Source organism: Scyliorhinus torazame, chromosome 8 (genome assembly GCF_047496885.1).
Source record: "Scyliorhinus torazame isolate Kashiwa2021f chromosome 8, sScyTor2.1, whole genome shotgun sequence".
NCBI classification, from domain to species: Eukaryota; Metazoa; Chordata; class Chondrichthyes; order Carcharhiniformes; family Scyliorhinidae; genus Scyliorhinus; species Scyliorhinus torazame.
In genome coordinates this window covers 120,782,298-120,854,386 of record NC_092714.1, presented here as the reverse complement: position 1 = coordinate 120,854,386, position 72,089 = coordinate 120,782,298, and positions in this window count along the sequence as shown.

Genomic DNA, 72,089 nt, shown 5'->3' with positions numbered 1-72,089 from the left:
TTGTCCGTGTCTATTTGTCTGGCTCTTTTGTCCGTGTCTATTTGTCCGAGTCTTTTTGTCTGGATCTATTTGTCTTTTTATTTGTCAAGGTCTATTTGTCCGGGTCTATTTTTCCGGGTCTATTTGTCCGGGTCTTTTTGTCTGGCCCTTTTGTCCGGGTCTATTTGTCCGGGTCTATTTGTCTGGCTCTTTTGTCCGAGTTTATTTGCCCGGGTCTATTTGTCCGGGTCAATTTGTCCTGGTCTATTTGTCCGGGTCTATGTGTCTGGGTCTATTTGTCCGGGTCTATTTGTCCGGCTCTTTTGTCCGGGTCTATTTGTCCGGGTCTATTTGTCCGGGTCTATTTGTCCGGGTCTATGGGTCTGGGTCTATTTGTCCGGGTCTATTTGTCCGGGTCTATTTGTCCGGCTCTTTTGTCCAAGTCTATTTGTCCGGGTCTATTTGTCCGGGTCTATTTGTCCGGGTCTATTTGTCCGGGTCTATTTGTCCGGGTCAATTTGTCCTGGTCTATTTGTCCGGGTCTATTTGTCTGGCTCTTTTGTCCGGGTCGTTTTGTCCGTGTCTATTTGTCCGGGTCTATTTGTCTGGGTCTATTTGTCCGTGTCTATTTGTCCGGGTCTATTTGTCCGGGTCTATTTGTCTGGGTTTATTTATCTGGCTCTTTTGTCCGAGTCTATTTGTCCGGGTCTATTTGTCCGGGTCTTTTTGTCCGGGTCTATTTGTCCGGGTCTATTTGTCCGGGTCTTTTTGTCTGGCTCTATTTGTCCGGGTCGTTTTGTCCGTGTCTATTTGTCTGGCTCTTTTGTCCGTGTCTATTTGTCCGAGTCTTTTTGTCTGGATCTATTTGTCTTTTTATTTGTCAAGGTCTATTTGTCCGGGTCTATTTTTCCGGGTCTATTTGTCCGGGTCTTTTTGTCTGGCCCTTTTGTCCGGGTCTATTTGTCCGGGTCTATTTTTCCGGGTCTATTTGTCCGGGTCTTTTTGTCTGGCCCTTTTGTCCGGGTCTATTTGTACAGGTCTACTAGTCTGGGTCTGTCTGTTTCAGGTCTGTCTGTTCCGCGATTGTCTGTTCCGGGTCTGTCTGTTCCGGGTCTGACTGTCCCTTGTTTACTTCTATCGGGTCTGTCTGTGCCCGATCTGTGTGTTCTGGGTCTGTCTGCTCCGGGTTTGTCTGTTCTGGGTCTGTCTGTCCCTCGTCTACCTGTTCCCGGAGCTATTTGTCCCGGGTTGATTTGTACCGGGTTTATTTGTCCGAGGTCTGTCTGTCCCAGGTTTATTATGTACCAAGTCTGTTTGTTCCGGATTTATTTGTACCGGGTTTGTCTGTCCCGGGTTTGCCTGTCCTGCGCCTGCCTGTTTCCGGGACTGCCTGTTCCCGGGTCTATCTGTCCTGGGTCTGTCTGTCCCGCGTCTACCTGACCCCAGGTCTGTCTGTCCGAGTTTATTTGTACTTGGTTTATTTGTCCCAGGTCTGCCTGTTCTGGGTCTGTCTTGATGTGTTAAGTAAGTTGGTTCAAGTTGACTGCAACTGGATGCAGTGAAACTAGAAACAGGCTTCCGACACAGGAGATGGTCCAACACTGTTTTATTGAACTTGCTGATTGCTGTACATAGTCTGCTGTGAGTTGACACTCTATCAATCTAACTGATAACCTCCTACTGGGGCAGCACGGTAGCATTGTGGATAGCACAATTGCTTCACAGCTCCAGGGTCCCAGGTTCGATTCCGGCTTGGGTCACTGTCTGTGCGGAGTCTGCACATCCTCCCTGTGTGTGCGTGGGTTTCCTCCGGGTGCTCCGGTTTCCTCCCACAGTCCAAAGATGTGCAGGTTAGGTGGATTGGCCATGATAAATTGCCCTTAGTGTCCAAAATTGCCCTTAGTGTTGGGTGGGGTTACTGGGTTATGGGGATAGGGTGGAGGTGTTGACCTTGGGTAGGGTGCTCTTTCCAAGAGCCAGTGCAGACTCGATGGGCCGAATGGCCTCCTTCTGCACTGTAAATTCTATGATAATACTGGCTTGACCAGACTAACTCTCTACCTCATGGTGATAGTGCTCACTGGCTTGTGCACTCTTACTATCTCAGTAGCTGTGTCCTGTAGAGAGAGGGAGAGTCTTAATGCCCTGTGTGCTTTATAGTGGTGACACCTGTCTGGTGATTGGTTGTTATGTGTCGTGTGTGTTCATTGGTTATCCTGTGTGTCAATCACTGCCTGTCTGCATCTCATTATATACATGAGTGGATATTATGACATGTCTGTCCCAGGTTTATTTGTACCGGTTCTGTCTGTCCCGAGTTTGTCTGTCCCGGGTTCATTTGTACCGGGTTTATTTGTCCCGTGTCTGCCTGTTCCAGGTCTGTCTGTCCCAGGTTTATTATGTACCGAGTCTGTCCATCCCGGGTTTATTTGTACTGGGTTTGTCTGTCCCGGGTTTGTCTGTCCCGGGTTTGTCTGCCCCGCATCTTCCTGTTCCCGGGTCTGCCTGTTCCCGGGTTTGTCTGTTCAGGGGCTGCTTGTCCCGGAGTCTCTCTGTCCCCTGTCTGCATGTCCTGGCTCTATCAGTACAGATCTATCTTTATGTGTTTTGAGGAAGATATAAAGTTTTTGGGTGGTCTTAGCGAGTGGGCAAGAACATGGAAGATGGAATATAATGTGGAAAAATGTAAGATAATCCACTTTGGTAGAAGGAACAGATGTGCAGAGTATTTCCTAAATGGTATGAAATTAAGAAGTGTAGATGTACAAAGGGACATGGGTGAACTTGTCCATAAGTCACTGGAGGTTAACATGCTGGTGCAGCAAGCTACTTGGAAGGCTAATGGAACTGCCTTTATTGCAAGAATACAGGAGTAGAGAAATCTTACTTCAATTGTATAGAGGCTGAATTATACCCCACCTGTTGTATTGGTCCCCTTATCTCAGATAGGATATTATTGCCATATAGGGAGTGCAACTAAGGTTCCCCAGACTTGATCCGGGGATGATGGGACCATCTTATGCAGAGAGATTGAGCAAACTGAGGCTATATTCTCAAGAGCTTCGAAGATTGAGATGTGACCTAACTGAAACCTCCAAAATGCTTAAAGGATTAAAGAGGGTAGAAGCAGGTAAGATGTTTCCCCTGATTGGGGAGTCTGGAACCATGGGACACAATTTCAAATTGTGCCACTTAGGACCAGGATGATGAGAAATTTCTTTACACAGACTCTGGGCGTGATCTAGCAGAAAGGCTTTTAAGTGTAATTTGTGGCGTGTTTTGCTGGGAGTTTCTCCCCGGCTCTATCGCCGAGTTCCCACCCCGATCTAACCATAGTTAATCACTTTTTTGGGCCCTGAAAATTTTCTCACTGGCTATCCCACACTGGAGAACTGAACTTGTGGGACAGACTGGCTTCTCAGAGATAAGGCCACCATTTTGAAAGGGTGCCCTGATCTCTAAGTGGGTGTGTGGGTCCCCCACACCCCTCACCCATGGGCAATGTCACCCCCCCCAACACATGGGCATTACCTCCCCCCCCCCCCCCAAGTGATGGCACCCTGCTCTGGGGTCGCTGAAGATATCCTCTTTTAGCCTTCCCAAACACCCTTTTGGGGCCTCCCCCTTGCACGACCCTTCACCACGCCCAACCTTCCAGAGCCACCTTCATATCCACCCTGCACACCCCTACCCTTCATACCCCCCTCCTTTCATGGGCATGGTCCCGATCGAGTCCTGACCCTTGGCAGTGCCACCCTGGCAGTGCTCCTGCCAGCTATACAGTGCCACCCAAACAGCTTGGCAATGCCAGGGTGGCAATATCAAGGTGGCAATGTTACAGTGTCAAGGTGCCCATGTTCAAGGAGGAGGGCCAGGAGGCCACCCTGTCCAGGTTCTGACCCCCCCCCCCCCAGTGTGTGCTATTTCACCTGGTCCACATTTGAGTGGACCAGTACTGAACGGCGCTCGGCTGGGATCTGCCTGGGCAGGCCAGTAGATGACGGGAGCCCATTGGATCCCAGGTCAGCATGCCTAAGCTGGTTTTAAACCTACTTAGGCTTGTGAGGCTTGGTCCCGCCCATTGAGGGCAGGATCCTGATCGTGAGATTGTCCCAGGCATACTGGCTGTCGGGAAGCCTGCAGGAGGCCTCTCCTGGCATCTACCGGCCATGTCACATCCCCACTTAGACGCAATACTGCCAGTATATCAGGCCCTCAATTAGTTACTGATCCGAAAATGTTTAACAGCTTGTACCTTTTCAGATGCCTTTAGGAATCAAATAAGAAGGAGATTCCCAACTCCAGGCCATTTTACCAGTTGAAAGAAGTCTCTTCTATCATTGCATGCTTCAGAACAAGCTATTGAAAGGCAAACAACTTCCAGACTTACATACATTTCCCTGCTTTATCTAATCACCACCTGTCTCAGGTTGGGAAAAGGCAGAGTCTGCCACTGACCTACTATTTTTCTTCAGATGTTACTGCTGATAATGCTGTTTTCTTTACCGACCATTACTTTTTCCCATTTGATCATATGTTTCTCCAACGTAATTGCACATGCTTGCAATTCCACCTTTCTATTACTTATCACTCAAGTAAAATATCATGGCCGGGATGCTCCGACTTCCCACCGGGTCGGAGACTCCCCAGAGAGAGACGCGAATCCCGCGCCGATGCCCCGATGCCGGCTGCCGTATTCTCTAGTGCTGTTTTCCGGGCGGCGGCAGGACTCCCGCCATGCCGGTCGGGGGGCCGTTGACAGCGCCCCCCCCCCCCCCCCCCCCCCACCCCCGGGATTCTCCGGGCCCCGATGGGCTGAGCGGCCGTCCATTGTTGGCCAGTACCGCCGGTGTGAAGTACTCACCTCATGCACGGTGGGACCTGGCAAGTGAGTATGCGGGGGCGGTCCTCAAGGGGGCGTGGGGGGGTGGCCTGGCCCGCGATCAGGACCCACAGGTCTGCGGGACGGCTTGTTCCGTGGGGGCACTTCTTTCTTCCAGGCCGGGCCCCTGTAGGGCTCCGCCATATTGCCCAGGGGGCCAGTAGGAGAAGAGAACCCCCCATGCATGTGTGAAAATACGCCGGCCGTTCCGCGCATGCGTGAGATTACGCCAGCCATTCTGCACATTCGTGAACTCGCGCCAGCCCTTTGGCGGCAGCTGGAGCACCGTCAACCCCTCCGGCATCCACCTAGCCCCCGAAAATGCGGAGAATTACGCACTTTCGGGGCTGTTGATGCCGGAGTGTTTGGCGCCGGTTTCTCCGCCGGCTTGGGGACATGGTCCCCAGAAGGGAGAATCCTGCCCCATGTTTTGTTTTCAAAAAGAATCCAGCTGTCTCTGCCCTCTCTTCAAATCATATGTAAGAGCTGGAGTTAAAGCACTTAGTTGGCACAGTAACCATGGTAAACAGGGGATTTGACTGTCAGGGTTGTGGTGTTGGGTGCTCTGGTGCACAGATGAGCCAACACAGTTGTATGTGGTACAACTCTATTTTATTATAACTCTTATAATACAGTTCGTTCTGGATACTCTGCACGTGCTGTCTCCCTGAGTGTCCTTGGCATTAGCTGTGTCCTGGTTCCCCTCTGCCGCTCTTACTGACCACCAGGGGTTGTGTCTGTGCTTTTATATCTTTCTGTCATTGGTTGTGGTGTTGTGTGTTCTGATTTGTCTGTTGGTGTGTCTATCATGATGTGTGTGTTTGAATATCATGACATCCCCCCTTTTTACAAAGATATGTGCCTACGTGGTTATAAATATAATTGTGTCGTGAGTGCATCTAAGAGTGTGCGTTTGTGTTGTGTACAGCGTGTGTTTATGACGTAACTATTTACATGGGGCGATGTCGGGTGCGTCACACTAACAAGGTTGTACCATAACAAAACTTGAATGCGAGAGAAAAAAAAAACTTGAACAGTGGTCCGGTCAGTCGATATCTGGAACAATAAACAACAACAGGTTATAATACAGAAGTGTTTGACTTTTTGAACGTATTAACAGCGTTATAAGTCCAGTCTAATGGGTGACCGCCTCAAGAATGGGCTGGTCCTCAAGCCGGTTCAGCTGTGGAGATTTGGGGTCACACTGGTTCACCTTGGACTGTTGGAGGCGATGCTGTTGCCGAAGTCTCTACTTTACCATTTGTTGTACTTCATGCAGTGCTTGGTTTTTTTCATTCTTGCAAATATAACATTCAACATCTTTGTTAGTGGTGCCCTGGCTGTGGTTTGGTTCTGGTGGCGATGGAAGGGGCATGATCCGTGGCATCTCCACGAAGTCATCCTTGGGAACCAGTGGAGGATCCGGCGTGTGCGTACGGTGCAGTTGCGAGCGTGGAAGGCGGCACAGAGCCCGCTGATTGCGCCTACGCACCAATCCATCCGCCCTGCATGCCAGGAACAAGGTGGAGTCTGTTTTCTTTTTATGTTTGTGGTGGACGGCATCTTGTAGCCGATGGGTCGTTGCCATCGAAGTAGCACCATCACTAATATCATGCAAGGCGATGACTGTGCCAGATGTGGAAGCCGGCCAAGACCGTGTACGCTGGCTCCGGCCACCCGCTGCGCCGGAAGGGCGACTCCGCAGAGAAACGTCGAAGCATGTCGCCCCGGATAGAGAATTGTTGCTCGCATCAACGTCTGGCGATGGCGCGAATTGGCGCGTCCATCCTGGACCGCCGGTGCTGGCCGCCACCGCCGACCCAGTGGGACTGCCACGCGATCCATTCCCCGCCGCCGTGGCATCTGCCGTCACCCTGAGCGTGCCATCACCGAGGCCACGACACCGCCCGTCCGGAGCAAGGTCTGGCGTGCGCAGATCAGAGTCGGCGCTTGGCTGCTCCCCATCTGGAGTCCGGTCTGCCTTCCGTCGATGCCCCCCGTCCGGAGTCCCAACAGGTTCACTGGAGGCAGCCGAGATTCCCTGAAGCTGCACTTCTGGAGTCGGAACATGCAGGAATGCACCAACCAGTGGAGAGGCTCGAGCCATCGAGGGTGGAAGCGGTGCGCCGCCACCGCAGTCGTCAGTGGTCCCACCGTGATCGTTGAGTGCCTCGGTACGCACTAGGCGAGGTCTGTCACCTTGCACCTTTTGCATGGGAAGTGGGATGCTGTCGTCACTCGTCTCACATCCCATGGATAGATCCTCATTAGCAGCTTGCTGTTCACTAGGGTTGGGTAAATTGTCAGAGTTTTCATCTGGTGGTGCACACCATGTCGGTGGACTGTCATTGTCTTGCCATTGTCCTTCATTTGGGCTTTTCTTCTTTGGAACTTTAAATCTTCCCCCAGACATTGCAGAACCTTGTTTATTACCCCCAAATTCTCCCATATGTATGGTCTCTGGGTCTGATTTTGCTGGGACTGGCATGGTCACAGTCTCTTTTTTACTGTTCTCAATTGCCCACATTATACTCCCCATACATAACTGCTTAAGCACTGGGGTTAGTGTGGTACAATGGATAATCGGGTCGACCTTATCTGCATCTTCATCATTAGTGGAAAGCACACTTGGTTCACTTGAAACTGCTGTGGGTGTTAAATTCGTTATCTGGCTACTCGATGTCGGTGTCCTCAGGATTCTTGCTCCAATGTTCTGCTCAATAATCAGTGGAGTGTGTATAGGTTCAATGCAATTAATGTTCCCCTCCAGGTTTGAAGAGTCATTACTGACTAACTGCTGGTCTCCGAAGTTAGGATTTTGCGGTATTGTGTTGAAGGGAGACATTTGTCCCTGCTGTAGATATGATTCAGGTTGTGTTATTTCCATTACCTGAGGATCAATGTCTTGTCCATTTTTTCGATCCGTACTAAAACACTGGCAATTCTCAGTCTGCTCCTTGCAAGTTAAACATACAATTAATTTCGTTAGCAAATCCTCAGCATCCTTCTGTGGCCGTGCTGCATTATTAATCTCTGTTCGGCTACAATGATCCTGAAGGTCAGCGCATAAACCTTTTTTCTTCGGGCTTGGACGAGGCGATTCCTTTGGCTTGTCTTCAGTTGGGCTTGAACAGTCTTCAGCGCTGTGCCCTTTATTGTAGCGTGAGAGACCGTCATGGTCATGCTGCTGTGTAGTGGAGCATGGTAGGCTGTTATAGCCTTCTTGCTGTTCACGGGAGCATGGCAGACTTGCATCGTCTGCCGCTGGTTGGTCAGGAGAGGTTGCTAGACCCTCATGGTCTTGTTCCTGCAAGGACTGCGCTCTGGAGTCTTGCGTTCCTTCCATCGTGGAGTCCGTCCACGAGCTCTCTGTGGAGGCTTGTGACACTGGAGTCACTTCTTGTTCGTGCAAGGACTGCGCTCTGGAGTCTTGCGTTGCTTCTATCGTGGAGGCTGTCCACGAGCTCTCTGTGGAGACTTGTGACACTGGAGTCACTTCTTGTTCGTGCAAGGACTGCGCTCTGGAGTCTTGCGTTGCTTCTATCGTGGAGGCTGTCCACGAGCTTGCTGTGGAAGCTTGTGACACTGGAGTCACTTCTGGTTCATGCGAGGACTGCACTCTGGAGTCTTGCATGTCTTCTTTCATAGAGTCGGGAACGTTGAGCGGGACGTGGACCACGCTCTGTGTGGCAGCAGGGCACTCTCCGTGTGCTTGCACCGCTCCCTGTCTGGTAATGTCAGGCTGCAGCATCATCCGGTACTGATAAGTTGGAACGTCATATCTGCTGGGTTGAAGATCCTCAAATCCGAAAAATGAATCCGCATCTGCGTCGGATTCAATATGGGGGCCGCCAATGTGCAACACGAAAGGTTCGTCCGAGTCATAGTCATATAGGACCACGGAGCTATCATTGGGCTCGCGAGGTCCGGAAACACTGTAAAAATCGTCATCGAAGTATTCAAGGTCGGAATCATCGGCTTGTGCGTAGGTAACTGCTTGTCGGAGGGTTCTTCGGAGGTAAAATTCATCTCCTGGGTCAATTTGCGGCACTGTGCTGTCATTCCAGGTGAAGGAAGGTTGTTTTACAGCTTTAACAGATTTTTGTTTTTTTGATTTGGGACGTTTCCCTTTTAAATTGGATTTGGGACATTTCCTTTTTAAATTGATCCAGTCTTGGGCCTCTGACATCCTGACGCTCGGTATGTAGCACGTAGGAAGCGACTGCGCATGCTCAGATCGCTGTTCCTTTACCGATGGCCGTTTTCTTAACTGCGCATGCGCACCATATTGCGCATGCGCAAACGAAACTTCCGGTTCTGCGCACTTCTCGCGCAACTGTGCTAGCGTTATACCTTTAGCAAGATGGCCGCCGACCTCGACCCAGCCTTTTCTCAGGCCCGGGATTTCGGGCTCCGGGATCCCAGCCACGAGGTGAGTACTGCAGCTTGTCTTACCTTTAAGTCCCCATTGGATTGCGTATTCTTCACAGTACTTGGCGAATTTGCCCATGACTGCCTGGTAATCGTGCCTTTGCTGCCTCCTGAAGAACCTGAACCTTCTGAACATTGCTCTTGCCCTTGCACCGGCGACGATGAGGAGAAATTCAATTTTTTCCTTATCATCCAGGTCTTGGAGTTCAGCTGCCGCCAGGAACAACTCGAACATTTGCCGGAATCGCCGCCAGTTTTCGTGGAGGTCGCCGTCGCACTGGAGCGCCTGCGGAACCGGGAGCTCGTGCATCATGCCTGGGCACTGCTGGTTGTCTGTGTACACTGAGGTATGCCGGCAGGTATCGAGCCACTCCTGTACCATGTGGTGTTGGGTGCTCTGGTGCACAGATGAGCCAACACAGTTGTATGTGGTACAACTCTATTTTATTATAACTCTTATAATACAGTTCGTTCTGGATACTCTGCACGTGCTGTCTCCCTGAGTGTCCTTGGCATTAGCTGTGTCCTGGTTCCCCTCTGCCGCTCTTACTGACCACCAGGGGTTGTGCCTGTGCTTTTATATCTTTCTGTCATTGGTTGTGGTGTTGTGTGTTCTGATTTGTCTGTTGGTGTGTCTATCATGATGTGTGTGTTTGAATATCATGACAAGGGTGAAGAAATAAAACCTTATGTACCCCCATAGATTTTTATAAGAAGCTATCTTATGCCAAAATGTCTGTTTTTGAACCACTTTAAATTCCCTGCCCACTGCATTGAAATAAATTGATAGGAGACAAGAAAATTATTGCCAAGTCAAATGCACCTCACCCAGGAGCTCACCGTGATGCCCTAACTCTACTAGGGGGGAGGGAACACTTTTGCGGCTGAAAGCATATTAAGCTAGCAGTGATTATAGGGCATTAGCCAGGCCTGCGCGGTCCAATATTGTAGTTCACATGCTAAAATCAGCGTGAGACATAGATGTTACAATCTGTCAACTCTACATGCTTCCAGTACATGCATGGCACACACATGCTATAACCATTCCACACATGATGCACTGCAGGGGTCAAGCAGAAAGTGGCTGGAAGTCATCTTACAGACATTTTGGAAGTCCTGGCTTCTTCTGCACTATGGAGTCAAAAGTTACTGGTCTGTGAGTTTCCGCTGGCATATCAGTGTTTGGAATTTGCAACTCGAAATAACTGATGTCATTGAACCCAAAAATGATATCTACATCAGATAATACATTTATAAAGCACTTTCATTGTTTAAAGAATTACGGCATCTGTTACTTTATCTAGCAACAAGTGTGTTTCTGACAGTGTTTTTCAAAGTGTCCTATGTCAAGCTTCAGTTCTCAATCTGACGATAAACCTCTTCATGTTTGAAGAGATAGTCCCCAAAAAATAATCAGCACATTTTACCAGAAATAAATATTAATCGGATAAAAATCAGTTTAATGTTGCACTCTATGCATGGCTGACCTCCTATTCTTTGTTACATAAATATCTGGATTTATTATTCATGGTATTATTTAATTTCATTTTCTATTAGATACATTTATGCACACATATTGAATTAATCTTCTTGGGTCCATTGTGGCAGAAGTTTATCTGTGCAGCAATGTGTTCTCAATCTGTTTGAAATGTTATCGGAGGTGCTCCACAGCAAGGCATATTTTAACAGAAGTCCATTTGCTCTTTGTGGATTGCACTGTCAATCTGCATTTATGTATCTTCCCACTCACTGTTCTATTAGATCAGTACAAGCCGCACTCAAATAAATGCACCTAGTTTATTCTTAAAGCAGATAAAGCAAAAGGTGGTGGACAAGGGGCTGTTCACAGAGCCCTCTCGTAGTCTTGAGTTTTTTCAGTAGTCTTTGTTATTGAAGAGTCTGAGGCAAAAATATGTTTTAAAAATGTATTAAGTTTTTATCCTAACTCATCAATCAGTTTTCATAAGTACACTTGAGGTTTCAATTAGTGCCATCTCAGTTTGGTGGTGAGCTAAAAAGCCACTCCGGTAAAGATATTAAGATATTTTATAAAGTAAACCACCATGCCGACCTTTGCCGCATACACACACAGTAAAATAGAAAGCGTACTGTTTATGCGATCTTTATTGGCATCCATGGCTGGAACAGACTTTTTTCATGGTGAACTTGAAATCTCATTGAAGCCGATGTAGACTGTAATTTCTGGAGATGTTCTTTTTTAAAAAACATTCAGCGGGATTCTCCTTTGCCTGACGCCAAAATCAGGAACGGCGATCGGGCAGAGAATACCTCAAGCGGCTGAAATCGAGGCAGGCGCCGGGTCGTGATGCTCCGCCTCCTCCTAATCGGCGTCATCGAGACGCGTGCACGCAGTCGCAACCCCATTTCAATATCATTATCTGGCCCACCCAATAATGCTCTGCCTCTGATGGGCCGAGTTCCCGACAGCGGTCGCGAGCCTGGCGTGGCGGCTGTGGAGAGAGAGAGAGGGTCCATGCTCCGCCGAGAGCTGTGTCGCTGGCCGAATGGCTTCTGCCAGGGCTGGGGGGAGTAGCTGGAGTTGGCCAGGAGGTGGCCTGTGTGGTTGGGGTGGATGGGTACGTGGTCCCGCACAACTGGCGCCATCTTTTCAGGTGCGACCAGTGCGTGCGTGGGGGGTGGAGGCATACACGCGGCTGCAGCTTGTCAGCCCTGCGCCTGCCCAGCACAGACCCGGTCATTCTCCCACCATTTTTCACTCGTTCCGTGGGTGATTCACGCGGCTCTGGTGTTAGCCCCTCACAGGTAGTGGAATTGGTGCGGGTATGGCGCTGATTCATCCGTCATGAAACACCACGGATCTTCCGTTGGCGTCAGCATTAGCAGCAGGAATGGAGAATCCAGCCAATTATCTGTCTTTTAAAAGTCAATAATATTTTCACTTGATGGAAATTCTCTATCTTGGTTCTGGTTTGCAAACTGTAATAGAGATCAGGGGCGTCATTCTCCGACCCCCCGCCGGGTCGGAGAATGGCCGTTGGCCGCCGTGAATCCCGCCCCCGCCCCCGCCGAAGTCTCCGCTCCCGGAGATTGGGCGGGGGCGGGAATCCAGCCGCGCCGGTTGGCGGGACCCCCCGCTGGATTCTCCGGCCCGGATGGGCCGAAGTCCCGCCCAGAAACTGCCTGTCCCGCCGGCGTAAATCAAACCTGGTATTTACCGGCGGGACCAGGCGGCGTGGGCGGGCTCCGGGGTCCTGGGGGGGGGCGCGGGGCGATCTGACCCCGGGGGGTGCCCCCACGGTGGCCTGGCCCGCGATCGGGGCCCACCGATCCGCGGGCGGGCCTGTGCCGTGGGGGCACTCTTTCCCTTCCGCCTCCGCTACGGCCTCCACCATGGCGGAGGCGGAAGAGACTCTCCCTACTGCGCATGCGCGGGAAACTTTCGGCGGCCGCTGACGCTCCCGCGCATGCGCGGAGAAACTGACAGCGGCCGCTGACGCTCCCGCGCATGCGCCGCATTTCCGCGCCAGCTGGCGGGGCAACAAACGCCATTTCCGCCAGCTGGCGGGGCGGAAATCCCTCCGGCGTCGGCCTAGCCCCTCAATGTTGGGGCTAGGCCGCCAAAGATGCGGAGACTTCCGCACCTTTTTGCCGGCGCGATGCCCGTCTGATTTGCGCCAGCTTTGGCGCCAGTCGGCGGGCATCCCGCCGTTGGGGGAGAATTTCGCCCAGGGGGTGGGATTCTCCGTCCCACCAGCCCCGTTTTCCGTTGCGGTGCACCCCCGCCAGCCGGATCTTTCATTCCGGTAGCCGGCCAATGGGGTTTCCTATTGTGGCCATCCCACGCCATCAGGAGAATCCCGCAGAGGGTCTTGAATTTGAGAGCGAGGGAGGAAAGTGTTACTGTTCCATTAACAGCTTCCAGACTCCTGGTTCAGCAACTTGGGTGTTGTAATAGAAAATATTTCAAAATGGGTATTCTAGTCACATGACCTCTCTCCCATAGTGATTTCAAAACGTAATTTATTAGCTCATGTCTGCACAGATCATGGCTATTGTCTTATGATCTAGGTGATTAGTTTCTGTAATGTCCCAACCGTTAACTCTTGAATGATTCATCCTCCACCTTGATAAGATAGGAAGGACACCTTCAATATGGTTATTCACCCAGTAAATATTCTGGGCTGGATTCTCCAATAGCCGACGCAGAAATCGCATTCGGCGATTGGCCAGAGAATCCGTTTTGACGTCAAAATCGGGGGGCAATGCCGTTATTTGGCTGCTCCGCTTCCTCAAAAAAGGCATGATCGCTGAGTACGCTGCACGCCATTTGGACGGCCTCAGGACATCACCTGAGGCCCTCTCCCGATGCTCTGCAGATAAACAGCTAGTTGTTAACTAAAATGTTTTGGTTAGCCTGGTTAGATTCTATAAGTAAATGTTGTTGATTCCTGAGTATCAACCACTCCCAGTTCATAAATCTGGATTTGTTCCATAAACATTGTGAAAAAATAAGCCACAGGAGTGATAACACTGACAAATAAGGTATATTTTACGTTAAAACACATTTTAATTTAAACATAATCAATCAGTGCAATACAGTGACAGCTTTTGAATTAACAGTTAAACCAGCTCATAAATAAAAGGTGACATTTTGGAACTCCTTATCTACACCTGCTACAGTATATTCCAATTAAGCAACCCTACACAGTTCAAGTGCCACTTATAAATAAAGTTAACAGTCAGGGTTGCTTACTTGTCTGTGCAGACCTTTGGTGAGAGAACCTTTCAGGAACAACCTGAAAATTCTACAATTTTGTCAGATTAAAATCCGATGGCAAACTGCAAAACTACAGAGTTGGCTCCTCCCACTAAGATGTCCCATGACCTGCTTAGCTATGAGGAAACACTATCCCTCATAAATTATCTACACCCCAGGGAACCTCCTAAACATAAACAATATTCCATTAGTAATCTATTTTAAACAAGCAATTGGTTCGAATGAATGAATGCTTCACATCGGGAGCGGAGTGGGAGAAAAGCAGAGAACCCTGAGTGTTCCAATTGGGGGTAAATAACTTACAAGTAACATCACAGGAAGACCTTAACCTGATTGGCTAACAGGGAATCTGTGCTAAATTTGAAAATCCATTTTAAGTTACTGATTATAAGTTCCTTTCAGGTCAAGGCATTAAGGGGAGATTTAAAATCAGTTGAAAATTTAAAACAAAACTAATTAAAAACTAATTAAATAAAGCAAGGATGGTGGGCCAAGTGATGTGTTGTACCTGCATGATGTGGGAGCTGGTGAACCCCATTGTGATTCCTAGTGTTGTAGGAACCACTATGTCTGTAGTAAGTGATGGCTGCTTGAGGAACTCTGGCTCAGGTTTGATGAGCTGGAGACTGAGCTTTGGATGCTGCGACACATCCGGGAGGGGGAGAGGTACCGGGACACTGCGTTCCAGGAGGCAGTCACACCGCTTGGACTAACTATTTTGAATACAGCCAGTGGTCAGGGACAGGAAGGTGTGGCTGTGAGTGAGGTAGGTAGAGGGTTCCAGGAGATAGGGTCGCAGGAGCCTCATCCCTTGTCCTTGTCCAACAGGTTTGTGACTCTTACTCCCTGTGTAGATGGGAAAGGGAACTACATGGTCACAGAGAACAGTGCCTATGCCCCTAATTATACCATCCCAGTTACGACTACATTTCTCTTCTCTCCCCCACTTGAACGGCTCCTTGCATCACTGTGCTGTGGTCAGTTTACTCATCCTCCATGTTACCAGTGGGGAACACAGAAATGGCAGAGATGCTAAATCAATATTTTGCCCCAGTTTTCATGGTTGAGGACACTAGGACCATCCCTATGGGAATGGGTAATTCAGAAGTAATAGAAACTTGGTACAATCAGCATGAATAGCGAAACGGTACTCAACAAACACTTGGGATTGAGGGCAGACAAGTCCCCAGGGCCTGATGGCCTACATCCTAGGGTATTAAAGGAAGTGGCAGCAGAGATAGTGGATCCATTCGTTAGAATATTCCAAAATTCCCTGGACATGGGAAAGGGAGGGTGGCAGAACATAGGAAATTACAGACCAGTTAGTTTAACATCTGTTATTGGGGAAGTGTTAGAATCTATTATTAAGGAAGTAATATCAAGACATTTGGAAAGTCAAAACACATTCCATAAGATTCAGCAGGGTTAATGAAAGGCAAATCATGTTTGACTAATTTGCTAGAGTTCTTCGAAGGTGTAACAAGCTAAGTGGATAATGGGGATCCTGTAGATGTAGTATAGCTGGACTGCAAGAAGTCATTTGATAAGCTTCCGCACAGAAGGTTAATACGCAAGGTAAGATCACATGGCGTTAGAGGGAATTTATTAGCTTGGATGGAAGACTGGCTGACGGACAGAAGACTGAGAGTCAGGCTAAATGCATCTTTTTCTAGATGGCAAGATGACAGGGATTGGTACTGGGTCCTTTGTTGTTTGTGGTATACATTAATGGTTTGAATGTAGGCGGTAGGATACATAAATTTGCAGATGATGCAAAAATTGGTGGTGTGATAAATAGTGAGGAGCAAGGCCTTAGATTACAGGATGATATGAACAGAATGGTGAGATGGGCAGAAGAGGCAGCACAGTGGTGCAGTGGTTATCACTGCAGCCTCACAGTGCCAAGGTCCCAGATTCGATCGTGGGTCTGGGTCACTGACCACGGGGAGTTTGCACATTCTCCCTGTGTTTGCGTGGGTTTCACCCCCACAACCCAAAGATGTGCAGGCTAGGTGGATTGGCCACGCTAAATTGCCCCTTAATTGGGAAAAATGAATTGGGTACTCTAGATTTTAAAAAATATATATAAATGGGGCAGGAGAGTGGCAAATGGAATGTAACCATGAAAAGTGTGAGGTAATGCATTTTGGGAAGACTAGCAAGGCAAGGGGATATACAATAAATGGTCAGAGGATCAAAGAGGCTTTGGAGTGTATGTTCACGGATCACGAAGGACAGCAAGGCAGGTTGATAAGATGGTTAAGAAGGCCTGTGGAATTGTTGCCTTTCAAAAAAAAAACATTTTATTAAGGCATTTATGGTTTTATAACAATAAACGATACCAATATAAATGTAAACATAGTTTAGTGCGTAACCTATCCCTCCATCTCCCACTGTTCCTGCCTACTCTAAACACAAGGTAGCCTAACTCCCCCCTATCCCCCCTTACTTCCCCCTGATTGAATCTGCTGACAGTTTAGTTTTCTCCGAAGAAGTCGATAAATGGCTGCCACCTCCGAACGAACCCTAACGTTGATCCTATCAGGGCGAACTTGATTTTCTCAAGCCTAAGAAACCCGGCCATGTCGCTAACCCAAACCCCTGATTTCGGGGGCTTCGAGTCCCTCCATGCTAGCAATATCCGTCTCCGGGCTACCAAGGAGGCAAAGGCCAAAACGTCAGCCTCTCTCGCCCCCTGGACTCCCGACACTCCAAAAATCGCCACCTCTGGACTTGGCATTACCCTCATTTTTAGCACAGTGGACATGACATCTGCAAATCCCTGCCAGTATCCCCTAAGCTTTGGGCATGCCCAAAACATGTAGACATGGTTTGCTGGCCCTCCCGTGCACCTCATACACCTGTCCTCCACCCAAAAAAACCTGCTCATCTGGGCCACCGTCATGTGTACCCGGTGAACCACCTTGAATTATTTCAGGCTGAGCTTGGCACATGCTGAGGACGTATTGACTCTGCTCAGAGCATCCTCCCACAGACCTGCCTCTCCCTCCCCTCCCAGCTCATCTTCCCATTTACGCTTTAGCTCGCCTCTCTGAGTTTCCTCCCACTTCATGAGTTCTTTATAGATATCCGAAACCTTCCCCCTCCTCCACCCCCGTTCTAGAAACTACCTTGTCCTGTATCCCCTGTGTCAGTAGAAGCGGAAAGGTTGAAACCTGCCTTCGTACAAAATCCCTTATTTGCAGATATTGAAAACTATTCCCTCCTGGCAATTCAAACTCCTCCTCCAAATCCTCTGAACATGGAAAACTCCCATCAATAAATAGATCCCCCTGCCTCTCAATTCCTGCTCTCTGCCACCTCCAGAACCCACCTTCCAGCCTCCCCGGGACAAACCGGTGGTTGCCACAAATTGGAGCCCACACAGACGCTCCCTCCATTCCCATGTGCTTCCGCCACTGCCCCCAATCTCTCAGAGCCGCCACTACCACTGGACTTGTGGAGTACCGGGCCGGCGAGAACGGCAGAAGAGCCTTTACCAATATCCCCAAACTTGTGCCCTTACATGAGGCCGCCTCTACCCGCTCCCAGACCGACACCCCTCCCCCGCCCCACGACCCACTTCCTAACCATGGCTGTATTTGCCGCCCAATAATAGTTCCTAAAGGGCCTCTTCACATGTTGTAAAGCTCTGTGGGCGGGATTCTCCATTGGCTGACGCCGAAATCACAAAACACGATTGGGTGGAAAATCAGTTCCGATGCCAAAATGTCGGCGAGTGCCGATCTGACACCAAATCGCAATTCTCCGTCACCTCGACAGCGCCGTCAATGCGGTCCAGAATGCATGTACAGTAAACACCAGCATTAGTGGGCTCGACCCGGTATTCTCCGGGGCCTCCGCAATTCTCCACCTCCTGACCCCGCAGTTCACATGTGCTTTTAAGAATCACGGAACTGGCGTCGAGACTGAAGAGGGAGAGAGAGAGAGGAGGTAGGACACAGAGGTGAGACTATGGGCTGACGGGTCAAACACTGGCTAGGGTGGGGAGGGGCCCTGCCAGAGCCAGGGCAGGGGGCAGCTGATGGGGGAACAGGCCGAAATGCCGGGGTGACCAGTTCATGGGTTTGGGGCAATGTGCAGTCATGGACCGCCATTGCCGCAACCTTTAAGGCAGCCATCTTACTGCACACACCACTGATCACCCACCTTGGCCCCTGGTTCTGCAGAGTGGCACCAGCCATATGGGTGCCCCAACCCCCACACCCAACCCTCCTCCATACCCCCTCACTTGGTCGCCACCCGCCAGTAGCGTACCCAAGGCAATGCCCACAGTAGCCCCTATGGAGCCCCATGCTGGGGGCCGCGGAGCATACTGCTGGCAAGGGCAATGCCAGCTGACAGTACCCCCCAGGACCAGAGGCCCCCTCGGTGCCAGTCACTGATGGGGCCAGGGGTGCGGAGGTCGGAGGAGGACATGGGGGGTAGAGCCCGCTGGGCCACCATGTAGCCGGTTGGACCTGGTTGGGCACGGGGGTACACACCATGCTAACCTGTCGGCCTTTCACTCCCTGCAGACAATGGATATTGGAATGCAACCAGCAATGGTGGCCTTCCTGCTAGTCGCCGCAGCCCTCGGGGTACCCTGCGGCTTTACGAGCGAGTGCTGCTCGAGGGGGGGGAAGCTGCAGCGCTGGTGCAAGTAGCAGAGGAACAGGAGGCAGCTGCCCAGGATGGAGAGCTGGCTGCCCAACAGGCTGAGGAGGAGGAGGAGGTGCAAAGGAGGTGCCTCATGAGGCCTTGTGTGTACGGACAGCGCCTCACATTTGAGGACCTGCCGGACAAGGCATGCCGTCAAAGACTCCAGCCAAGCAGGGAGATAGTGTGACATATCTGTCAGAACATAGCACATCTGACACCGCGGGGGTATGGTGGAGAACACCTGCTCCCGGTGGCCAGCAAGGTGACAGGCACCAAGTAGGGACCTGTCAACACTTCAACAACCAACAGCACACCCAACACTTCAATGTGGACCGAGCCCACCAGGATTCCCAAGCAGCAGGGTTTGCCGCCATCGACAGGATGCCTCGGGTCCAGGGGGTGATCAACGGGATGTATGTGCCCCTACGAACACCTGCAGATGATACGCTGCTCTACACAAACCGAAATGGGTTCCACTCAATGAACGTGCAGCTGATACGTAACCATCAACTGTGCACCATGCGCCCAGCACCCGGGCAGTTGGCACACTCGACGATTCCTGATATGTTCGTGACGCCACCCCCCCCCCCCCCCCACCCCCCCTTTGGGTGTTTGTTCCTGGGTGACACGGGTTATTCACTGCGATTGTGGCTGATGACACCTAACTGGAGGCTGCAGACCGACATGGAGACCCGCTTCAACGAAGCCCATACACAATCCAGGAGTGTGATCAGGCGGTGCTTCGGTCTCCTGAAGATGTGGTTCAGCTGCTTGGACCGCTCTGGCGAGGCCCTCCACTACGCTGCTGAGAGGACAACCTGCATGCGTCCTCCACAACATCGTGCAGCAGAGGTGTGATGTGCTGAAGGAGGAGGAGGAATGGCAGGCCTCATCCGATAAGGAGGATACAGGGGAGGGGGATGATAGGCAGGACATGGAGCCCAGGCAGGCAAGGGAGGCCGCACAACGTATGTGTCAGGGCCAACGCACACAGGACGCTCTGATCGCCTCCAGGTTCACAAACTGGCCAGGGGCATAGACAACACGTCCCATCCCCATAAGCCCCCCTCCCCCACAGCCACCCCTTCATCTGAATCCCCCTCCGTACATACATACCTGCCGCACTACAGGATGCGGGACCTGGGTTGGCAGTAACACCGGGTCTGGTCCATGGGATGGAGGAAGATGACAACCCGCTCTGCAATGGGCTCTGGTGCTCCACATTGTTTGAAAACGTCTGATTCCTGCCCACAGTAGCAATTTCCACCGTGCAGTTGGGTGATCCCTGCATGCGAGCTGGCCATTCCATCGCACGGTCCCATCAGATCTCTGGGTTGACGGTGGTGTGGGCGGTCGGGGGTGGAGCGGTGGGGGGGGGAGGGGAGCCCAGACCTCCCACAATGTCCGCCCATTTGCCCCCCTCTCTCTGGCCAGCCCAGTCCAGCCTACCCCTCACACCCATCTGACAGAGCACTGAGGTAGGTTGTAACAGTGTCTACAGATGTTTAATGTGACAACATAGATACAGATTTGTGCCCTGGCCCCTATAACTAAGCTGTGACTTGCACCCATGCCAACTTAACTAGTGTCTAACTTTCTGGCCTTACGGGCCCTAACGCTACATCGAGGTTGTTCCCTAGACGGTACAGAAGATGTGGAGGCAGCCTGCTGTGATTCTCGCTCTGCGACCTGGATCCCCATTGGCGGGCGTCTTCTGGAGCGACCGGGCCTGGATGGGCCCGGATGCTGCCTCAACATCCAAGATGGCCCGGTGCCACCCTGTTCTGCCCGCTGCTCACCAGATGCACCAGGGACAGGAGGCGGTGGGAGTCTGAATTGCTGTGATGTTCTGGTACCTCCCCTGTGGGAGTCACTGGCCCGGCCGCATCACCTCCTCCTCCCTTGGGGTGCCCGATGGCCCCTTGGCTACTCCATGGAATGGGGGTGCAAGCGGAGCTATCCCCTGAGGCTCCCCTGCCAACTGGTGCTGCCAGTCCTGGATGCCCACTCTGGTCGTGACCAGGGTCTGCATGTTTGCGGCCATGGAGCACAGGGAGTGGACCATCTCTGTCTTGGGCTGGGCCACATCACCCATTGATTGTGCCATCGCCTTCTGGGTTTGTGTCACATCAGCCAGTAACTGCGTTATCTCCTTCTGGGACTGGGCCACTTCCCTCTGTGTCACTTCGGCTAGTGCCCGTGCAATGCCGCTGACGTTCCCAACCACCTGCTCTGATTGGGCCATGCTCAGAAGCGCCGCTGCGATATCCAGGGTGGCTCTGGCACATGGTTGCCTGTGAGGCGCAAACCTTGTCCTGGGCCTCAGCCAGTGCCTACACAGAATGCCCCGGGCCTTGGACCTGCTGATCCATTGCCGAAACTGTCGCCCCCAATGCTTCGACCGCGGCTGCCACAGTGCATGTTGGCCTGGGTAGCACACATGGTCGGCACTACCACCTGTTCCTGCACGCGGTTGGACACCTCCAACTGCACCTGCAGGTGCTGCATGATCGCCGACAACCCCTCATGCAGTCCCTGGCTCTGCAACTGTATTTTCACAATTGATGGGACCATCCAGGAACCTGAAATCCATCTGGACAGCAGTCCCTAGGATCGACCCACCCTCCGACTGTCCGCCCCCTCGGATGTTCCTACCTCCACCTGCTGTGCCGGACCAATTGTGTGGTGCGCACCAGAGTGTCGCAGGAGCTTCGTCACTAAAGTGTCCAACTGAGGTGAGTGTCTCTGGAATGCTGGAGGATGTTGGAGGCAGCTGTGACGGGAAGCCAGTGTCATCCCCAGACTGGTGCTCCGGGGTGTCCTGCATCTCGGGTACAGGCTTGGCATCCGAGCTGCTCTCAGCGTCGCTGTTGGGCTCAGCTGTGGCACTGGCTGGGGGCGGGAGATGCCAGATGGACTCGGCCCATCACCAGCAGGTCCTGCCAAGACACGAGACATTGTTAGACTGCTGGCCAGGGGGAAGTGCGGATGGTGGGGGTGGAAGTTGTGTAGAGGTGAAAGTTGGGATGAGGGTGGTGTCGGGCTGGTGGTGGTGTGCGGGTAAGGGTGAGTGTTGTGTGGGAGAGAAGGTTGTGGGTGATGGTGAGGGTGGCGTGGAGGTGAGGGTGGTGGGGGGGGTGAGGGTGGTGTGGGGGTGATGTTAGGTGGGGGGGGTTGGTACACGTGTCATGGGGAACCGCAACTCAGTAGGGTTTCACCCTGGTGACCTCCCTTTCCTTCAGGCCACCTACCATGTCCAGGGCCTTCTGCTCTGCCATGGTTAGGGGCCGTAAATCCGACAGTCCCCCTCCAGTCTTCTCCCGCTCCTGGCGGTTATGGGTAACCTTCCCCTGGGGAGGGGGGGGGGCTGTAAACAAAAAATGACAGTGTTAGACAGTCCGACGCATGCAGCCCAGGGTGTGGGTAGCTGGTGGCCTCAGTGGCCAGGGCACCCAGCCATGGCCGCCGGTGTGGGTGGCGACATGTGGTGCAGGGTGGGGGTTTGCCCGCCCTCTGGGTGGGGGGGATAAGGCTATGGGTATGTAGGATGGGGGGTTGGTGCCAGGGACATAGTGTTGCCTACTCACCCTGGCCTCCCTGAGGAGATCATGCAGTTTTTTACGGCACTGCTGGCCAGTCCAGACGGTGTTACCCACAGCGCTGACCATCTCTGCCACCCTGGCCCAGGCACGGCAAATGACAGCGGCTCGCAGCCTCCGTCCTAGACCAGGGTATAGAGTCATCCATCTCTCCTGCACCGAGTCCAGGAAGGTCGCCAGCTTGGCATCTGTGAAAAGTGGGGCCGCACATCTTGCCGCCATCCTGTTGGCTGGGATGGTGTGTGTGGGGAGTGAATTGTATATATGTTGTTGCAGCTTGTCAGCCTCTGGAGTGTCAACCGCGAAACGGCGTATCCCGCACCGTTTCTCATTGGAATCGATTGTATTCTATGTGGCGCCGGTGCTAGCCCCTTAACGGTAGCAGAATCCGTCCAGCTGCGGCATCAGTTTTGCTGTCGTGGAACTTCACGAATTCTGCGCCGGTGTCAACACTTAGTCTCAGAAACGGAGAATGCCGCCCTTTGACTCTATGTAACCAGTGGGGTGCCACAGGGTTCGATCTCTGGGCTATTACAATCTATACAATCTATACAACTATTTACAATCTATAATAACGACTTGGATACAGGGATAGAAGATCTGAAAGTCAAATTTGCAGACAACACTAAAATAGGTGGGACAGTAAGTTGCAATAAGGAAATAAGGACCTTAAAAATGGCTGTAGATATGTTAGGTGAGTGGACCAAAATGTGGCAGCTGGAGTTTAACATGGATAAGTGTGAGGTCATGCATTTTGGTCGGAAAAATGGAAAGGCAACTTATTGTCTAAATGGGGAGAGACTTCAGGGTGCTCCGATGCAGAGGATTCTGGGTATCCTCATGCATGAGTCACAGAAAACAAGCATGCAGGTGCAGCAGATAATAACGAAAGCAAATGGAATGTTGGTTTTTAGAGCTAAAGGACTAGAATATAAAGGTAAGGGAGTGTTGTTGCAACTGTACAAGGCATTGGTAAGACCGCACCTGGAGTATCCTGCACAGTTTTGGTCCCCATATTTGAGGAAAGATGTAGTGGCATTGGAGGCAGTTCAGAGGAGGTTCACTAGATCGATTCCAAAGATGAGGGATTTGTCGTACAAAGAGAGATTGGACAGTTTAGGCCTATACTCTAGAGTTGAGAATAATATGGGGATATCAAATTGAGGTATACAAGATGCTAAAAGTTATGGATAAATAGACCTGGAACAGATGTGGGGCATTCTAGAATGAGAGGCCATAGTCTCAGAACAAGAGGTGGCAAATTTAAAACAGTGATGAGGGGAAATTGCTTCTCCCAAAGGGTTGTGAATCTGTGGAATTTACTATCCCAGAGAACGGTGGATGCTGGGACAGTGAGCACATTTAAGGAGGAGTTAGACAGATTTTTAATTAGCAATGTAACAGAGATGAGGAGAAATTTCTTCAGCCAGAGTGTGGTGGGTCTGTGGAATTCATTGCCACAGAGGGCGGTGGAGGCCGGGACGTTGAGTGTCTTTAAGACAGAAGTTGATAAATTCTTGATTTTTCGAGGAATTAAGGGCTATGGAGAGAGAGAGTGGGTAAATGGAGTTGAAATCAGCCTTGATTGAATGGTGGAGTGGACTCGATGGGCCAAATGGCCTTACTTCCGCTCCTATGTCTTATGGTCTTATGGTCTAATGGGTTGAAGGATTATGGAGAATGGGCAGGACAGTGGAGTTGAGGCCACGATACGATCAGCCATTATTGTATTGAATGGTAGATCAGGCTAAAGAGGCTAAATTGCCTACTCCTGTTCCGAGTTTTTATGTTCTTATGTTCCAAGAAAGAACTATTCTGTCTAATTCCACTTTCCAGCTCTTGGTCTGATCCCTGTAGGTAACAGCATCTCAAGTACAAATCTGGTGTTCTTGAATAAGAAGGGGATTTCTTGATAAATACGGGTATCAGGGGTTATGGAGAGAAGGCAGGAGAATGGGAATAAGAAACATGTCAGCCATGATCGAATGGCAGAGCAGACTTGATGGGCCGAATGGCCTAATTCAGCTCCTATATCTTATGGTCTGATCACCTCACTTTTACAACCCCTTAATCACAGTTTTAGCAAGCATACTGCCTGTGTGAATTTGAACCCAGGGTTTTAAATAACATCACTGCAACAAAATATAAAATGCAATATATAACAATTTCCTACATTCATCACACACATAATTTTTAAAATATATTTCTCCCACTCAGCCACGCAAATGTGGAGCTGCTTTTTTGCAATCTCTGCATCCAATATTGGCATTGAAATATTTGTTAATCTTTCTGAAACAATTATACTTTAATCCATGCACCCTTGGTGTCCATTTGCTACAAACAGCTGATTTTCGGAGCACATTAATTCATTTGTTCTTTCTTCGACTTGTTTATGGACGTCAATCTTACTAAAATACAAATGTGACGACAGATGTGTGTATGGCATTTTAACACAGCATTTTATTCCCTTCAGTGTCATCAGAAACAAAGTCAGGTTCTTCAATAAAGATCAAGCGCCTCGTCCCCAGTAGTTAAGCTGCATAATTTGCATCATTATGTTGTATTATATTGCATAGCTTCTCATAAGCAGTAAATTATCTTGTAAGAATATGCAAAATACCATATAATTGATCTAGCAGTACCTCGTTCCTACTGTCAAACTAGCCTGACTGCCTCTTTAGGGAGAAAGCCAGGCCTTGATGTTTATTTCTTCATTGTTGCAGCACCCAAACATGAATCCCAGTTTTGAGATTTAACTGTTTTAGGGGTGCTTGTTAAATTGTAGTACACAGCATGTCTTATAGTCTCAAGCTCTCTGGTGGCAATTGACAAAAATAGGATTGTAAATTACATAGGATACATGGGACAAAATCAGGCCATTGAGCCTAACAAGTCCATGCTGGTGTTTATGTTCCACTTGAGCCTCCTCCCATCTTTCTTCACCCAAATCTACCATCGTAATCATCTTCTACATTAAATGCTTGTCTAGTTTCCCCTTAAGTGCCTCTATACTATTTGCCATAACCTCTCCCTGTGGTAAGGAGTTGCACATCCTCACCACTTTTTGAGTGAAGAAATTGCTTCTGAATTCCCTCTTGAATTTCTTGGTGACAACATTACATTGATGGTCTCTATGCTTATTCTCTTCCCAACAAGGGGAAAGATTCTCTCTGTATTCACTCTGTCAAAGCTTCCATCATTTGGTGGGAAAAAAGACTGGAAATGGAAGACAGGAGCTGAAAGATGCCAGCTGTTAATTCTGCCCGATGGATTTCTACCATACTGATGACAGTCCTTTAAATTTGAGTCAAAATATCCTTCCGGATCACAGTCACCAATTGGCCATGATTCTCGCTGACCAGGCACTGAATGACCATCAGCCCCACCAGTAGGCTGTGAACTGGCCAGCGGTTACTCATGGTAGGATGATAGAAATGGGCAGGATTCTGCGAACCACACACTTTCACTTCTGCCCTCCTGACCCCACTGAACAATGTTGCATCCAACCCTAAGTGTGGTCAACCAAGGTTCCAAAACAGGATTAGCTTTGCTTCCCTATTTTTCAATTCTACCCCTCTAGAAATTAACCCTCACGCTTGCTTTGCTGTTTTATGTCCCTGTTAACACAGAAAAATAGTCACTGCAGAACTGTGTTTCTGTCAGTGAAAATGAAAAGCAGGACAAATATTTTATGCCCTAGATCTAAAATAAAATACAGTTCAAAATATAATTAAAACATTGTGCATTTATGGTAACCTAAGATTGGGTTCATAAATGGCATGTAATGTGTAATGCTCCTGCCTTCTGGTGATGTAGCTAAATGACTCAATCTCAAGCATAAGTCCTATTTTGTAAAATATAGTGGGCGAGATTCTCCATCGGCTGATGCCGAAATCGCGAAACGTGATTGGGCAGAGAATCGGAGGTGGCACCAAAATTGTTGCGGGTGCTGGGTGACGGCAGAATGCCATGCCATGCTATGGTGCCTCGACAGCAGCGTCAATGCATTCTGCTCCGCACATACAGTAAATGCCATTCGTGTGTCATTAACAGGTCCAACCCGGTATTCTCCAGGGCCTCCACAATGCTGCGCCTCCGCCAGGGGGAATTACAGACGGCAAGTTTCACGTGTGCTTTTAAAAATCAGGAAACAGACACTGTGGCTGATGAGGGATAGAGAGGAGGTAGGATATGCAGAGGCGACTGTGGGTTTGCCAGTCCTGCTGCGGAAAGGCCTCCACCAGGCGCGGGAGGAAGCAGGGGTTGTGGATCAGTGACCAGGGAATGGGCTGTGGGGTCGGGGTGACCACACATGGGACTGGGGTGTCCAGGCACGGAACGCCATTGCAGTGGTTTGCAAGGCAGCCACCTTGTTAGGCACCCCATTGACCGCCCACCATGGCCTGTGGGTATGCAGAGCGACGCCGTATGGATGTCCCCACCCCACCACCCCTGCATCTGAGCCACCATCATTCACCCCGCACCCCAACCCCACACTCCACCCCAAAAACTCCCCCCCACAACCGGGCTCCACCAGTGGGGCAGCAGGTGGCCCACCCAAGGGCAATGCCCACAGGAGCCCCTACAGGGGGGTGCCGGACGGGGGCTGTGGAGTGTGTTGTGTTCTTTACTATTTGACGTTGTCCACTTCTGATAGCATGTTGTTCTCTATTTTGCTTTGCCTGGATGGCTCGGATTTGTAGTGTTGAATAAAGAACACAAAGCTTTGTAAACAAACAAAACTATACATTTATTACACTACTAAGATTCGTTCCCATTCCTAAAGTAGAAGATTTCTATTAAACTATGATATCTCTAACGAACAGAACTATCAAGTACACAACTGCTCTCTCTTTCGTGCCTCACTATCTTCTCCCAGAATCCCCAAGTCACATGATATATATATGACTGTTCTGTGGTTCCCTCTAGTGGTAAGAAGCAGTATCATTAACTTGTTCACTCTTCACATCCCAGACAATATACATATCATTACAGAGTGTACTGCTGCCATAGGTAGCACCAGCCAATGGTACCCCTGGTGGCAGGGTTGAGTGCCAGGACCTGAGGCTGCCACGGTGCCGGGCACCGATGAGACCAGGTACGTGGAGTGCGGAGTGCCAAGGGAAATGGACGGGGGTGGGTATGGGGATGGGAGGAGAGGGGATGGAACATGCAGGAGCATGGTCTGCAGTGCAGGCCAAGGCCACCGTGTAGCCCGGTGTACCTGGTGGGCAGCGGACTACGCACCATGCTAACATGTCTGCCTTTCAGACGTGCAGACAATGGATTTCAGAATTCAACCAGGGGTGGTGACCTTCATCCTAGTCGCTGCAGTCCTGGGAGATCCACTGAGGCTGTAAAAGCTGGAGCTGCTTGGGGAAGACCCTGCAGCAGTGGAGGCTGCTCCAGAGGAATGGGAGCCAGCTAGTGTGGATGGCGAGCTGGCTGCCCAACAGGCCGAGGAAGATGTGGAAAAGAGCAGCGCCTGTCATTCAAGGAACTGCTGGACGGGGCATGACTTCGAAGGCTCCGGCTGAACAGGAGGACAAGGTGACATATTTCCCAGATCATGGCGCTCCTGACACCGCGGGGGTATGATGGAAGGACACCCGATCCCGGTGCCCCTCAAGGTGACGGTCACCCTGAACCTTTACACCATGGGCTCCTTCCATTATCTAATGACAGAACATGCTTGACAGGTTGAATAGCCACCTGTTGTTCCTCTGGACCCTTCTTCCATTAGTTTAGGGAGCTTCTCTGCATTGCAGTGTGATGTAACAGGTCGAATATGTATTTTCACATGCATTAGATCTCATTGCCTACATTTTCATCACCATGGCTCAAAGGCAATCATGGGGCACCTCCTAGGGCAGCAGAATTTGTGGAGCACCGATTTTTTAAAATCCCAAAATGCCCAGTAAAATATAAAAAAGCCAAAATATTCACTGATAATGAAATTAAGTTTGATGGTAATGAGCTAACATAGCCCAACTTTTTTGTAACCAAATTCTAATCATAAGGCATTCATTGAAGGAGCTCCTACCTTTCTGTGTCATGTGAGAGTACCCTTTAAGAAATGGGTGTTCAAGAAATGTACCTTTAAGAAATGGAGCTGCTCATGTTACTGGAGTGATGTCAGAGTATGGGTGGAGCTGAGCTGCACTTCTGCTTTTTAGTTTCAGTTTGAGAAAGAGCTTGGGTGTGACGGTGTTTTTCAGTGAGGTGAATCTGAAGTTAAAAGTGAGCTGCACTGCTGTGATCTCTGCCATCTAAAGACTATCTATGGATCATTTAGGTGAACTCAGAATTGTAAAAAGGTCTCAGTATTGAATATAAATCTAATGTTCTCCTGTTTGAAGGTTTGTTAAGTCTTTTGGATGTTAAAAGGACAGCATACAGGTTATTTAGTGTTGTATTCTTTGGGGGGTGTATTTGATTTACTGGTTGCTAAGATATTCACTGTTTGTTTTAAAAAGGTTAACTTGAGTTCATAGAATAAACATTGTTTTGTTTTAAAAAAACACTGGTCCGTTTTCTGCTGTACCATACCTGTAGAGTGGGCCATGTGCTCCCCATACCACAATCTATTAAAAATTGTGGGTTAGGTGAACTCCATGATACACTTTGGGGTTCTCTAAATCCTGCCCATAACAAATTGGGGGCTCGAAGGGGATAAAAGTCTATCTACTGGATTGGCTTAGTGAACTTAAAGACAGCGAGGGGTGAGCATATTGTGGTTGTTTTTCAGGTGTGGTATTTTAGTTTAAGTGGGGAGTGTGTTGTGGACAATGGCTCTTTCAGAGGCTCTGAAGTTTTTGGGGGTGGAGACGGTCACACGCAGTACCTTACGGACAGAGACTAAAAGCAGACTGTTAGATTTGGCAAAAACATTGAGTTAACATTACCTGACAAAATGCGAAAAGATGAGGTAATTGTGGCAGTGGCTAAGCATTTAAAGTTGCCTGAGATACAGTTTGACTCATTGGAAATTGCAAAAATTCAGTTGCAAATTAAACAAATTTCCTTCTGCACTGTAAATTCTATGAAATGGAACATGAGAAAGAATTAAAGCAGCTTGAATACAAAAGAGCGAGAGCGGACAAAGAAAGAGAGAGCGTGGAAAAATAAAGAGAGAGAGAGGAAAAAGAAAAGGAGAGGGAAGAAAGGAGACAAGAAAGAATAGCCCGAGCGGAACAAAAAGAAAAAGAAAGGGAGATACAGATCAGGGAATAAGATAAAGAGAGAGAGTTTGAACTTCAGAAAATGGCCATGAAACATGACAGTCAGTTAAAATTGGCAGACGTAAAGGGAAACGTACAGTTGGATGATAGTGATGAGGACAGTGAGAAAGAGCGTCAAAGTCGAAGGCATGGCGGGGATCTATTTAAATATGTCCAAGCATTGCCAAGGTTTGACAAGAAGGAGGTAGAACCCTTTTTCATTTCAATTGAGAAGGTAGCTAATCAAATGAAATGGCCACAGGACATATGGGTATTACTGATTCAAACAAAGCTGGTAGGTAGAGCTAGTGAAGAGTTTGCATCGCTAACGGAGGAGGTATCTGAGACGTATGAGGAGGTGAAAAAATCCATCTTAGGTGCATATGAACTAGTGCCTGAAGCCTACAGACAAAGGTTGAGAAATTTAAGGAAAGAATTTGGTCAAACATACATGGAGTTTGAAAGGTAATTTTGATCGGTGGATAAGGGCTTTGAAAATAGATCAAACGTATGAAGCTCTCAGAGAAATTATACTTTTGGACGAGTTTAAAAATTCAATTCCTGATGTAGTGAGAACTCATGTGGAAGAGCAGAGGGTTAAAACTGCGAGGTTAGCAGCAGAAATAGCAGATGATTATGAATTAGTTCATAAATCAAAGCTTGGTTTCCGACATTAGTTTCAGCTCGGGCCCGAGACCCCCTGTCTTTTCGACTCCAGGAGCAGGGAGAGCTTTGTCCACCCCGACACGGTAAGGCACTGCTCCCTCCACACCTACCCAGCCTCCCAAACAATCTCCCTTGCCTCCAGGTCCCATTCGGTTCAGATCTGGGGGTACTGTATCATCAATCTCGCAATGCAGGGCGCAGAGTATACTCGTTTTAAGCTCTACGTCCTCCCCCACCTCTGTGCCGCCCTACTGCTCGGATTGGACTTTCAATGTAATCACTGATGCCTTATCTTACAGTTCGGCGGCCCCTTGTTCCCCCCCCCCCCCTCTACAAATATATAAAACAAAAAAGAGTGGCGAAGTTAAATATTGGTCCTTTAGAGGATGAGAAGGGAGATTTAATAATGGGCGATAAGGAAATGGCTGAGGAACTGAACAGGTTTTTTGGGTCGGTCTTCACAGTGGAAGACACAAATAACATGCCAGTGACTGATAGAAATGAGGCTGTGACAGGTGAGGACCTTGAGAGGATTGTTATCACCAAGGAGGTAGTGATGGGCAAGCTAATGGGGCTAAAGGTAGACAAGTCTCCTGGTCCTGATGGAATGCATCCCAAAGTGCTAAAAGAGATGGCTCGGGAAATTGCAAATGCACTGGTGATAATTTACCAAAATTCACTAGACTCTGGGGTGGTCCCGGTGGATTGGAAATTAGTAAACGTGACACCATTGTTTAAAAAAGGAGGTAGGCAGAAAGCGGGTAATTATAGGCCAGTGAGCTTAACTTCGGTCGTAGGGAAAATGCTGGAATCTATCATCAAGGAAGAAATAGCGAGGCACCTGGTTGGAACTTGTCCCATTGGGCAGACGCTGCATGGGTTCATAAAGGGCAGGTCGTGCCTAACTAATTTAGTGGAATTTTTTGAGGACATTACCAGTGCGTGAGATAAAGGGGAGCCAATGGATGTGGTATATCTGGATTTCCAGAAAGCCTTTGACAAGGTGCCACACAAAAGGTTGCTGCATAAGATAAAGATGCATGGCATTAAGGGTAAAGTAGTAGCATGGATAGAGGATTGGTTAATTAATAGAAAGCAAAGAGTGGGGATTAATGGATATTTCTCTGGTTAGCATTCAGTAGCTAGTGGTGTCCCTCAGGGATCAGTGTTGGGCCCACAATTGTTCACAATTTACATAGATGATTTGGAGTTGGGGACCAAGGGCAATGTGTCCAAGTTTGCAGATGACACTAAGATGAGTGGTAAAGCAAAAAGTGCAGAGGATACCGGACGTCTGCAGAGGGATTTGGATAGGTTAAGTGAATGGGCTAGAGTCTGGCAGATGGAATACAATGTTGACAAATGTGAGGTTATCCATTTTGATAGGAATAACAGCAAAAGGGATTATTATTTAAATGATAAAATATTAAAACATGGTGCTGTGCAGAGACCTGGGTGTGCTAGTGCATGAGTTGCAAAAAGTTGGTTTACAGGTGCAACAGGTGATTAAGAAGGCGAATGGAATTTTGTCCTTCATTGCTAGAGGGATGGAGTTTAAGACTAGGGAGGTTATGCTGCAACTGTATAAGGTGTTAGTGAGGTCACATCTGGAGTTTTGGTTTCCTTACGTGAGAAAGGACGTACTGGCGCTGGAGGGTGTGCAGAGGAGATTCTCTAGGTTAATCCCAGAGAGCTGAAGTGGTGGGATTATGAGGAGAGGTTGAGTAGACTGGGACTGTACTCGTTTTAATTTAGAAGGATGAGGGGGGATCTTATAGAAACATATAAAATTATGAAGGGAATAGATAGGATAGATGCAGGCAGGTTGTTTCCACTGGCGGGTGAAAGCAGAACTAGGGGGCCTTGCCTCAAAATAAGGGGAAGTAGATTTAGGACTGAGTTTAGGAGGAACCTCTTCACCCAAAGGGTTGTGAATCTATGGAATTCCTTGCCCAGTGAAGCAGTTGAGGCTCCTGCATTAAATGTTTTTAAGATAAAGAAAGATAGTTTTTTGAAGAATAAAAGGATTAAGGGTTATGGTGTTCGGGCTGGAAAGTGGAGCTGAGTCCACGAAAGATCAGCCATGATCTCATTGAATGGCAGTGCAGGCTCGAGGGGCCAGATGGCCTACTCCTGCTCCTAGTTCTTATGTTCTTATGTTCTCACGGTGTGCAGCCTCGCGACCCTCAAGGTCTCCCCCCCTTCACTCTTTGCGAACCTCACTCCTGACTGTAAGCCCATCTCCACCAGGAGCAGGTGGTACAGTTCGCTAGACATGACGTTTATCAAGTCAGAGGTCCAGCGACTGTTGAGTGAAGGGATCATCGAGGCCAGCAACAGCCGCTGGAGAGCGCAAGTGTTGGTCGTCCGGACCGGGAAAAAAAATCGGATGGTTGTGGACTACTGCCAGACAATTAACCGGTTCACGCAACTGGATGCGTACCCCCTCCCCCACATAGCGGAGATGGTCAACCGGATCGCGCAGTACCGTGTGTTCTCAACGGTCGATCAGAGGTCGGCCTACCACCAGTTCCCAACCCACCCGGAAGAGCACCACTACACTGCCTTTGAAGCAGCCGGCCGACTCTTCCACTTCCTCAGAGTTCCCTTCGGCGTCACTAACGGGGTCTCGGTCTTTCAGAGAATGATGGACCGAATGGTGGACCAGTACGGTTTGCGGGCTACATACTCGTACTTGGACAATGTGACCATCTGTGGCCAAGATCAGCAGGACCATGACGCCAACCTTCAGAGGTTCCTCCAGGCCACCCAATCCCTCAATCTCACATACAACAAAGGAACGTGTGTCTTCCGTACTACCCGGCTAGCCATCCTCGGCTACATCGTGGAGAATGCAGTCCTAGGGCCTGACCCCGACTGTATGCGCCCCCTCACAGAACTCCCCCCTCCCCACAGCCTCAAGGCTCTAAAACGATGCCTGGGGCTGGTCTCATACTACGCCCAGTGGGTCCCCAACTATGCAGACAAAGCCCACCCACATATTCAAACCACCAGTTTCCCCCTGACGGACGAGGCCCGTTCGGCCTTCAGCCGCATCAAGGCCAACATCACCAAGGCCGCAATGCACGCGGTGGACGAGTCCATCCCCTTTCAGGTAGAGAGCGATGCGTCAGACGTCGCACTGGCCGCCACACTCAACCAGGCGGGCAGGCCAGTAGCATTCTTCTCAAGGACCCTCCACGCTTCCGAAATTCGACACCCCTCGGTCGAGAAGGAAGCACAAGCTATAGTGGAAGCCGTGCGGCACTGGAGGCACTAGCCGGTAGGAGGTTCACCCTCGTCACCAACCAGCGGGCGGTCGCCTTCATGTTTGACAACACACAACGGGGCAAAATAAAAAATGACAAAATCTTGAGGTGCAGGATCGAACTCTCCACCTACAATTACGATATCAAGTATCGTCCTGGGAAGCTCAACGAGCCCCCAGATGCCCTGTTCCACGGCACATGCGCCAGCGTGCAATCTGACCGACTTCTGGCTATCCACAATGAGCTCTGCCATCCGGCGGTCACCCAGCTTACCCACTTCATTAAGGCCCGCAATCTGCCCTTCTCCACCGAGGAGGTCAAGGCAATGACTAGGGACTGCCAAGTCTGCGCGGAGTGCAAACCGCACTTCTACCGGCCAGACAAGGCCCGCCTGCTAAAGGCCCTTTGAGCACCTAAGCATTGACTTCAAAGGACCCCTCCCCTCCACCAACCGTAATATATACTTCCTCACCGTCATCGATGAGTACTCCCGCTTCCCCTTCGCTGTCCCCTGCCCGACATGACCTCGGCCACTGTAATAAAGGCACTGCACAGCATCTTCACACTGTTTGATTTCCCTACCTACGTCCACAGCGACCGGGGCACATCGTTCATGAGCGATGAGCTACGTCAGTACCTGCTCAGCAAAGGCATCTCCTCGAGCAGGACTACGAGCTATAACCCACAGGGAAACGGGTAGGTGGAGAGGGCGAACATGACAGTATGGAAGGCCATTCTTCTGGCCCTCAGGTCTAGAAGTCTCCCGATCCCCCGCTGGCCAGAGGTCCTCCCCGACACCCTCCACTCCATCAGATCACTCCTCTGCACAGCCACGAACAAGACCCCTCATGATCGTTTGTTTATCTTCCCCAGGAAGTCCATCTCCGTGGTCTTGCTTCCATCTTGGCTGACAACTCCGGGACCAGTCCTTCTCGGAGGCACATGAGGAGCCATAAGACCGACCCCCTGGTCAAGAGGGTCCAGCTGCTCCACGCCAACCCCCAGTACGCCTACATCGTGCACCAGGACAGACGGCAAGATACGATCTCCCTACGGGACCTGGCGCCAGCTGGTTCCCTTGCCAACGCGCCCCCCTCCCCACTGCCCGCCGCCACCCCCAGTGCCCCGTACGCTCCCCTGGGTCTTCTGTATTGTCCCGTGCCGACATTGCCGCCACCCATCAACCCCCTGCCTCCCCCCACACCCCAACCGTCTCCGACACGCCGGACTGAGGCTCAAACTCCGGGCACAATGCCCCTGGAGTCACCACCTGCAACAACCATGCCCGCCGCACCACCAGAGCTGAGGAGGTTGAAGAGAATGATCCGGCCTCCAGATAGACTGAATATGTAATGACCCCACATCACCCCCGCTGGACTTGATTTTTTTAACAGGGGGTGAATGTGGTGAATGTATTCACCTAATGCACGTATGATACTGTAACCTATGACCTATGACCTGGAAATGGTGATACAAGCTGCTTCCAGGTACTGTACTGTAACCTCGGTGGGCTCCGCCCCAGGGCCATATATAGACCGGCAACTTGTGGGCGGCATTCATCTGTACAACCGACTCTGGCTAGGCAAGTTCATAATTAATATAGCCTAATGTTCACTCGCTCTCTCTGCCTCTCGATAAATTGAAGGTACAGCACTCTGTTGTTAAAAAAAAATCACCTGATCCTGGTAATTAATATATTGGGCCAGAATTTGCTGTCAAAACAACATTGAGCCAATGGATTACACCAATATTTATGAAAAATGGTACAGCAACTTCAGGTGAGGGGCAGGTGAAGGACTAAGTTGTGATGTCCAAACTGTATCATTCCATCAGTAGTTCACAAAAATGCCATTTCACCCTTATCCTCTTCCCTTTCATGTTGAACTTGCGATATCTGTCCATTAATTGCCCATTAAACTCACCGCATGAAGCTAACTCAAATCAGGCAAATGTAAGTACCTTTTTAATGAAGTGATATGTGTTAATGACTACCTCTCTGATATCAAAAAATTACTGCTGCCAGTGTGGCATCTCAATCCTTCAAGTTTTGAATTTCTAAGATAGATTTCACAAATATCAATATATTCATCTTTCACGTCTATCCCTTTATGCTCTCTCTCCCGTCATCCAACCTTGCTTTCACTCTCCTTTATTTCTGTTTCTGTACCTGATCTGACATTGAATTCACTCTCCTTCTCCATGTGCATACTTCCAAATCTTTAAACCTCAAGCCTTGTTACTTGCTTTGCTCACTCAGGGTTCTAGCCATTTGATGCCCTCTTACAGCAAAACCTGGTTAATGGCTCCTCGCATTCAAGGAGAAAATGAAAGTACAGGACATAAATTATACAGAAATAACAATAAACCATCAAGGAGAGGAAACTATTCAAAGGAAGGAGAAACACACACTGTTACCTAACTCATAAAAGATCCTGTTTATATTATAGTACAAAACAGTCCGGTTAAATGTCTTTTCTCTAACTTGGAATGGATTTCGATTTTGTGTCACGTGTACCGAGGTACAGTGAAAAATATTGTTCTGTATACATTCCAGGCAGATCATTCCACACATGAAAAAACATAGGACATACAATGAATACACAATGTAAATGCGGAGTATAGTGTTCCTCAGTCGGGAAGATGTGTGGAGAGATCAGTTTGGTCCATAAAAGGGTCATTCAGGAGTCTGGTAACAACAGGGAAGAAGTTGTTTTTAAATCTGTTGGGGCGTGTTCTCAGACTCCTGCCCGATGAAGAGGTTCGAAGAAAGAATAACCCGGGTGATGGGTTGGGTACTCTGCTACACAGACGAACCAACACGGATGCGAATGGTACAACTCAGTTTTATTACTAACATTTATTTACAGTGGTAAACTGGTTACTGAGGTTCGATCAAAACCCTAGAATCTGTGGACCTATTCCTAATACTATCTTGTAGTGGCACTCAGCACATGGTGGATGTCTGAGTGGCTTGCGATGAGCTCTGTGCCCTGAGCTGTCTCCTGCTGGAATGCCCAGGAAGTGTCGTGTTCCCTGTTTTGTATTGTGTATGCTCTTGCCAGTGATTGGCTGTGGTGTTGTATGTGTGTTGATTGGTCTGTTGATCTGTCCATCAGTATGTATGTATGTTTGTGCTATGATGTTTACCTGAATATCATGACATCCCCCCCCTTTTTTACAAGAACATGGGCCTATGTGGTTATAAATAGAGATGTGCATTGAGTGCAGCTGAATGTGTGTGTGTGCAATATCTACAGCATGTACATGGGGCTAAACTATATACAAGGGGCGATGTCGGGTGCGACATAACAACAAGGTTGTACCATAAACAAAGAATGGGGAAATGTTGAACGACAAAACGAACTCCTGTAACGACAAGGAAGAACAGAAACATATTAACACAGTGGTATTATGAGTTCAATGTACAAACAGGCTCATAAGTCCAGTCTAGTAGGTGGACGACGAATTTGGGTTGACTGCCTCAAGGGTAGGTCTGGATCCACTGGCTGAGGAATGGGCCTGGCCACGGGCGACGACGGAAGTGGCATGGTGGCAGGAAGCTCCACAAAGTCGATATCAGGAACAGGAGGGCGCGGTGTCGGTGTGAGTTCCTGTAGCGAGCGTGGAAGTAGGCGAAGAGCCCGGCGATTGCACCTATGAATGGATCCATCAGGCATGCGAACCAGGAACGAGCGGGGAGCCACGCGTCGGAGAACTTCGACAGGTGCTGACCAGCCACCTTCTGGTAGGTGGATGCGGATGTCGTCTCCAGGCGCCAGGGCGGGAAGATCAGTTTCCCGTGTGTCATATGCCATCTTCTGGCAAACGCGCTGCTGTTGCATTCTGTGTAGTACCGGAGCATGGTTAGTTGTGGGTACCAGAATGGATGGCACAGTGGTCCTGAGGGCGCGACCCATCAACAGCTGGGCTGGTGAGAGGCCAGTGGCTAGTGGGGCCGAGCGATAGGCCAGCAGGGCTCGGCAGAAATCCGATCCGGCAGCAGCAGCCTTGCAGAGGAGCCGCTTGACGATGTGAACGCCCTTCTCCGCCTTTCAATTGGACTGGGGATGCAGAGGGCTGGACGTCACGTGTGTGAAGCCATACGAAGCAGCAAAGTTACGACCATTCCTGGCTGGCAAAACAGGGCCCATTGTCCGACATGACAGTAATCGGAATGCCATGGCGAGCAAAGTTATCTTTGCAGGCCCTTATAACAGCGGACGATGTCAAATCGTGCGGGCGTATGACCTCTGGATAGTTTGAAAAGTAATCAATGGCAATTACATAGTCCCTGCCATGCACGTGAAAAAGGTCCACACCCACCTTCGCTCAGGGGGACGTCACCAGCTCATGGGGCTGAAGCGTCTCAGGAGGTTGCGCCGGTTGAAACCTTTGGCAGGTGGGGCAGTTGGGCACCATATTGGCAATGTCATCATTGATGCCCGGCCAGTATGCCGCCTCTCGGGCCCTCCGTCTGCACTTCTCGACCCCCAGATGGCCTTTGTGTCGTTGGTCGAGTACCAGCTTGTGCATGCTGTGCGGAATCGCAATCCGGTACAGCTTTAGAAGGACACCATCAATGATGGCCAAGTCGTCACAGACATTGTAGAACTGCGGGCACTGTCCTTTGAGCCACCCTCCCGTCATGTGGCACATCACCCGTTGTAGAAGGGGGTCAGCCGCAGTCTCCCGGCGGATACGGGCCAGACTGGAGTCGTCAGCTGGCAGATTTGCCGATGTGAAGGCCACCTGCGTTTTGACCTGACAGACGAACCCCTCCGAATCGGGCGGTGTGCTCACTGCTCTAGATAGGGCATCCGCAATGATAAGGTCCTTTCCCGGGGTGTAGATCAGTTGGAAGTCATACCTCCTGAGTTTAAGTAGGATGCACTGGAGGCGAGGAGTCATCTCGTTCAGGTCCTTATTTATGATGCTGACCAGGGGGCGATGGTCAGTCTCAACGGTAAACTGGGGGAGACCATACATGTAGTCATGGAACTTGTCTATTCCGGTCAGCAAACCCAGGCACTCCTTTTCAATCTGCGCGTAGCGCTGTTCTGTGGGGGTCATGGTCCGCGAGGCATAGGCAACCGGGGCCCATGACGCAGCGTCATCCCGCTGTAGGAGTACCGCCCCAATGCCGGACTGGCTGGCATCAGTCGCAATTTTAGTGTCACGAGATGTGTCGAAAAACGCCAATACCGGGGCTGTGGTGAGCTTAAGTATGACCTCCTCCCATTCCTTCTGGTGTGTGGGCAGCCACTGGAACTCAGTGGACTTCTTGACGAGGTGGCACAGAGCCGTCGTGTGTGAGGCAAGGTTGGGAATGAACTTCCCCAGGAAGTTGACCATGTCTAGAAAGCGTAGTACTGCTTTCTTGTCTGCCGGCTGCGGCATGGCTGTAATGGCGCTCACCTTGTCTGCATCCGGACGGATCCCTGACCGGGAAATGTGGTCCCCCAGGAACTTCAGCTCGGTTTGGCCGAAAGAACACTTGGCTCGGTTGAGGCGCAGGCCGTTTTCCCGTCTGCGCTCAAAGACGCGCTGGAGACGATTGATGTGCTCCTGTGGTGCGGAGGACCAGATGATGACGTCGTCCACGTAGACGCACACCCCTTCGATGCCCTCCATCATCTGCTCCATGATCCTGTGAAAGACCTCGGATGCCGAGATGATGCCAAATGGCATTTTGTTATAGCAGAACCTGCTGAAAGGGGTGTTGAAGGTGCACAGCTTTCGGCTGGACTGATCCAGTTGGATCTGCCAAAAACCCTTCGAGGCATCCAGTTTTGTGAAGATTTTAGCCCGGGCCATTTCGCTCGTGATCTCTTCCCGTTTGGGTATGGGGGAGTGTTCCCTCATTATGTTGTTGTTGAGGTCTTTTGGATCAATGCAGATCCGGAGCTCGCCGGAGGGCTTCTTAACACACACCATGGAGCTGACCCATGGCGTGGGCTCTGTGACCCGGGATAGGACCCCTTGGTCCTGGAGATCCTGCAGCTGCTGCTTGAGGCGGTCTTTGAGTGGCGCTGGGACCCTGCGAGGAGCATGAATAACCGGGGTGGCGTCCAGTGTGAGCCGAATTCTGTAGGTGTAGGGCAGTGTTCCCATGCCCTCAAATGCCTCCTGGTTGTGGGCGAGGAGCGATTGGGGCTGTGCCCTGAATTCTGAATCTGGGAAGTCAGATGTGCCTTCTGGAGACAGAGCATGGACTCGTTGCACGAAGTGGAGAACCTTGCATGCCTGTGCACCTAGCAGGGAGTCCTTTGATGACCCGACTATCTCGAATGAGAGTGTGGCCATGTGTGTGTTGTGTGTCACCTGGAGCTGGCAGGATCCCATAGCCAGGATAACGTTCCCATTGTAGTCGACCATCTTGCAACGGGATGGCCGAATGGGTGTCTGACCTTCATGGCGTAGAAGGCTGACCATGCTATGAGGTTGGCGGAGGCGCCAGTGTCCAGACGGAATGTTATCGGTGATCGGTTGACCGTTAGGGTGGCACACCATTCATCACCCGGATTGACAGTGTTCACTTGCAACGGCTGGTGGGTCCTGGCTGGAGACATCCGGTTCCCATCAATGACCCCAACACGGAAGGCGTCCCGGTCGTCTGTGTCACTGGTCTGGATATCGTCTGGGCACGACTCGTAGTAAGGAGGCTGAATGGCCCGCACGTCCCTGCGAGGTTGTCGGAATTGGGGAGCATTGGCAGGTTGAGCTGCTCGACAGCAGGCAGCGTAGTGGCCCATCTTGCCACAACGGAGGCATTGTCGGTTTCTTGCGGGACATTGCCGCGTTAACTGTGCGGCTCCGCAGTTGCCGCATGTCGTGACGTCATGGCGTTCGTTGCGCCACCGCGCATGCACAGTTCGGTCTTGCGTCAAGCGCACCTGCGCATCACGTCTCTCTGTGTCGATGTCATTTTTGGCGCGCACAAACGCGGGAGGCCTCGAAAAGCGCACGAATTGGCCGCCCTCGTCTGGGCCGAGGGCCGGGAGAAACTCGATCGCCTGGACCCGTTCGGCCTCGTAGGACGCCTGCCTCGCCGATCCGGCCACGTAGGACCCCTGCCGCACCGATTCGGCCGCCTGAAATTGGGAGTAGCGGCTGGTCGCGTTTTCATGCAGGACACAGGCTTCGATTGCGGAGGCTAGGGTAAGGCCTTTAATTTTTAAGAGCTGCTGGCGTAGGGTGCCCGAGTGACCCCAAAAACGATCTGGTCCCAAATCATGGAATCGGAGGTGGTGCCGTAACCGCAGGACTGCGCGAGGATACGGAGATGCGTAAGGAAGGATTGAAAGGGCTCATCCTTACCCTGCAGGCGCTGATGGAAGAGATAACTCTCGAAACTCTTGTTGACCTCGACGTTGAAGAGTTGGTCGAGTTTGAGAAGGACCGTCTTGTACTTGGTCTTGTCCTCACCTTCCGCGAACACCAGGGAGTTGTAGACATGGATAGCGTGTTGACCTGCCGTGGTGAGGAGGATGGCGATCTTTCTGGTGTCTGAAGTGCTCTCCTTTTCGTTGGCTTCCAGGAAGAGCTGGAAGCGCTGTTTGAACAGCTTCCAATTAACGCCGAGGTTTCCAGAGGCTTGTAGCGGCTGCGGTGTGCTGACGGTGTCCATGGCGCAGGATGGCAGATTCCGGAGGATTCGTAGGTAGGTCCCACAGTTACTCCTGGTACTATGATGTGTTGGGTACTCTGCTACACAGATGAACCAACACGGTTGCGAATGGTACAACTCAGTTTTATTACTAACATTTATTTACAGTGGTAAACTGGTTACTGAGGTTCGATCATAACCCTAGAATCTGTGGACCTATTCCTAATACTATCTTGTAGTGGCACTCAGCACATGGTGGATGTCTGAGTGGCTTGCGATGAGCTCTGTACCCTGAGCTGTCTCCTGCTGGAATGCCCAGGAAGTGTCGTGTTCCCTGTTTTGTACTGTGTATGCTCTTGCCTGTGATTGGCTGTGGTGTTGTGTATGTGTTGATTGGTCCGTTGATCTGTCCATCAGTATGTATGTATGTTTGTGCTATGATGTTTACCTGAATATCATGACACCGGGTGGGAAGGGTCTTTGATTATGCGGCCCGCTTTCCCAAGGCAGAGAGAGGTGTAGACAGAATCAATGAATGTGAGGCAGGTTCGCGTTTTGGACTGGGCTGTGTTCATGACTCTCTGTAGTTTCTTATGGTCTTGAGCTGAGCTGTGATGCAGCCAGAAAGGATGCTTTCTTTGGTACATCTGTAAAAATTAGTAAGAGTGAATGTGGACATGCCGAATTTCCTTAGGTTCCTGAGGACGTATAGATGTTGTGCTTTCTTGGTCATAGCGTCAACGTGGGTGGACCAGGACAGATTGTTGGTGATACACACACCTAGGACTTTGAAGCTGTCAACCATCTCAACCTCAACATCATTGATGCAGACAGGGGTATGTACGATACTTTGCTTCCTGAAGTCAATGACCAGCTCCTTAGTTTTGCTGATGTTGAGGGAGAGATTGTTGTCGTTACACCACACCACTAGGTTCTTTCTCTTCCTCCTGCACTCTGACTCATCATTGTTCAACATCCAACCCACTACAAATGTGTCATCAGCAAATTGGTAGATGAGTTGGAACCACATAGTTGTGTGTGTATCGGGAGTATAGCAGGGGGCTAAGTCCGCAGCCTTGCAGGGTCCCGGTATTGAGGGCTATCGTGGAGGAGATGTTGTTGTTTATCCTTACTGATTGTGGTCTATGGGTCAGGAAGTCGAGGATCCAGTTGCAGAGGGAGGAGCCAAGTCCTAGGTTTTGGAGTTTTGATATAAGGTTAGCTGGGATTATGGTGTTGAAGGCGGAGCTGTAGTCAATGAATAGGAGACTGATGTAGGAGTCCTTGTTGTCAAGATGCTCCAGGGATGAGTGTAGGGCCAGGGAGATAGCATCTTCTGTGGACTGATTATGGCGGTAAGCAAATTGCAGTGGATCAATGCATTCTGAGAGTATGGAGTTGATGTATCTCATGACCAACCTCTTGAAGCACTTCATAATGATAGATGTCAAGGCCACCGAATGGTAGTCATTGAGGTATGTTACCCGTTCTTCTTTGGAACCGGTTTCATAGTGGTCTTCTTGAAGCAGGTGGGAATCTCAGAATGGAGTAGGGAGAGGTTGAAGATGTCCACAAACACATCCACCAAGTTAATCCATGCAAGATCTGGGTGCATGACCAGGGACTCCCATCAGGACCCATTACTTTCCGAAGGTTCACTTTCAAGAAGGCCAATCCGACTTTAGAAGCTGTGATGGTAAGTATGGGTGTGTCCGAGGCTGCTGGAGCAGTAGACAACGTGAAACAGAGCACACAGCAGTCTTTTACTTCCCTCTGAGAGGTAAGTCTAGCATTTAGCTCATCCAGCTTGTTTTCGATCCCTTGCCAGGAGTATGCTGGGAAGAGGAGACTTGAAACTGCGTTGTTTTAGTCTCATTGCAGACCACTGCATTTTCCTTGCTTCCATGGCTAGTGGCTACTTCTGGATGGTCCTGGGACCTGATGGGAGAAGTCTGGCCTTGTGGAAGGTAAGTGGCTGTGTCTGGCAGGGTCCCAGGCGCTGGTTGTGATTTCATGGTCATGTCTGGCGGAGTCCCGGGTGCTGGTTGCGATTGTGGGGTCACCGGGAGGCGTGGGACATGTTCGCGATCCAGTCAGGTCCTGGGGTTCCGCGATTACAGGTCTACCTTTCAGCATGTTCGTGTCCTTGTGTGAGGTCTCTGTTGTTTAGTTTGGGTTTGGGTCGCTGGTAGCATCTTCCTAAGTCAGGTTGGGCAGGGTCACGTATTCATGGTCTGGTTGGGCGTTCTTGGAATCGTGCCTTGGGAGTAGGCCTAGTTGGTAAGTCGGAGAGCTGGGCGGTCCTCTCTGGGTCAGGTCAGATCACATGGTTGGGGGCCGGGTCAGGCATTCCGGGAGCTGGATCAGGCGCTCGGGCACCGGTGTCACTTCCCAGGCCATGTCGGGCGCACCAGGCACCGGGTCGGGTTCTATGCGAGGTCAGGGTCAGCCTTCCGGGTCGGGCCTCTTCCACTTCCAGGTTGACGTCACGGACAGGTCATTGGAGAAGTCCTGCCAGGCCGGGGCCATGTGGGCCTGCCCATGGATGTGGAGGATCTTCAGATCTGTAAGTAAACATAAAAGAGAAAGGTTAGAAATAGTGTGAGAATTAAGTTTTAAAAGGTTAGTACGGTTATAAGATATATAGGAAGAGGATCTGTGGGAAAGAGCTCCCAGAGAATCGCCACACTCCGGCGCCATCTTGAATCATTTACATTTGCCACTATATTATCCTGTATTTTTCATTGCCATCTTCCACTTTTAAATTTGTTCCTTTAGCAGGAAGGGGAGATATTTTGACAGCAGACTTTGTTCTTGAAAAGCTGATGCAAGGCAGAGAAATTGATTATTTTCCTCCTCTCCCTCAAGATAGATCATATTACAGCATACGATGCTGCAGCTAATGGCCCTGTCTAGAACTACAGAAAGTTGCAAGATAAAGCCAGACAAGTTCAAATGTAAACTGTAAGCAGGCATTCAGATTTCTGACATTTCAAACTATTTGATGTTTTGCCAATGCAGATCCATAGGAGAAATTGTCTGTATTATATTGGTATGACATATTCATGCCCTCTGAACAGTGAAAACCACTTAAATTTATTATTTCTTCTCGGACTCTGACATTTAATATAATCCTACTTGTATTGTCTTGCATTATTTATAATATGAATCAGCTGATCATTTGACCTCTGTCTCCCTATTGCTTTGCTTCTATTGTTCTGAGGCTGAATTAAGGAAGCCTTCCAATACCTTCTCGTACATTAGAAACATCTCTCAGTATTTCAAGCAAAGCAGTAGAAGAAATTCAACTCATACGAGTTTCCACCGCGGTTCCGGCCCATGACTGTAGAAAGACCAAATTTGACGTCAGGCTTCATTTTTCTTGAGAGTTTGAAGAACAGGTAGGATTTCAACATTTGCAACTGTATAAAAAGATGATAGCCAGTTAGCAGGCTGTTTTACAATTCTCCTGATGGAAGTCAATGGAAACAAAAATCAAGAGAATTTTCAACAGGCTACTGGCTCACTAACATCCATTTGACACTATTGTAATCTCCTCAAGCAGTATACCTGAGATGTCCATTCATGGCAAAAATGCAAACTTTGTTATAAGTATAAACTACATTTTGCACCCAACACTGTATGGCCAAAAGGTAGTAATATACAATCTATTTCTCCTCTTTTCCTAATTTTTCTTTCTGGGTAGAATTTTCCACTTCAACCAACAACAGATATTGTGGCGGGCATGGGCACTTAATTTGGCAGGCAGCAAAACATTTGTTTTCGGACTGCTGGTAAACTGTGTGAATTTTGTTCTCTAGATTTTCAATGTGAGCTAAAAGCAGGTTACGTTCCTGACAAACAATGTCGGGCGGTGGCACAGTGGTTAGCATTGCTGCCTCATGGCGCCGAGGTCCCAGGTTCGATCCCGGCTCTGGTTCACTGTCCATGTGGAGTTTGCACATTCTGCCCGTGTTTGCGTGGGTTTCGCCCTCACAACCCAAAGATGTGCAGGTGGGTTGGCCACGCTAAATTGTCCCTTAATTGGAAAAATTGAATTGGAAATTTATTTTTTAAAAACAATGACGGGGATGCCATTTGCATGCATTAACATCTCGTGCATGCTCATTAAAAGACCACCTCGCCGGAATTATGTTTGCCCTCTTCAAATTAAGTTCCCCGCCAGCTAGAGTGTTCAGTTTTATGACTGTACATAAGTGGCATGCACCTGGCGAACTTCAACTCTTCCATAATGTTGAGGTCTGTAGATGCTGCTTTCTCTTTCATGAGAACTCGCATAACTTCACTCAAGTGCTGTTCGCAATCACTGCATCGAGGCTGGACGCCGGGCAAAGTCTGGAAAGCAGGTCTGTGGGTAGAGTGGTAAGGTGGAGCGAAGGCTGGACAGGGGAGGCAGGCTTATGGGGGGTGGGGGGGGTGGGGGGGAAGTGTAAGTGCCCGTCCTGTTATTTTCCTTTTTTCCCCTTTCTTTATTTTTGCTGCTACCATTTTGATCCATGGATGCTTAATAGACATGTATCTTTAAATTGAGCAGGGTAAATGAGAAACTCAAAAAGTTAGTAAAACTGTGTTAGCTTTCGGACAGTAGAACTCACTTTTTGGCACCCGACAGATCGGTGGGTCTCAGTTCAATTGATTGGCTGGTGGCCAATGGATTGGACAAAAGGCCGTATTCTGCCTGGTAACAGGTGGTCATTGGGTCCTGCCTGAGTGGGATGATTTTCAGAGACCCCAGTGAGCACAGTTGGAGACCTGGAAGCTGAAAGAAAAGGACGTGCTCTCTCTCTCTCTCTTCCTCGTGTTCTCTCCAGAAAGGCTGCTGTATTTCTGAAACTACAGAGACCCGAGTGGAAACCATTGTAGACTGGAAACAGAAAACCTTGAACTGAGAGTCTTGAAGGAAGATGTGCTATAAGACAACCTTTATCCCTTTCACTTATTATTCACCCTCCTCTTCTACCCTCTGTATTTGTGTGTCTGATATGTCTGTGTGTGTGTAGAAGGTGTGATGAGTTTAAATAGGGGGGGATGGAATTAGATAATAGTTAACATGTTGTATTTGTTACATATTTAATTATAGTTATTGTTATTAAAAACATTACTTTTGATTAAATTTACAAACCTGGTGACTAGTTGTTAGGCAGCCAAAGGCCAAAAACTTTGGGTGTTTTTCTAAGAATTATTTATTCATTTCAATTATGTTGCAACCACAAATCAAGTGGGGCAGGAATTGGCCATGCACCAAGCCAGGGGGTGTTACAGAAAGATTGGGACAGTGTCTGTGGAAGGGAATGTCCTGGGAAACGTGGAGAGAATGTCCTGGGAAAAGGGGGATAGGCTGTCCGGGGAGTTGGAGGGGGGTTGTGTCTTAAAGGGCAGGTTTGGTGTTCTTTGGTAGTGCCGGGGGAGGGGAGTAGAACTCAGGGTATTGGTGGTAGGAGGCAACAGTCACAGTAAGAGGGTGAGTGGCTTGCAGCTAGTGTGGCAAGTTCAGGGTGAGAATCTGGTCGGCAACGGTCTTATAATAATAGTCTTTATTGTCACAAGTAGGCTTACATTAACACTGCAATGAAGTTACTGTTCGGGTATACGGAGAGAATTCAGAATGTCCAAATTACCTAAAAGCACGTCTTTCGGGACTTGTCGGAGGAAACTGAAGCACCCGGAGGAAACCCACACAGACACGGGGATAACGTGCAGACTCAGCACAGGGAGTGATCCAAGCCGGGAATCGTACCTGGGACCCTGGCGCTGTGAAGCAACAGTGCTAACCACGTGCTACCGTGCTGCTCTAGGTCTTACCAGTTAGATCACAGAGAGGGACAGGATAGGTGATTCAGATAATGGTAGGTGGCAGGTTCAGGGTGGGTACGGAGACAGTAATGGGTGTCAGCTCTGAGGGGAGGAAAATCATGTGGAGGTAGATTGTGATAGGATCCAGGGTACTTGGGGGAGGTTCAAGATTGACAGGGGAAAGGAATGGTGACATTGGGTGGGTCTATGGTGATGGGGAGAAGTTTGTGAGTGACAGGGGGAGCGTAGAAGGTGTTAGAGTGACTTTGAAAAGTGACACACACCATTTTCTAAACTGACCAAGCACCTCACTGATGCATAATTAATCAGCTGAAAAGCAGAAGATGGTACGTGTTCACCTACCCCACCACCTGGTCAGATTCACATCGACTGTCCCATCTGCCACTAGACTTAGTCACCAGGGTGGAATATTCCACATCTGTCTCTTTGCTTCACTCGTCCTGTACTTCCATTCCTCACCACACAGCCTCCCTAGCTGTGGGCATGTTCTTCCTAGCTTTCTGTCACTGGACCTCCCATTATCATTACGAATGCTGAGACAGCCAATCTCCAGAGTGATCTCTTGCATTTTCTATTCTTACCATCCATGAGAGGCAGTGAGGATTTATCAGCATGGTCTGTACACAGCGGGGATCTTCCCCGTGAGATCCCCGCTCTCTGGGAAAGTGTAACATTGTACCTTGTACTGTAAAGCAAATGTTAAACTGATAAGAAATTCATAATGGCTGCAAGGTATCTCAAACTCGGATTTTGGAGATAGGAGCTGATTACCTTATTAACCTCCGGATATCAGTGTTCATTAAGCCAGTCACCTCTATTAAAATGCCAAGGAAATAAATGCTAATGATTCTGCTAAACAGTCAGTAACTTCAGTCCTGCAGCTCATAATGGTGAAATTAAAAAGTCCTTACAATGGTTCCAAAAGTCGAGGAGCCATCCAATCTTGATCAAAGGGGATGAGGTAAAAGAAACGGTCTTGCAGGAGGTTTTGATTGGCAGCTTATGGCTAAAACTGAGAAATAAACACAGGTGCAGTCCCAAGTGTAACTTCTAATCTGTCCATTGTTGGTCCTATCTAAATTTTAGCAACTGCTGTTATACACTCTGAAATATTTAGATGGTTGGCAACTCATTCTGATAACAGTAGGGGAAATTAACCTTTTTCAATTAATATGCTGTGTGAAAGTTGAAGGAGCAGTGAAAATCTTACAATGTGATACAAACATATGTTCGGAGCCCCTCATCCTCACCAATCTGCCTGCTGCAGATGCATTTGTCCATGACAGCATCGGGAGGAGTGACCACTGCACCATCCTTGTGGAGTCAAAGTCCAGTCTTCACATTGAGGATACTCTCCATCGTGTTGTGTGGCACTTCCAATGAGCTAAATGGGATAAACTTCGAACAGATCGAGCAACTCAAGACTGGGCTTCCAAGAGGCGCTGTGGGCCATCAGCAGCAGCAGAATTGTATTCAATCACAATCTACAACCTCATGGCCTGACATATCCCCCACTCTACCATTACATCAAGCCAGGGGATCACCCCTGGTTCAATGAAGAGTGGAGGAGAGCATGCCCAGAGCAACATGAGGCATACCGAGAAATGAAGTGTCGACCTGGTGAAGATACAACACAGGACTACTTGTGCGCCAAACAGCATACGCATTAAGTAACAGACAGCTAAGCGATTCCACAACCACTGCATCAGATCTAAGCTCTGCAGTCCTGCCACATCCAGCCGTTGAATGGTGGTGAACAATTAAATAACTCACTGGAGGAGGCAGCTCCACAAATATCCCTGTCCTCAATGATGGAGGAGCCCAGCACATATGTGCAAAAGACAAGGCTGAGGCATTTGCAACAATCTTCAGCCAGAAGTGGCCAAGTGGATGATCCATCTCAGTCTCCGCCAGAGGTCCCCAGCATCATAGATGTCAGTCTTCAGACAATACGATTCACTCCACATGATATCAAGAAAGGGCTGTAGGCACTGGATACTGAAGGCTTATCCTCCAGAACTTGCTGCACCACTAGCCAAGCTGTTCCAGTACAGCTATAACACTGGTATCTACCCGGCAATGTGGAAAATTGCCCAGGTGTGTCCAGTACACAAAAAACAGGAACAAATCAACCCAACCAATTGCCGCCCTATCAGTCTACACTCCATCATCAGCAAAGTGATGGAGGAAGTCATCAACAGTGCTGTCAAGCAGCACTTACTCAGCAATAACCTGCTCACGGACACTCAGTTTGGGTTCCGCCAGGGTCACTCAGCTCCTGACCTCATTGCAGCCTTGGTTCAAACACGGACAAAAGAGCTGAATACCAGAGGTGAGGTGAGTGTGACTGCCTTTGCCCTTGACCGAGTATGGCATCAAGGAGCCCTAGCTATACTGGAGTCAAAGGGAATCAAGGGGAAAACTCTCCGCAGATTGGAGTCATAACTGGCACAAAGGAAGATGGTTGTGGTGGTTGGAGGTCAATCATCTCAGCTCCAAGACATCACTGCACGAGTTCCTCAGGGTTGTGTCCTAGGCCCAACCAACTTCATCAATGAACTCCCTTCCATCATAAGGTCAGAAATGGGAATATTTGCGGATGACTGCACAATGTTCAGCATCATTCGCAACTCCTCAGATAATGAAGCAGTCCCTGTCCAAATAGGGCTGATAAGTGGCAAGTTACGTGATAATAATCACTTATTGTCACAAGTAAGCTGCAATGAAGCTACTGTGAAAAGCCCCTAGTCGCCACATTCCGGCGCCTGTTCGGGGAGGCCGGTGCGGGAATTGAACCCGAGCTGCTGGCATTATTCTGTATTACAAGCCAGCTGTTTAGCCCACTATGCTAAACCAGCCCATATTCATGCCACACAAGTGCCAGGCAATGACTATTTCCTCCAGGAGAGGATCAAACCACCACCCCTTTACATTCAATGGTATTATCGCTGAATCTCCCACAATCAACATCCTGGGGGTTAGCATTGATCAGAAACTGAACTGGACTAGCCACATTAATACTGTGGCTACCAGGGCAGGTAAAAGGCTAGGAATTACAGTGAGTATCTCACCTCCTGACCCCCCACACCCCCCCCCCCTCCCCCGGCCCCCAAAGCTTGTCAACCATCTACAAGTCAGAAGTCAGGAGTGTGATGGATTATTCTCCATTTGCCTGGATGAGTGCAGCCCCAACAACACTCAAGAAGCTCAACACCATACAGGACAAAGCAGCCCGCTTGATTGCTCCCCCTTCCACAAATATTCAAACCATCCACCACCGATGAACAGTGGCAGCCTTCTGTATCATTCACAAAATGTACTGCAGTAACTCACTAAGATTCCTTAAAAAACATTTTCCAAATCCACAACCGCTACCATCTCGAAGGACAAGAGCAGAAGGTAATTGGGAACCCCACCACCTGGAGGTTCCCCTCCAAGTCACTCACCACCCTGACTTCGAAATATATTGCCGTTCCTTCACTATCGTCGGGGCAGACTCCTGGAACTCCCTCCCTCACAGCACAATGGGTGTACCTACACCTCAAGGAGTGCAGCAGTTCAGGGCAGCGAGGTGGCACAGTGGTTAGCTCTGCTGCCTACGGCACTGAGGTCCCAGAGACGATCCCAGCTCTGGGTCACTGTCCTTGTGGAGTTTGCATATTCTCCCCTTGTTTGCATGGGTTTCGCCCCCACAACCCAAAAAGATGCGCAGGGTTGATAGATTGGCCACGCTAAATTGCATCTTAATTGGAAAAAAATGAATTGGGTACGATAAATTTTTTTTTTAAAGGACTGCAGTGGTTCAAGCTTACCACCACCTTCTAAGGGCAACTAGAGATGGGCAATAAATGCTGGCCAAACCAGCGACCCCAACGTCCCGTAAATGGATTTAAAAAAAACATGTGCTGCACAAGACTCCATCTCGCCCTATTTTCCTGCTTCCACTGTGAAGATTCACGTGACAATGGCTTCACATGTATTAGGTGTTACATGATTTAACAGTGAACATTTGACATTTCCATTCCCCCTAGCTACAGATAGTGAGCCAACCCCCTGCCCCACAGAACCCACTCAGTGTTCCTCAATCTTCTTGATCTTTGGTGGTCTACTGCTGCGTCTAGGTCTGTCCCCAGGATGCACATCAGAGATATAGGCATAAGAACATAAGAACTAGGAGCAGGAGTAGGCCATCTGGCCCCTCGAGCCTGCTCCGCCATTCAATGAGATCATGGCTGATCTTTTGTGGACTCAGCTCCACTTTCCGGCCCGAACACCATAATCCCTTTATTCTTCAAAAAACTGTCTATCTTTATCTTAAAAACATTTAATGAAGGAGCCTCTGCTGCTTCACTGGGCAAGGAATTCCATAGATTCACAACGCTATGGGTGAAGAAGTTCCTCCTAAACTCAGTCCTAAATCTACTTCCCCTTATTTTGAGGCTATGCCCCCTAGTTCTGCTTTCATCCGCCAGTGGAAACAACCTGCCCACATCTATCCTATCTATTCCCTTCATAATTTTATATGTTTCTATAAGATCTCCCCTCATCCTTCAAAATTCCAATGAGTACAGTCCCAGTCTACTCAACCTCTCCTCGTAATCCCACCCCTTCAGCTCTGGGATTAACCTAGTGAATCTCCTCTGCATATCCTCCAGTGTCAGTACGTCCTTTCTCAAGTAAGGAAACCAAAACTGAACACAATACTCCAGGTGTGGCCTCACTAACGCCTTATACAATTGCAGCATAACCTCCCTAGTCTTAAACTCCATCCCTCTAGCAATGAAGGACAAAATTCCATTTGCCTTCTTAATCACCTGTTGCATCTGTAAACCAACTTTTTGCGACTCATGCACTAGCACACCCAGGTCTCTCTGCACAGCAGCATGTTTTAATATTTTATCATTTAAATAATAATCCCTTTATTAGGGAATAACGCCTGCTGCTTTCTGCACTGTGTGGTCTTTGATGCCATTGGTGGACGTCCTCTGGAGGGCCTGGAACTGGAGGGTCCCGGCTGACTTACAGTGCCACAGGTGTCACCATGCCACCCTGTTCTGCCCGTTTCCCTTGAGATGCGCCGGTGTCAGGACTGGGGGATTCGGAAGAATTGAAAACCACCATCGTCTCCTTGGTGGAAGGGTTGGACTCCAGCGCTTCCTCCTCCGTGACAGTGCCCATAGAGCCCTGGGGGAACGTATGGGTTGGAGGAGCAGCTCCAGAAGCCTCTGAGTCACCCGGCTCTGCCAGTCCTGGAGGTTCCCCAATGTCTGCACCATGGTGTCAACACCCTCAGCGATGATCTTCAGTGACTGGCCCATGCTCTGCAGAGCTTCAGCAATGTCCACTTGCGTCTGGGACATGTCCCTCAGTGACCAGGACATGATGCCAAAGCCGTCAGCGATAGGCATCATAGACTGAGCCATGCCCTGGACACCACCACTCAGGACGCAGATGTCGTGCTCCAGGTTTTCCATTGCAGTTGCCACCCTATCAGTGTTGGCCTCAATTCCACACATTATTGGCAACATCTCCTGCGAGCAAAGCCTTTGGGACTCCTCCAATCGGCTATGCAGTCGCTGGAATGTACCAGACATCCCCTCCTGAATGTCATGGTTCTCGCCTGTCATCTGCATCAGCTCTGGGAAAACCTTTTCCAGAGGCTCGGAATCTGACTGTGACCCAGCTGACTTCTTGGATCCAGCAGACCTCCGACTGCTGGCTCCCGTGGATGTTCCTGCTTCCAAATAATGTTCATCAGTAACTATCTGTTGCTCTCCAGGTTGTTCCCGAGATGTCTGTCCACTAATGTCACCCACCGAGGTGTGTCTCTGTGCTCATAGATCATAGAATTTACAGTGCAGAAGGAGGCCATTCGGCCCATCAAGTCTGCTTCGGCTCTTGGAAAGAGCACCCCACCCAAGGTCCACACCTCCACCATAACCCAGTAACCCCACCCAACACTAAGGGCAATTTTGGACACTAAGGGCAATTTAGCATGGCCAATCCACCTAACCTGCACATCTTTGGACTGTGGGAGGAAACCGGAGCACCCAGAGGAAACCCACGCACACACGGGGAGGATGTGCAGACTCCGCACAGACAGTGACCCAATCTGGGAATCGAACCTGGGACCCTGGAGCTGTGAAGCAATTATGCTATCCACAATGTTACCGTGCTGCCCGATGGGCTGTATGGGTGATAGCTGTGATGCCTCGATGGTGATCTCTTCGGAGCTCTCCTCTGAGGTGGTATCTTGGGCGTGGTGGGTGGGGGTAACTCCAAATATCCCAGCCCCCGCCAGATGGAGATCTAGCGAGACAATGGAAATGTAGTCAGTGAGAGGGAAGGATCATTTTGCCTGACATGAACAACTCGCTTGTGACAGGACATCTGGGTGAAGCGCAGGGGATCAGCTCTGCGGTACAGGCCAACCTCGCTGTCAGTGACTGCTCTCTCCCCAGTCAAGCCCGCGATCTCCAGGCCCCTTTCCTCATATGGGGTGAGGACTCGGACCTCTCGGACTCCATCACCCTTCCCTGTTTATTATGGATTATCTTCTCCTCCAGGGACAAAGAGAGGGCAGTGTGAACCATGCGCTTCATGCGTCAAGGGTGTCTATAGCAGCTGGCATGTTTGGGCACCACACCTGGACATGAAGGAGACGTGGGTGCCAGGGGGTTTTGAGGAACAAGCACAAAGATCGGATGTGGGGAGGATGTGAGGTGTCAGCCAGTGATTTGTGGGGGGTTAGGAATTTGAGGGGGGGGGGCAGGTGGAACTGATGCCAGGAGAGAGGTGGAAACATACCCTTGCAGCGCAGTGGAGGTCGTTGGTCTTCTTCCGATATTGGACGGATGCCCTCCTGGCCATGCTGCCCGAACTGACAGCCGCTGCCACTGCCTCTCAGGTGGCATTGCTGCTGGTTCTCCGAACTTTGGGGGAACAGGGTGCCCCCCTTTCATTCAGAGTGTCGAGAAGCCTGGCCAGATCGTCATCCCCAAAGTGAGGAGCAGGTTTGCAAACTGCCATGCTTGTGTATCGACTGGGAAGAGTGGTGAGGGAGCGTTTTAAAAACAGCTCCCCCTTGTTAGCGGCCAGAAGCTGCAGTGCGAGTCACGCAAATCAGACAGTAAAACGGCCAGTAATGGCGAGAAGCTGGTGAGGGCTCATTTTCGGCACTAAGTGCCATTGAATACAGGCCGTCAATCTCGCCAACACTGCTGTTGAGAAACACCCTGCCATGCCGGCCCAAATTGACATTTAGAAATGTTCCCGTTGAATCGGGCACCTAGGGGGAGATATTTCAGCTGTCCATGCCAGCGGGATTTTCCAGTCCTGCCGACAGCACAACATGGCCGTGGGTTCCCCAGCATCATGGGGTGGATTCAATGGGAAATCCCATCGACAGCGGCGGGACCAGATGATCCCGAGAAACACGCCGCAGAGAGACCAGAGTATCTCACCCATGGACAGGTTAAATGGGTGGGACAAAAGGTGGCAAATGGAATATAACATAGAGAAGTGTGAGATTACTCATTTTGGCAGGAACAATTGAACAGCAAAGTATTTGTAAAATATGAGAAGCCAGTAAAAACAGTTAAATCGCAATGACCGGGGGGGAGCTGCATTGAAATTCAGGTTAAGCAGAGCTTTGTAATAGCCACTGAGACCCAATGTGCCACATTTACTTGCATCTATGTAACCTGATATGCCTACAAATGTGGATTTATTTGCAATGCTGCAATTATTTATACAGGGCATTGGTGAGATCGTATCTTGAAAATTGTATGCCGTTTGGTCTCCATATTTGAGGAAGGATGTAAAGGTTTCACAGGTGATTCGGAGGACGTTTACTAGATCGATACCTGGAAGGTTGCCTGATGAGGACAGGTTGGAAAGGCTGGGCTTGTATCAACTAAGGTTTAGAAGAATGAGAGGTGGCTTGATGTAAGTACATAAGAAAATGAACAGTATTAACAAGGTGGGCGTAAAAAGGATGTTTCATCTTGTGGGTGAGTCCAGAACTAAGGGATACATTTTGAATATTCGGAATCATCCTTATAGGGCAGAGATGAGAAGAAATATTTTCTCAGAGGGTTGTGTGATCTTAGAACTCTGCCTGAGAAGGTGGTGGAGGTGGGACCACCGAATATTTTTAAGGCAGAGGTAGATAGATTCTTGTCAGGCAAGGGAATCAAAGGTTGGCAGGGATAGATGAGAATGTAGAACCGGATGTCACCCGGGCATCAAGGCACTGCCAGCCTGGCACCCTAACAATGCCAGGGTGCCCAGGTAGCACTGTCATGCTGGCAGAAGCACTGCCAGTGTGCCAGACTGGCAGTGGCAAAGTGATCAAATGGCATCTTGCCCATTCCGGGGATCGTGCTGGGGGTGCCCTGCCCTTATGAGGTGGGATGTAGGGGGCGCGCGGACTCTCTAATTAGTAACCTGAGGGGGAAGTCTGGAGGCTGCGGGAGGGGTGGGGCGGGGTCGAAAGATCGGGGTGCCATTTACAAATGCTGCCCCAATCTCTTACTGCACTGAGGGGGTGAGTACATTAGTGCAGGAGATGAGTCTAAGTGTGGCCTCGGCGGGGTGTTGCTCGCCGAGGCCCGATAAAGAAGCAGTGTCCGTTTAATAGCAAGGTCATTCTCGGCACTGGGAGAGTCAGGAAACACCCTGATAAACACGCCCAAAACAGGACTCTGTTTTTCTCCATTAACTCTTCAACTTCCTATCAACTTCATCTTCTCTCCGACTGAGAGCACTTTTAACTTTCTCACAGGTTTCTCCATGCTCGCAGGCATGCGGGGTGTGGGTGAGTGAAGTTGATGTAGTTCAGCCATGGTCAAAGCGAATGGAGGGGCAGGCCCCAAGGACCTTATTTCCTGTTCCTGTTTCATTATTTCAGTGATCCGCCCATGACTCGCTGTCTAATTTGCTGCAGTTAATATTTCCTTGTGGGCCATTGCTTAATGCCAGAACTTTCCATTGCAATCTTTATCAAATCATGGAGCAGTACACCAAAAAGGGGGACATTCGGTCCATCAGGTCTGTACTAGCTCTGCCAAAAAGCAATCTTGATTGTGAGCTACCTGCAGGATATTTTCCAGGTTATTGAATACATATTTTATGCCAGTCTTTAGTTTCCTTGTGCACAGAGATTGTTTATTAACAACAACAACTTGTATTTAGATAAGCGGCGGCATTCTCTGCTCCTGAAACTAAGTGTTGACACCAGAGCAGGATTTGTGGACTTCTACGACAGAAAAACTGGAGCCGCACCTGGAACGATTCAACGACCATTAAGAGGTAGCACCGGCGCCATGTGGAACACAATCAATTCTAAGGAGAAACGGTGCCGGATTTGCTGGATTCGAAATTGGCACTCAGGAGGTTGTCAAGCTGCAGCCGCATATACACACTTCACTCCCCACACACACCATCCCAGCCAACAAGATGGCAGTGAGGAGACCAGCACCACGCATCACAGATGCCGAGCTGGAGACCCTCCTGGACGCACTAGAGTACACTTCATAGGGGCATTGTGAAGCATATTTTGACACAGAACCACATAAGGTGATATTGGGGAATGCCTAAAATTTTGGTCAAAGAGATTGGTATTTAGGGGCTTTATAAAGGAGGGTAGAGAGATAAAGAAGCTGAGAGACTTAGGGAGGGAATTCCTGAGCTTAGTACCTTGGCAGATGAAAGCATGTCCATCAGTGGTGCAGCAATTAAAATTGGGGTGTTGAGGAGACCAGAATTGCAGATATCTCAGCAGTTGTGGTGGATTTCAGAAATAAGCACAACAAAGGCAGTAGAGGGATTTGAAAACAAGGTTAAGGCCTTTGAAATTGAGATGTTACCGGACCAGGAGCCAATGCAAAGTAAGAAGCAAAGGGATGATGGGTGAATGGTGCTGTATTTTGTTCTTGTGCTGACTAGTAAGTAAACATCAAGCCACCACTCACGCATAAGGGTTGATTAACACAAAAATACATATTAAGGAGTTGGCAGCAGTGTGACAAAGTAGGAAAACTTGAAAACATGTCTGGTTGACTTTCTCCCTCACAGCAGACTGATTCGGAGTCACATGATACATTGAATCATTTGCCCTCTCATTGTTGTAGACAGAAAGCATACCCACAGCTACGTAAAGGTGTGCCACAACGAACAAGACATGGTACAAGTTAGGACATGGGCAGCAGAGTTTGGATGAGTCCAATTTTATCAAGGATGGCAAACATACCTTTGGCCACAAGTCCATCAGGCAGTGGTCTGCATGTAATGTCCTGGAGGCCCTGCAGGCAAAGTAGGTGGTGGATGCTGTCACATCGTTCACTGAGGAGACTGTCAAAGTCATTTGGCAGAATGACTCATTATTAGCACCAAAACATAGCTTGGCTGGTGATGAGAAAGGCCTTCCCCGTCAGATCCTTCTTACAGGCGTGAGTCTCACCTCCTCCACACTTTGCCCTTGTGGCAGTTGTAGTAGAGAAGAGACTGTTGTTTGGCTCCTTCTGGAATGTGCCTTTGCACAGAAGGTCTGAAGAGAGAGAGAGATATGCAGCTATTTTTGTCAAGGTTCTTCACAACCAACTCTTCGCACAGGACTCTGTGCTCATTGGGTTATTCCAAGGGTCTCACACCGGGATAAACTGCAGCTAGAGGATCATCAACTTGGTAAAGTATTGTTCTTTGTCTTTGCCCGAAGCTTGCTGTTCTTCCAATGCAAAGGTATGTCCTTAACCGAGTGATGCAGACTGGCACATTCCAAAGTCCAGCATCGTGAGTGGAGGATACACTAAAGCTTGAGGCTGACATTGAATGAACATTGCGAATATTAAGGGTATTGAAATAATATTGAGGCACCTCCAAGAGAAACATGCTGTATGAAGGAAAGTTGAATTCTATTCCACTTTCTGCCATTTTGAACTTGAAATGTTTCTACTCCCAGGCTCTATGTCTAACATGTAAGAACACTGGGCGCAATTCTCCCATCGGGAGACTAAGTCCCGACGCCGGAGTGAAAACCGGAGTGTTTCACCCCAGCCCGCTATTCTCCCGCCCCCGGGGGGCTAGGAGTGGCGCCGCGTCATTTACGTGCACCGGGCCTTGGCGCAGCGTAAATGACGCGACCGGGGCCGCGTCCCCCGCGGGGGGAGCGGTTACCGTCCTCCCCCCGACCGCTCTGCAAGAAGATGGCGGATCGATCTTGCGGGGCAGCGGAGGAAAGGATGTCCTCCTTCAGAGAGGCCGGCCCGCCGATCGGTGGGCACCGATCGCGGGCCAGACCCCTTTTGAGCCCCCCCCCCCGGTGCAGGAACCCCCCTCGCCCCCCCCACAGGCCGCCCCCCCAAGCGTTCCCGCGCTGTTCCCGCCGGCAGCGACCAGGTGTGGATGGCGCCGGCGGGAACCTGTCGTGTTGGGCAGGCCGCTCGGCCCATCCGGGCCAGAGAATCGCCGCTCGCCCATTACCAACGGCAAGCGGTGATTCTCCCAGTGGTCAGCCGTGATTCGCACCGTGCTGGTTTGGATGGGGTGGGAGTATCGCATGCAGGCGTCGGGACTTGCGCGGCGCCCGGGCGATTCTCCCACCCGGAGTGGGGGGGGGGAGAATTCCGCCCCTAATTCACGACGCCCTATGCAGCTCTTGCTCATGTCTTTGCTTTGTTTGCTTTGCCTGGCCCCTTGTTCCGCACTGTAACCATTCACTGTTTTGTCGATGTACCATTTGTCAATGTTCTCTGTTGATTATTCTTGTGTCTACTATGTACGTACTGTGTATGTTCCCCGGCCGCAGAAAAATATTTTTCACTGTACTTCGATACATGTGACAATAAATCAAATTAAATGGGTATTGTAAATATGAAGTGGCGAGTCACCGAAGAGTGGAACACACTGTATGGAGACAAATCCAATTTTACTGCACTTACTGTAAATTTCAAGTTAGAATGCTTTGTAATGTACTTCTGCAAATTTTAGGAATAGAGTAAATTTCTGGGGAAAAGATGGTAGGCGAGCCAGGAGAGCGTTAGACCTAGTCACATCTAGAGATTAGAAAGACACGTATGAGGGCTTCGGCAGTAGATAAGCTGAGGCACTGGCTGAGTCTGGCAATGTTATGGAGGTGGAAAAAGATACTTTTGGTGATGGTGGTGGCCTGCCCCCCCCCCCCACTCCCACCTCCCAGCCCCATCATCGACAACATCCAACAACGAAGAAGGTGGTGCCCCCGGAAAAGTTGGTAAAACCTTCTTCGTGAAATATCGCATCTGTATACACTTAATGGCCTCCCTCCGCGGAATCCTAAACTTCTCCGTCAACTCCTACAAACTCGTGAACCACCCTTCTAGAAGTAAATCCTTCATTTCCATCCCCCCCCCCCCCCCCAACGCTCCACCCAACCCCAAACCTAGCATCCTAACCTAAAGTGCTGCGGAAATTTTCTCCATATCTTCAGCGTGGCCACTACCACCAAACTCCCCGAATATTTCCCAGGGCCAAACAGGAGAGGCGCTGTTGCCAATTCCCGCAACCCCGACCCCCTGCAAGAGCCTGCCGCCATCTTCACCCACAAAGCCTCCGACTCCCTACTCCAGCCCTGCACCTTCTCAGTGTTCGCTGCCCAATAATACTACAAGGGTTTGGAAGGGCCAGACCCTCTGACTGCCGCCCCCTCTGAAGCACTGCCTTCCAAATCTTCGCTAACTTACCGGCCCAGGCAATTCACAAAATTAATCGTTCCTCGCCCTTCTGGAAGGGTGGGTCACGAGTTTGTAGGAGTTGACGGAGAAGTTTAGGATTCCGCGGAGGGAGGCCATTAAGTGTATACAGATGCGATATTTCACAAAGAAGGTTTTTTGCGGCAAAAAGACCGGGAGGCACTGAAATAAAAATAGAAACCATGGCAAAATGTTCATTTTTATTGCCTATATCCGGCTGCCAACGATAGGGGAAGCCTGTCCCATCTCAGCAAATCCGCCTTGACCCTACCACCAGGCTCGTGAAATTCAATTTACGGAGCCAGGCCCAATCTCGAGCCACCTGCTTCCCCAAATACCTAACGTGGGTCATCGCCACCCGAAACGGAAATCCCCCCAAATCTCTTGAGCAGCCCCATTATATCCCACACCGTAGAATCCGGGTTGAAGACGTACAACAACAAATCATCGGTATACAAAGACACCCTCTGCTCCACAACCCCCTCACTATCCCCTTCCACTTTCCCAAGCACCTCAGCGCAATGGCCAAGGGCTCTATCGCCAGTGCAAACAGAAGGGGGGACATGTCTCATTCCCCAATGTAACTGAAAATACTCAGAAATCACCTCAGTTGCGCACACACTCGCCTTCAGTTCCCTATATAACAATTTGACCCATGCTACAAACTTAGGCCCAATCCCAAACCTCTCCAACACCGCAAAGAAGTAACTCCACTCGACATAGTCAGATGCCTTCTTCGGGTCCAGCATCACCAGCATCTCCCCCCCCTTCTGCCAGGGAGAGCACCACTTTTAACAAACTGCGTATGTTCGAAGACTGCTGCCTACTCTTTAAGAACCCCACCTGATCTTCCCCAATTGCCTGTGGGAGGCACTCCTCCAGCCCAAGCACCGACATCTTGGCCAGGATCTTGGCATCCACATTTAGCAGACATATTGGCCTATACAACCCACTCTCCACAGTATCCTTATCCTTTTTAATAACAGCAAAATGAATGCTGTCCTATCGTCTCTGGGACTCCCCCCTTAGTCACCACATCCTCAAACATCTCCACCAACAGCGGCGTCAGTCTTTCCACAAACGTTTTATAAAACTCCACCGGGAACCCATCCGGGCCCGGTGCCTTGCCCACTTCCATCTTCCCTATCGCTGCCCGAACCCACTCATTTCCCGGTGGCTCTTACAGCCCTGCCCTCTCCTCTTCTGTTTTCTCTAGGAAACTCCAATTCCCCAAGAAATCCCTCACATCAGCCTCGTTCCCCAAGGGCTCCTGTACAACGTTTTATAAAACTTCTGAAATGCCTTGGTCACCTGCTCTGGCGCCACCACCAGCTCCCCTGCCCCATTCTGGACCTAAACAATCTCTCACGTTGCTGCCTGCCAGTGGGGCTGTGATATACCATCAATAATAGATGACGAGTGATAAACGTAACTGAGGCTTTAATACACTAAACAGCAAGCCTCCTCCCTCCGAACCCGAACTGTGTCCAGAGGCGGAGATTTGCCTCTTTTATACAGAAGCCTGAGGGGAGGAGCCACAGGTGGAGCCAGCCTGGACAAGCCCAGGCATGTACAATACAGCACCATGCATATGAGACAATAACGTGGTTTATCACATTCACCCCCTGTTTAAAAAAAGTCCGGCGGGGCTGAAGTGGTCTTAAATGTCAAGTCTGTCGGGGGCCTTGACCTTCCGCCGTGACCGCCTCGGTCCCGGCTGTGGTGTGGGCGCTGGCGTCGAGACCTGCATGTCCGGGAGCATGTTGTTTTCTTCTTCTTCACCCAGATGTTGAATCAGCGAAGGGGGGTGGGTGGGTGGGGGATGTACAGGCGGAGGTGGTGTTGCTCATCACTAGTGGACCTGTGGGTGTCAGTGCGTGAGGGAGATGGGCGGAGTTGGGGGAAGACGGTGTAGGGTGGGGGTGGTGGTGATGGTCGCCAGGGAGCCTGCAGGAGCCAAATCCCGAAGGGAGACCGTGTCCTGCCGCCTGTCCTGGTGTGTCACGTAGGCATATTGGGGGTTTGCATGGAGCAGCAGGACCTTCTCGACGAGGGGGTCGGTTTTATGGCTCCTCGTATGCTTGCAGAGAAGGATGGGCCCCGGGACTGTCAGCCAGGACGGAAGCGAGACCCCGGAGGTGGACATCCTGGGGAAGGCAAACATACGTTCATGAGGAGTCTCGTTAGTGGCTGTACAGAGGAGCGACCGGATGGAGTGGAGCGCGTCGGGGAGGACCTCCTGCCAGCAGGAGACTGGGAGATCTTTCGACCGTAGGGCCAGGAGGACGGCCTTCCAGACCGTGGCGTTCTCCCTCTCCACCTGTCCGTTTCCCCGGGAGTTATAGCTGATCGTCCTGCTGAAGGCGATGCCTTTGCTGAGCAGGAACTGACGCAACTCGTCACTCATAAAGGAGGAGCCCCGATCATGTGGATGTAGGCGGGACCCGAACAGGGTGAAAAGACTGTGCAGGGCCTTGATAACGGAGGCAGAGGTCATGTCAGAGCAGGGGATGGCGAAGGGGAATGTGGAGTACTCGTCAACGATGTTGAGGAAGTACACGTTATGGTCAGTGGAGTGGAGGGGCCTTTTGAAGTCCATGCTGAGGCGCTCAAAGGGGGCGGGAGGCCTTCACCAGATGTGCTCTGTCTGGCCGATAGAAATGCGGTTTGCACTCCGCGCAGACCTGGCAGTCCCTGGTCACGGTCCTGACCTCCTCGATGGAGTGGGGCAGTTTGCGGGCCTTGATGAAATGGGAAAACCGGGTGACAGAGGTCATTGTGGAGGGCCCGGAGTCGGTCTACTTGTGCGCTGGCACATGTACCGCGGGAGAGGGCATCTGGGGGCTCATTGAGCTTCCCCGGTCGGTACAGGATATCATAGCTGTCAGTGGAGAGCTTGATCCTCCACCTCAAGATCTTGTCGTTCTTGATTTTGCCCCGCTGTGTGTTATTGAACATGAAGGCAACCGACCGTTGTTCAGTAAGGAGAGTGAATCGCCTGCCGGCCAGGTAATGCCTCCAATGTCTCACAGCTTCTACAATGGCTTGGGCTTCCTTTTCGACGGAGGAGTGTCGAATTTCGGAGGCATGGAGGGTACGGGAAAAGAAAGCCACGGGCCTGCCCGCCTGGTTGAGTGTAGCGGCCAGCGCAAAGTCCGACGCATCGCTCTCCACTTGGAAAGGGATGGACTCGTCCACAGCGTGCATCGCAGCTTCGACAATGTCTGCTTTGATGCGATTGAAGGCCAGTCGGGCCTCAGCCATCAGGGGAGAAATGGTGGATTTGATCAGTGGGCGGGCCTTGTCCGCATAGTTGGGGGCCCACTGGGCATAGTAAGAGAAGAACCCAGGCATCTCTTCAGGGCCTTGGGGCAGTGGGGAGGGGCTGTTCCAGGAAGGGGTGCATGCGGTCGGGGTCGGGCCCTAGGACTCTGTGTTCCACGACATAGCCGAGGATGGCTAGGCGGGTTGTGCGAAAGACGCATTTCTCTCCATTGTAAGTTAGGTTCAGGAGTTTTGCGGTGTGGAGGAAGCGCCGGAGGTTCTCATCATGGTCTTGCTGGTCATGGCCGCAGATGGTGACGTTGTCTAGGTATGGGAACGTGGCCCGCAGCTCGTACTTGTCAACCATTCGGTCTATTTCCCTTTGGAAGACCGAGACCCCGTTGGTGACGCCGAAGGGAACCCTGAGGAAGTGATAGAGGCGGCCATCTGCCTCGAAGGCAGTGCATTGGCAGTCCTCTGGGCGGATAGGGAGCTGGTGGTATGCAGACTTCAAGTCGACTGGAGAGAAGACTCGATACTGCGCAATCTGATTGACCATGTCAGATGTGCGCAGGAGGGGGTACGCATCGAGCTGCGTGTACCGGTTAATGGTCTGACTATAGTCGATGACCATCCGGTGCTTCTCCCCAGTCTTGACAACCACCACTTGGGCTCTCCAGGGGCTGTTGCTAACCTCAATGATCCCTTCTCGCAGGATTCGCTGGGCCTCTGACCTGATGAAGGCCCTGTCCTGGGCACTGTAGCGTCTGCTGCTGGTAGCGACGGGCTTACAGTCCGGGGTGAGGTTTGCGAAGAGGGAGGGTGGGGTTACCTTAAGGGTGTCGAGGCTACAGACGGTCGGGGGGGGGGGGGGGGGGGGGGGGGGGCAGGGGTCCGTTGAACTTTAAGGTAAGGCTCTGGAGATGGCACTGGAAGTCGAGCCCCAGTAATAAGGCAGTGCAGAGATGGGAGAGGACGTAGAGCCTAAAGTTGGTGTACTTTCCGCCTGCACAGTGAGGGTCGGTTGGGATCCCGAAGCCAGGGAGATTTTCTGGGTCGCGGGTAGGACGGGGAGGGAGCAGCGCCTTACCGTGTCTGGGTGAATGAAGCTGTCTGTGCTCCCGGAGTCGAAGAGGCAGGCTGTCTCGTGCCCGTTGATCCGGATAGTCATTGTGGACTTCGCAAGGTGGTGCGGCCGGGACTGGTCAAGTGTGACGGAGGCGAGAGTCGGAAGGCGATCAGTAGGCCGGTCGGAGGTAGCAGCGGCCTGCGTACGGTCGGGTGAGCAGGGCTCGCGGGAGGCTGCGGAGTGGTCCCAAGATGGCGGCCCCCATGAGTCGCACGTGGTGGTGGAGTGCAAGATGGCGGTCTCCGCTAGTCGCACGTGGCGGGTGAGGTGTAAGATGGCGTCCCCCGTGTGTCGCACATGTTTGCCGGAATTAAAGATGGCGGTGCTCACGGGTCACACATGGCGGGTGGCGCGGCAGCTGGGGGTGGCCCCAACAGGCAGCAGGCAGCGCTGCTGGGCTTAAAAGATTTAGGGGGGGTCGGGCCTGACAGGTTTTTGCGAAGTGACCCTTACAGCCATTACAAGTTGCGCTCCGTGCCGGGCAGCGTTGTCGGGGTGATTACTCTGGCCGCAGAAGTAGCATTTCAAGTCTCCGGCGATGGCGGCCGCTGCACGGCGCAGGTTTGTGTCACACCCGGGTCGGTTGATGGCTGTGCCCACGAGGGTGCCGCGCGGTTGGAGGTGTAGTCCCCCATGTTCTGGGAGGCCACCTCCAGTGAGTTGGAGAGTTGTACTGTCTCTGGGAGGCCGAGTATCCCCCCTTCTATTAATCACTGACAGATATAGTTTGAGTGCATGCCCGCGACATTGGCGTCCCTGATCAGCAGCTCCGCGTGCTGGGTAGCCGATATCGCCCGGCAGTCACAGTTCCGGCAGAGGATGCGCAAGGCACACAGGAATTCCATGAGTGATTTCCCAGGGCGTTGGCGTCTTGTGGCGAGGAAGTGCCTAGCATACACCTGGTTAACGGGTTTCACGTAATGTCCTTTTAGCAGCATTATAGCCTCCGCGTATGAGGTGGAGTTCCTGATGAGGTTAAAGACTCTTGGGCTCACCCATGCATGGAGGACCTGCTTCTTCTGGAGGTCTGTGAAGTCTTCGTTGAAGGATGCGAGGTACGCCTTGAAGCAGCTTAGCCAGTGTTCAAAGGTCTCTGTAGCGTCGGCTGCTTGTGGGTCCAGTTGCAAGCGATCAGGCTTGAGTGAGGAGTTCATCTTGAGTGAAGAATCCATCTTTAGAAGTTTAGTGTATTAAATTGATACACCATCAATAATAGACGACGATTGATAAATGTAACTGAGGCTTTAATACACTAAACAGCAAGCCTCCTGCCTCTGGACCCAAACTGGGTCTGGAGGCGGAGACTTGCCACTTTTATACAGAAGCCTGAGGGGAGGAGCCACAGGCGGAGCCAGCCTGGACAAGCCCAGGCATGTACACTACAGCACCATGCATATAATACAATAATGTGGTTTACCACAGGCTGGCCAGCCAACAAGCAACTAGCCTTCTCCACATATTTATAAACTACCCCCTTCACCCACCTCAACTCCCATACCGCTTTCCCTGTAGACAGAAGGTCAAACCACGCCCGCAATGCCTTTCTACTCACCAGAGGTTCCAGAGTGGGATCCTCCACATCCCTCCCATCCACTTCCAAGATTTCCTCTACCAGCTGTTGTCACTCCTCCCTTGTCTCCCTATCCACTTGAACCTTAAACTAGATGATCTTCCCTCTTACCACAGCTTTCAGCGCCTCCCAAACCATTGATGGTGAGACCTCCCATTCCTATTGAACCCCACATAGTCATCAATAACCTATCCCATCTTTACACAAAAATTTTAATCCCACCTTGACACAAAAATTCTAATCAATTGTGCAGTCATCCGCATACATCCCCACTTCTGACCTTATGATGGAAGGGAGGTCAAGCAACTGAAAATGGTTGGGCCTAGGACACTGTCCTGAGGAACTCCTGCAGTGATGTATTGGAGCTGAGATGATTGACCTCCAACCACCATAACCATCTTCCAGTGTGCCAGGTATGGCTCCAAACTGTGGAGAGTTTTCCCCCTGATTCCCATTGACTCTAGTTGAGCTTGGGTTTTTTGATGCCATACTCGGTCAAATAATGCCTTGATGTCAAGGGCAGTCACTCTCACCTCACCTCTGGCATTCAGCTCTTCTGTCCATGTTTGAACCAAGGCTGTAATGAGGTCAGGAGGTGAAAGTCGGTTGTGACTGGTAGTTTGTGTCCAGTGGTGTTTTTCAGGGATCAGTACTGGGTCCCTTGTGTTTGTAGTTACATTAATGATCTGGATGTGAATGTAGGAGGAATGATCTGGATTGTTACGTTCTGGTGCTTGGCCTGGTTAGGTGGAGTTACTGGGTTACGGGGATAGGGTGGAGGTGTGGGCTTAGGTAGGGTGCTCTTTCCAAGGTCTGGTGCAGACTCGATGGGCCGAATGGCCTCCTTCCGCACTGTACATTCTATGATCTATGATTTACTGCCGAACTGGAAGAGCAATGCTGGGCAGGATTCTCCGGTTCCCCAGCCGGTTGTTTCTTGGCAGCGCGCCGTTCACTGGCAGCAGGATTCTTTCTTCCCGCTGCTTGTCAATGGCATTTCCCATTGAAGGCACTCCACGCAGCCAGAAAACCCACAGGTGGGGGTGCGCTGCCAACGGGAAAAGTGTAGATTACTGCCAGTGGCAATTTATGCATCACTTGCAAGGTATAGAATTGATTTCAAAAAGCTGCAATGCAAATTCTTATTGAAAGCATTCATAAAATACCAGCAGAACATTAGTGAGGGACTAACCTGCTCTTGAAAGTCATAGAGTCAGAGGTTGTATACCACGGAAAGAGGTCCTTTGGCCCCGTCGTGTCTGTGCCAGCCATCAAGCACCTATTTACTCTGGTTCCATTTTCCAGCTCTTGGACCATAGCCTTGTATGCTGTGGCATTTCAAGTGCTCATTTAAATACTTCTTAAATGTTGTGAAGGTTCCCGCCTCTACCACCCTCTCAGGCAGTGAGTTCCAAGTACCCACCATCCTCTGGGTGAAAAAGTTTTTCCTCAGATTGCCTATAAACCTCCTGCCCCTTACCATAAATCTATGCCCCCCGGTTATTGACCTCTCCACTAAGTGTCATCTGCAAACTTACTGATCACACCTCTTCCATTCTCATCCATGTGATGATATGCATAAGCAATCATACAAATAGTAATGTATACGACCTCCAACCAGCAGATTACAGTAGAAAACAACCACATGATACTGTTACCTCAGGGAGTCTGGAAATAGTCGTCGTAGTGGATGGTCACATTTGTAGTAACTCTTAGATAATTTATAATAGTTAGTAGTTTTTGATAATTTTCTTATCTTTATCTAACCCATATTATTGTTTAACAATAAATATTTAACTAGTCACAAACTAGACGTTCTCTCGTGCACTTGTATAATCTTTTGTGGAGACTAAGGGCAATTTAGGATGGCCAATCTACCTAACCTGCACATCTTTGAACAATTTGCATAACATTGCTGCTAAAAGACTTGTTTCTGGATAATTTACCCCACAGTGGCACAATAATATAATTATAATGTCATATATTTAGTTCCTACATTCAAGTACAATGCTTAATGACATATTTCTAGAAATGTGATTACAGCCTGGTACAAGAGCAAAGTAACTCAAGTTAGAGTAAACGTGAGGAATTGGGTCGAGAGCGCTAATCTATAGTGTTTAGGATTTAGATCATACTAGAGAAATCAATAATGATCTAAGTGTCAGCAGACATTATAACCCAATGAGTTAAAGCACGTGGTGGTATCATCTGCCACTGGTCTGAAAGCACGAGAGAATGTTATTGATATCTTCTGACTGAAGTGAACACAGTCCTACACCCAACATTCATCATCTTTAGCCACTAATTTGTCATATATTGATACTGACCTAAGTGTCAGGCAAAATTTGCTGATGTTTAATTTTACGATCATTCACCCTCTCAGTGCCGAGTTAGTAGAGATGATCCTGAGAGTGTTTTTTCTGACCTTTCTGTATGCTGCCTGTCATCCAGAGTTCAAATTCAATTTGCATTTAAAGGTAGTCTTATCTTCCAACCTGCATACCTGGTAATATCTCCATCTTAAATTATCTGCTCTCTTTCTAAAAATTAGAATCAGTGTAAAGTTCAAGGTCCAAAGAAACATTTACATAGGTTAACAATCTCCAAGTAATGAATGGACGGGAGAAAATTTACGTTACTCAATGTTGTTGCAAGGCACTATAAAATGCATATCGGTAAAAACGAGGTTAAGTCTGGGAACATGGAATTAATTTGAGTAAATTTTCCCAAATTCTCGCCCGAACCCAGTAAGATCCATCGGCTGTCCACTAGTGGAGTGGCAATTTGGTGGACAAAGGTGAAGTTCTGTTGAGGGTAGTGAGGGGCTCTGAGGTAATCAGGAGAGGGTTTTTTTTGTCCATATTTGGGAGAATCCTGGAGCTTGGGAGATCCAAAGCTTTGTTTGTACAGCCAGAAATCTCAGTGCTACTCCTGCTGCTTCAGAAGGAAACATGTAAGTAATTTTTCAAACTTCCCTCCCTGGGACCCTTCAGGCCCATGATCAGACCCTGCAGGTCAAGTCTAACATGGAAGCCATCAATGCACACTTGTTAAAGCTTCCAATGAATATTTCAGCTGGGTCCCAATCTACGCAGTGAAAGGACTCCAAAGCTTTGTTTGGGTGCCTCACTCGTCTGCCCAAAACAGCAGGATCTGATTTGGAAACAGTGGTGAGTCCTTAAGGAGTAAGTGACTGACTTAATTTTAACTACGACCCACTCTCGTTTCCTGGCAACACTGACAACCTTCATTTTGGTAAGCACAAAATAAGCTCCTCAAATATATGGGGTACAGTGGCGTAGAGTGATGATTTTTTTTTAATGGATTCGTAATCCAGAAATCTGCATGAATAGTCTGGAGACACAAGGAATGGGGATTGTTGATTCAATTAATAAAATAAATCTTGAATAAAACACTGGTATTTGTGTCGCTCTTCCAACACATCAGGCGAGATTATCTCAGCCTGGGGCCGGGCCGGAGAATTCCCGCGACCGGCGCGAATCACGCCACGTCACCCTGACGCCGGCACGCGATTCTTCGCAGAGCGCCTGTGTGGTTGGTGCGGTGCCTGTCGGGGGCCGGTCTACACAGCTGGCCTGCCGATTCTCGGCCCGGAATGGGCCGAACGGCCGTCGTGAAAACGCCGAATCCCGCCGGCGCCGTCCACACCTGCTCTCAGCCAGCGTGGACACACTGCCGTGGGATTAGAGAATCCCGCCCCTGATCTCTCACTTGAAGGGACAGCTGCTGAAGAAGACAGAGAACAATAAAATAGACTGAAAGAGAGACCAGAAACATGGGCGAGAACAAGAAGAAGATAACTTAGCAGGGAGAACCACCCAGGATGACAGAGGAACAGAACATCGAAAATGAGAGATGCAGCAACCCAGAATTGGTAAGAGATAGAAGGATTTGCCATAACAATATCTCAGGCAATAATGTATTATTAAAAAATCTTGCATCTGATAAGGCTCCTGCCCATAAACTTAATTCCTGTTACATTTCTCATGTCAATGTTTATAATGGATTGTATTTTCAATAAACTATAATATTGTCACAAGTAGGCTTACATTAACACTGCAATGAAGTTACTGTGAAAATCCCCTAGCCGCCACGCTCCGACGCCTGTTTCGCTACACTGAGGGAGAATTCAGAATGTCCAATTTACCTCACAGCACGTCTTTTGGGACTTGTGGGAGGAAACCGGAGCATCCGGAGGAAACCCACGCAGCCACAGGGAGAACATGCAGACGCCACACAGACAGTGATCCAAACCGGGAATCGAACTGGGACCCTGGCACTCTGAAGCAACAGTGCTAACCACTGTATTACCGTGCCACCCCTAATTTAGAACAAGAGGTCATAGGATCATGGGTAGCAGATTTAAAATAGAGATGAGGAGAAATTAGTTGTCTTGTGAATCTGTGACCTCTTACATAAGAACATAAAACAGATCAAGCAGTAGGCAATTCAGAACTTCGAGCCTGCTCCACCATTCAACACAATTATGGCTGATCTCATCTCGGCCTCAATACCGCTTCCTGCCCGTTCTCCATAACCTTTCAACCCATTACGAATTAAGCATCTGCCAATCTCCTCCTTAAACTTACTCAATGTCCCGGCATCCACCACACTCAAAGGTAGTGAATTCGGGTACACAGAGGGAGAATTCAGAATGTCCAAATTACCTAACAGCACGTCCTTCAGGGCTTGTGGGAGGAAACCGGAGCACCCGGAGGAAACCCACGCAGACACAGGGAGAACGTGCAGACTCCGCATAGTGACCCAAGCCGGGAATTGAACCTGGGACCCTGGCGATGTGAAGCAACAGTGCAAACCACTATGCTACCATGCCTCCTTAATTATTTAATTAACCTTAGTTAACCATTGCAAAGTGAACATCAGGGCAGACAGAGGAGACCGCAGTGATGTATGCGATGCTTTAGGCATTAATGGTGGAAGGGGGCATGAAGCGCAATATCATGGGTTCTCAGGACAGGACAGGTGGGATCAACAGAAGACCCTCAGAAGGTGGTGGGAGCAGGGGTCAGGGAGGTCAATTCCTGAGTCTAGAGTTGATGACCTGACATCAACACCACAAGACATAAAGATCAGTGAATTTCACTTCATCTGACATATCGAGCGGGATTCTCGCACCCCGGTGCCGGGACGGAGAATCGCCGGGACTGGCGTGAATCGTGCCACGCCGCCCCGATGCCGGTGGCGCCGGTCAGGGTCTGCTCTACGGGGCCTCCCCCCGGCGATTCTCGATCCAGGATGGGACGAGCGGCCACGCTAAAATAGCCGAGTCCCGCCGGTGCCGTCCACACCCGCTGTTAGCCGGCGGGACTTTCGGCATGGATGCATCTGGGGGCAGCCTGGTGGGAGGGGGGGGCGCGGTCCAACCCCGGGGGAGCCTCCGCTGTGGCTTTACGCGCAGTCAGGACCTACCGATCGGCGGGCTGGCCTCTCGGGCTGGGGACCTCATTTGGTTTGCGCCGGCCCCTGTTGCCCTATCCCATGTTGCGTCGGGATGGCGCAGATAAGGGATCCACAGCGCATGTGCGGCAATCGTGCCAGTCCCACTGCGCATGCGCGCGTTGGCACCGTTGCCACATCGCATGCGCGGACCCCGTGGCGCCCATCTGACGCCGGGGATCAGCAGCTGGAGTGGCGTGGGTCGTTCCAGTGCCATGCTGGCCCTCTGTAGGGGTCAGAATTTCTGCTCCTGAGGCCATGTTGACGCCGTCGAGAATCGCAACGGCGTTTACGACGGCGTGAACACTTAGCCTCAGGATCAGAGAATCCTGCCCCTCATACCCGTCACACCTCCAACCACTCACTGCTCAATGCACCGCACACCCATCATTCACCAAGCAGCATGCCCTCAAAGTCAGGTCTCAAGCCCAAGTCCTCCAGCACATCCTCACACACATATCAATGCTACCAGCTCATTACCATGTCTCGTTGTAAGCACATTACTCAAACAAAGTACAACATAACCAATAAAATTCTGCCTTATCGCTTGCAGGACACAGTAGGACCAAACAGTGAGGAGCAGTACAGGGCTGGTAAAGAACAAGGCCACCTGCAGCTTTGAGCTTTTACGAAGGAGATGGCTGTACTCACCATGGGGCTGGCTGCAATGGGACCTGTGACATTGCCGGGAACATTGAGGATTACAGCATGTGGCCCTCATCCTACTATCTGCCATGATGAGCAAGCTGCTGATGATAATCCACGGACATCTGCTTCTCACTGCACCAACCCCCAATTCTCTCACCCCCAAATGTCCCCTTCTGAGTTTCTGTGTTCAGAAAGCCAAGGAATACTCCCTGGTCCAATGGCAACAGCCCAGGAGGAGGAAGCAGAGCAACAGCACAGTACTAATGAAGAAATCACTTGATTTGACACTCATCAAAACACCTCCACAAATGCTCCACAGAACTTCCTCTCACTTCACAATCGAAAACATTTCAAAAAATTACCT